The 72,089-nt window shown below is 36.4% G+C and overlaps 3 protein-coding genes and 1 long non-coding RNA gene across 4 annotated transcripts in view; 3 read left to right on the plus strand and 1 right to left on the minus strand.

Moving 5' to 3' along the window:
- Positions 1-11,900: 11,900 nt before the first annotated feature.
- Positions 11,901-27,822, plus strand: LOC148874053 (transmembrane emp24 domain-containing protein p24delta3-like). Its single transcript, XM_088960808.1, has 4 exons — positions 11,901-12,372; positions 26,867-27,076; positions 27,184-27,260; positions 27,355-27,822. The coding sequence occupies exons 1-4, from the start codon at positions 12,166-12,168 to the stop codon at positions 27,497-27,499; spliced, it is 639 nt and encodes a 212-aa protein (XP_088816934.1). The 5' UTR covers positions 11,901-12,165; the 3' UTR covers positions 27,500-27,822.
- Positions 27,823-28,053: 231 nt separating this feature from the next.
- LOC148874054 (F-box protein At1g10780-like) lies at positions 28,054-30,258 on the minus strand. The gene is made up of 4 exons (XM_088960807.1): positions 30,054-30,258; positions 28,897-29,675; positions 28,538-28,818; positions 28,054-28,449 (listed from the first exon to the last, which is right to left on the minus strand). The coding sequence occupies exons 2-4, from the start codon at positions 29,636-29,638 to the stop codon at positions 28,213-28,215; spliced, it is 1,260 nt and encodes a 419-aa protein (XP_088816933.1). The 5' UTR covers positions 29,639-29,675; positions 30,054-30,258; the 3' UTR covers positions 28,054-28,212.
- Positions 30,259-52,627: 22,369 nt separating this feature from the next.
- Positions 52,628-54,923, plus strand: LOC148874055 (uncharacterized). The gene is made up of 2 exons (XR_016095370.1): positions 52,628-53,047; positions 54,363-54,923. It is a non-coding gene; the product is annotated as an uncharacterized LOC148874055 (long non-coding RNA).
- Positions 54,924-70,864: 15,941 nt separating this feature from the next.
- The window catches only part of LOC148874056 (Integrase-type DNA-binding superfamily protein), a 1,309-nt gene continuing 84 nt past the window's right edge, over positions 70,865-72,089 (plus strand). The window contains exon 1 of the mRNA XM_088943176.1: positions 70,865-72,089. This exon is cut by the window's right edge and continues 84 nt beyond it. Coding sequence (XP_088799302.1) covers positions 71,162-71,824 — 663 coding nt within the window. The 5' untranslated portion in view covers positions 70,865-71,161 and the 3' untranslated portion in view covers positions 71,825-72,089.

Consider the following 72,089-nt stretch of genomic DNA (forward strand, 5'->3'; position numbering starts at 1 on the left):
GGATGGACCAACCTTGGTGGGGCGGGCGCTCCTCGACCTGCCTTGGTGCTGCGAGACGGCGGGGGTTGTTGGTCCTCTCCTGCTGTGGGACGAGGCTTGGGAGGTCTCCCCCCTGCAGGGAGGTTGGCTACTTCGGTGGTGATCGAACGATTGCTGGTTCAGCGGTGTTATGGGGCACCGTGGTTGGGCTGGCTGATGGCTCTATTGCAGCACTGGGAACTGCTGCTAGTAGAAGTGACACAAGACTTGTTGTTGGTAATGTTGAAGTTTCCGGACTTGCTGCATTTGGGCTTGCATGACTCGTACGCACTGTAATAAGTCACCAAACTGGCTCTGCCCCACCGTGGGGGGGACCATGGTGGGTTCAGCGAAGGTGGTGTTCACCGCAGAAGGGAGTAGGGAGTTCACAGCTTCGGCGACCTGGGGTAGATCCAGCGTGGGAACTCCGAAGGTGTTGAGGGGTGTAGTAAATTGTCCAATACATACAGTGGGAGCTTGGAGGTGCTCCCCAGAGGTGTTTGTTCCATTGTTAAGCCCAACATTGCTAGAAGACGCCATTGATGCTGGTGAAAGTTTGGTAGAGAAAACTTTTTGAAACTAATTGGAGCTAAGGGCATAACATGAATCAAATATGCACTTTATCCATTTACAATAAATGTCATAAGTACATCAAACTGATTGGAGCTAAGGGCATACAAAATTGTCTATCACAAGCATTCATCTAAATTGAGTGTAAATGTTTAAAGGCATGAGTCTACAGTTGTTTATTTCGAAAGCACCAATAGAACTTCTTCCAACAAATTATAAATTTGACCAAATTGAGAGGTTGCCCACATACCAAATTTCTAGTTTTATTTTCTTTTGTTTAAATCTATTTAAACAAATAAAATCATAATATGGTCAAAATCATCATTTTCCACTTTCATCTAATGAAAGATTAATTAAGGCTGCATTTGGAAGCAATGTAAATCAAGAACCCATGTAACGTTTACATCAGTTCAGTTTTGTAGGCGTTTGGAAGGAGCATGTAATTATGGTCGATATAAAGATGCACTCTGGTTTAGTTGTGTGTGCATTTGGATGGAGTAGAGTTTTACGACAGTAATCGATGTAAAACCTCATCAAGCATAAAGTTTTACATCAATAATCGATGTAAAAATTACATCAATTTTATCAATGTAAAACTTTACACTCTTCCACCCTCGTGTTTTTCTAAAAGCAACAGTCACTTTCACGGTTCAGTGTAAAATGTTACCGGTATACTTTTACATCGATGACATTTTACATTGATTCCAAAAATAGCCTAAGTAAATATTTCAAACTATAAGAGATGTTTTGGTAAAATGCAAACTATTAGAAAGATTTTAGTAACTTTATGGGGTGTTTGAGTAAACAACCCAAATTTAAAGAGGGATTTTTTTATGCCAATACAAGGAACCACAAGGGATTTTTACTTTATAGTCACCTCCTTTCAGAATCCAATGGTGTGTAGCTTTTCATGAACTCTTTTACCTGTAGTTTACATGTTGTGGCTGAAGTTGTTGTCACATTCCTCAGATGGTGCCTTCAAGATTAATTTTGGTGTGTTCTTGTTGGGGAATCTTGAAGGCTTGGACCATTAGGCATAAGGGTTAAGAGGTGGTTTCAGAGGCCATGGGGAGATCATCTTGGTTTTTTCTAGTCCATTTGGTGACTATGATTCCATTAAAGGAGAGATTTTGGCTTTGCTCCAAGATTTTTGGATGGAATTCTACTTTTGGTTTTGAGGGGGTGGGGGTGGATGGAATTCAAGTGCCATCGAAAATCAGAGGCTGGAAGAGACATAGCCTATCCTGTCAATGCAATTGCATTCCATCCTGTGTAAGTCTTTCCCTTTCTCAATGGGGGAACTATAGGACTGAGTGTAACATAAGCAACTTGTCAAGATGGATTGTTGGAGAGATACAAGATCAAGAAGGATGACATATAAATGGAAACCTAGAAGTTGCTTCAAAAACATGGAGAATATTTGATTGAGATGGTTCTGTTATGTTAATTGGAAACCTAGAACTGCAAAACATTTTTTTTTCTATTTTTGGAAGTCTACCTTTTTGGTATTTTTTTATCAGAATACATTTTAGCTATTGCTATTATTGGTGTTGGAGGAAGATGATTGAATTCATACACCAAGAAATTGAAGCTTTGGATGCAAATTGAGAGTTTTCTTGATTTAGTTCTTTTCATATTTGTATTTCTTATGATTTATATGTATATGTGTAGTGTGTAAAAGTCAGGTTGGTGATTTTTCTATATTCACCTTCTTGCAATGAGAAATTCTCCAGGAAAATGGATCAAGACACTACTTTTGGGGAAGAAAACTTCAAAATTAATCTAATTTATCAAAAGGAAGAGAGATTTCGGTGAGGCTTGACCTGCTATTTCCTATTCAAATCTCCAAAACTTTGTTCTTTTGATATGAACTATTAATGCTACCACTAGTACTAGTGTCAGTACTACCACTACTTCTATCGTTTCTTCTCTTCCTGTTGTTTTAAATCATGTTCTTTTTTTTGTAAGAATTGTTAGTTCTATAGTTTAAGAGGTCTTTTCTAAATTAGTTAGCAATTTCTCAGTATTTGACTTAAAAGTATATAAATGTTGGAGCCCAAGCCAACAAGCAACCTATGGAAGACAATAAAAAGCAATAGTAATTGCACAATTAAAAACATATTAGGAATTGCAATTAAAAATAAAGAAAACTGATAAAAAACAAAGTAAATAATATTTTTGTTTATATATATATATATACTTTACAACTAAAAGTGTACGTGTGTTGCACGTGGCAATATCAAATGATGATGATGATAATAGTTAACAACCAAATGATCTTACTGATTAAACCATTAACCTATTTAACCAGGAAAATTGACTATGATTAAGACATTAATTCATTTTTTTCTTTGTATTTTAGCCATTTCTATTTTTACTAACAATAATTCTTATTTTTTAAACATATTTTTGTTTAATATGAAGAATATATAATATTAAGGCATGTTCAAAATTTTGTATAAAATTTATAAAAAATTCTATATTTTTATTTTTTATTATTTAATTTATGAGACAATAAAAATTACTTATTTACCAAGAGGAAATGCAATTCCAATATATTGTTTGAATATTGTTTTTTAATATTGTAGTCAAATCAATTATATATATATATATATATATATATATATATGTTATTTATTATTTATTTATAAATATGTTATTTATGTTGCATTTTTGTAAATTTTGTATATGATGAAAATAGTTGAAAAATACTTATATTTTTGTTTTTCTTTATTTCAACGATTATATTTTGTTTTTCTTTTAAGAATTTATTATTTTTTAAATTATATCATATCTTCAGATCTTGATATCCAACATCTTGATAGGATTTAGATTCGAAACAATATTTATGAGATCTGATCAGATCAGATCTTCAGATAGAATCGAATTCGAATATGCACTGATTAAAATCCGATCCAATCTATTTGCATCCCTACCAAACCACTTGCCTACAATGACAGCTAATTAAATCATCGAACCACTTGACATGATTAGTGGGGTAATGTGTTAAACACTAATTCTCTTTATTTTTTTATCCTAATTTTTATCCCATTTCTATCATTCATGAAAATAATTCTCATTAATTATACTTTTTTTATATGATGAATATATAATATTATAGAATGTACCCAAAACTATCTACAAATTTCTACATTTTTTAGAATTTTATGTATTTTATTATTTAATAACAACATCATGTTTTGATCCATTTAACATGGATTGTTGAACCACTAACACACCACTTGGATGGAAAAACCATTTTTTTCTTTTTTGGTTGATTTTAAATCATGTATTATATTTTCATCATCAATAAAAGTAATTCTTATTTTCGCATTTATTTTTGCACATGGCAGTATCAAATGATGATGATGATAATAATCAATAACCAAATGACCTTACTAGTTGAATCGTTAACCTATTTAACCAGGAAAATGGACTATGATTAAGACACTAATTCATTTTTTTCTTTGTATTTTAGCCATTTCTATCTTTACTAACAATAATTCTCAATTTTTGAACATATTTTTGTTTAATATGAAGAATATATAATATTAATGTATGTTCAAGTTTTCTTATGAAATTTATAAAAATATTCTATGTTTTTATTTTTTATTATTTAATTTATGAGATAATAAAAATTACTTATTTACCAAGAGAAAATGCAATTCCAATATATCGTTTGAACATTGGTTTTTAATGTTGTGGTCAAATTGATTGTTTATATATAGTGTATATATATTATTTATATATAATATATGTATTATTTATTATGCATTTCTAAATATGCTGTTTATATTGCATTTTTGTAAACTTTTTTATTTCAACTATTATATTTGTCTTTTTCTTTTAATAATTTATTACTTTTTTAAAAAATTAAATTGAATTGTATCAAATTCAAATATTCAACGTCTTGATCGAATTTATATTCGAATCAATATTTATGAGATCTGGTCAAATCTTTGGATTAGATCAGATTTGAATATACGTACCCTAATTCAAATATGATTTGATCTATTTGCATCTCTACCAAACCACTTGCCTACGATGAGCTAGCTAATTAAATTATTGGACCATTTAACATTGCCAGTTAGGCCATGTGTTAAACATTTAGTGCTCTTTATTTTTATCCCATTTCTATCATTAATGAAATAATTCACATTAATCACACTTTTTTATTTGATGAATATATAATATTATAGAATGTACTCAGAATTATTGACAAAATTCTATATTTTATAGAATTTTATGTATTTTATTATTTGATAATAACATCCATTTGACATATATGTATGTATGTATGTATGTATGTATGTATTTAATATTTGTTACTTAGTTATGGCATCATAAATTTACCCATTTTACCCAAAATGTTAGATCATTGACCTATCTACCATTTATATATGGAAATGGTTTCATTTTCAAATCGTTTTAAATTTTGCATTTCATTTATATCATTGATAAATAATTATTATTTATTATACTTATTTTTGTTTATATTATTAGTATATAATATTATAGATGTGCCCAAAATTGTTTCATATTTTTGTACAATTCTATTTTAAAAATTTTATTTTTAATTTTACATCATGGGTTAACCTATATGACCTAAAAGGTTGAACCACTAACCCACCCCCTATATAAGAAGATGGTTTAATTTCCAATCGGTTTTAAGTTGTATATTTGATGTCCATCATTAATAAAATTATGCCTATTTTATCATAGTTAATTTTTAATATGACAATTATGCCTATTTTATCATAGTTAATTTTTAATATGACAATTATGCCTATTTTATCATTAATAAATTTACTTTTCCAAAATTTATTTATTTATGACATCATGAAATTATCCGTTTGACCCAAATGGTTAAAATACTTACCCACGACCTAGATAAAAAATATGATTTAATTTCTAGATTTATTTTAAAAATATAAAATTTCATTCTATTAATAATTACTATGTATGAATTTACTAGTGGAATTTAATAATGATAAGCAAAAGTATTTTTTATATTTCTAAATTTGCATTATTTATTTATGACATCATGAAATTATCCATTTGACCCAAATTGTTGAACTACTTACCGACCACCTAGATGAAAAATATTATTTCATTTCTATGTTTATTTTAAAAATATAAAATTTCATTCCATTAATAATTATTGTGTATGGATTTATTAGTGGAATTTAATGATGATAAACGAATGTATAAATGTTTGATTCAATTTAAGAGAGTGTGATTTATTTAATAACTTAAATGTGAAACTTAATGAGAGGTAATTGAATGTACTTAATGGTATTTTTTTAATTACATTTTCTGCCCTTTAATGGATATGAAGTAAATTCAAGAGGAGGGGTATTTCAATAAAGAAATTTTCCAAAAGTTAATATACTATTTATAAACAAAAACCAAAAAGTGCATAAAAGTATGAACTTAAATACAAGAAATCATTTTTTTACCATTTCATGAATGACAATATTGCCTATTGAATGCTTTATCACCATGTTGAAATAATATCAAATCTATAAAAAAAAAAATTCTTCTACAACAATAAAGTTAGGTATGAATTACTCATTAAGGCATTAAAGATGAACCGCTCCTTAAGCAGCACTTATAGCGAGTTAATGAGTTGCCCTTGTTGAGAGTAATATGTAAGAATTAGGGTTTTAGGAAAACTAAGTTTTTTTTCTTTTTTTTTTTCAAGAAGCCCTTAGGCTAAATTCATTGCAGCAAATCTTCTTTCAATACAGGAATAAGAAAGTCAGGAGGTAAGGACCAAGTAGTGATCCTACACACATGACAAGAAAAATTTGCAATTACATGGGAAGCCCTATTACCTGGTACGAGGGATAAAGGAGATTAAAACATAATGAAATTCTTGGAAAAGATTCCTACAATTGGCAATAACTATGTGAAGTCACCTAGGGACATCTCGAGAGGCATCCAACAGGATATCTATTATCTTTCGCGCATCTCCTTCAATGTGAATATGAGAGAGGTGGAGTTCCTTCGCCATTTGGAGTTCAGATTTGAAGGCTTGCGCCTCAGTAATGTCAGAATACGTCCTTTCCATGCAAATGGCTCTACTAAATACAAAACTTCCAGTGTGATCTCTCAAGATGATGCCAATCCCAGAAAAATAATCTGTATTTGCACCATCAACATTAATCTTTACGAATGGGCAAGTGGGAGGAGACCATCTACAATGGTTGCTGATTATTTGGTTGTTTTGAGAGGCAAGAATGCTCCCCCTCCTTTTTAGTGAAGTTAGCTCCTCAATATGTGCACGGGCCGATGAAATAGTTTTAACTGGGTTGAAATCTTTATTCTCTATTTCCTTCTTGCATCTACTTTTTCAATAGTGCCATAGGATTATAGCAAATTTGCTGAAAAGACCAAGATCATCCATTGGATTATCTCTACTCTATTCCCAGAAAAATGGCATCCAATCGATAAGAGACTAGTTTGGTTTATCCTCCGTGCACATGGCTATGCAAGAACCAAACCAAACTGGTCTTACAGCTTGGCAATGGATGAATACATGATTTGCATCCTCTTCCTCAGAAAGACATAAAGGATAAGATCTGTCAATTTACTTAGAGATTTTGGCTAAGGACACTTTTAAATGTAAAATGCCTTTAAGACAATGCCATATGAAAACTTGGATTCGAGGAGTGATTTCTTTAAGGTTCCAAAAGTCTTTCCAAGAGATGCCACCGAAAGCTATATGACTTGAGGAAGTTTTAGCTACTCCATCGCTAAGAAGCTTATAAGTAGATGCACAAGTGAAAGGGCCATGTTGTTACGAGGCTATTCAATGAGGCCCCGTGTAGCACTCGATGGGGTCGAGAAAGCCTATGAATGCAAGCAACAACACACAAAATGCAACAAAAAGGCACACAAATTAGTCAAAAGGCTACTTGTATTGCATTGATTGATGGTAAGCACAAGCACACAGTTCAGTGTCGAGGGGATCTCGTGCTTAACCTTTACATGCTATTGACTCACTCGATTACCTACCTCCCCTCAAAGAGTATGTTAAGCTTTTGGAGGAGTAACAATAAGAAACATCAAAAAAGTGAGAAATCATATTACAAAATTACAATAATGCCATTGGCAATCCCCCCATACAAAATACATGCAATGACCCACCCAAGACACACACTTGGACACTTAGATGGCATGTTGTGGGCATGGTGATGGCACTTGAAGGCGCGGAAAAATAGTCACTTGTGACATTCTCCCCCATCAATTCCGTCTTCGTCCTCAAAGACCAGCTTCTGCTTGTGGCTTGAACTTCTTGTTGGTGAAGGAAGGTTCTTCAACTGCTCCACGAGCAGGGTTTCTTCCAAGGCCCGGATAAGAGGTTGGGTGGATGGCTTTGTGGATGCCCTTGATGGTGGGAAAACCTATGGATAGTCCCTAAGTTAGTTCCCTGCCTGGCTGCTTCAAGGTAGGATTTTGGACGTTTCCCAATGGTGGTAGGAAATTGGGTGGCTAAGGCTGGGTGAAAATGATGGTTTGGATTTTTCGGGTATTGGTTCCCTTGCATTTTTGCCCAAGGATGGCTGCTCACTGTGCTACTATATGGTTTGGCTTGAGGCGGGGTGAGAAGGTGATTCCTATATTGCTTGGGTGATACTCGCTCTCCCTGATGATTGAGGTAGTGGGTACGGTTATAGTTGAGGTTAGCCTTGGGCCTTCTCTTGGGCCCATCAGTTGTGGGCATATGCGGCTTCTGCTGCAAAGGTGGCTTCCGCTGCTGTTGCTAGTGTTGTGGCAGTGTAGGCACTGACGCTGGCGCTGACTTCTTCCTGGAGTCATTGCGATCACTTCTGGTTGCAATAGCGGTGGTGGTTGTAGATCTCTTTGTCATCCCTTGAGGCTGAGGTTGGTGTTGGAGTTGCAAGGCTGAGACTTGCTTTTTCTTGGTACTAGTCGAGGCGCTCATGTTGACCATGCAAGGTGACTGCTCATCCAAGATCATCAGATTGTCAAAGTGAGGCGTTGGTGCCGCTTTTGCCCGTATCATGAAGTCCATTCCGAGGACAACATTGAAGTCATCCATGTGAACAATGGAGAGGTCAATCTCTCCATCCCAGGTGCCGAGTTGTAGTCTTACTTGGCGAGCTATGCCTTCAGTAGGTTTGGCACTTGTGTTAACTGCTTTGAGCCAACTAGGCTCTTTGGAGGTGGCCAAGTTTAGTCTCTTGCCCTCCGCAATGGATATGAAGTTGTGAGTGGTCCCTGTGTCAACTAGGGCTCTAGTTGGCCTCCCGCCAAGGGTTACATCAACATACCTCAATCCTCTCTTAACTAAGGTAGGCTGTTTGGAGGTAGCCCCTTTCTTCATCATAGCATTGAAAAGTTGTAGGGCGCCCACTCTCGGTGCCTGTGTATTCTTCTCCCCATCACTATGCTCGTCATCAATCAACTTGGCAATGAGGGCATTTAGCTTCTCCCTTTTCGGGCAATGTCTTTTCAAGTGTTCCTCCCCACAAATTTAACATGTAGGTGGACATGTTGGTCTACCTTGATACCTATTGTTGTAGGAATTGCAACCTCCTTGTGGGTGATTTCCCTTTTGGTACTGTGCTAGCTAGTTGTGATAGGGTTGCTTCTCTCTCGGGGGACTTGGTTGTCTGTCTCCCCCATTCAAGTGTGCAGTACGTGGGCTGGCTAGCTTGGTCCCTTCGTCATCCGACAATCTCAGTTCACTAAGTTGTTCGGCCATGGCCATGGCAGAGGCAAAGTCTTGAACATTGCGTTGCTGGAGCTCAAGCTTGGCCCAACGCTTTAGGCCATCCATGAAGTTGAGCAATATGTCTTTATCTAACATGTCAGTGACTTCTAATGTGAGAGCAGAGAATTCCTTCAGATACTTATGAAGTGAGCCTCCATGCTTGAGGGACTTCATCCTTTGGCGGGCAAGGAACTCCATATTCTTTGGATAGAACTGTTTCTTCAACTCACGCTTAAAATCAACCCATGATTGAATGGTGCATGTACCACGTTCTATATCAACACACTTTCTACACCACCACAATGTAGTTGTATCAGTTAAATACATTGTAGTTATGCGTACCTGAGTCCTTCCATCAACCACATTGGTTGTAGTAAGGTATTGTTTCATTTGCCACAAAGAAGTTGTCAAGCTTTCGTGCATCACGAGTGCCCGAATAGGGAGTTGGCTCCCGGATCTTGATGCAGGAAGGAGTGTGCAAGGCTGAGGTGCTGGCTAGGTTGGCAATTGCTCTCTTTATGATGGCGTACTCCCCCTTGATTTCCTCAAGTTGAGCTTGCACATCAGTAGAGGTGTTTAGGGCGGACTTCAAAGCTGGCCATTCAGTCTTCATCTCATTAAGTTCGAACTGAGTGGCCATTGATGTGGAGATGGTTCTTCTCCACATTGCCCACTCTCTCTTCATCTCGTCGAGTTGGGCTAGAAAGTTGTCAAGCTTGTCTTGGATATGCGAGTAAGACAAGCTTCCTTCTTGTTAGCGCGCGGTGTTGCAGATTTCCTTTAGCGTGCCATTAAGTATGTCGTGGACCACATCCGCGACTCCGCTTAGGCGGCCTTCCACTTCCACCAGTGTACTCTCCATGGCCTCCATGTTTTGGTGTAGCTCGTCTACCGAATCTCGCATCTCACCTACAGTGGCCTCGCAACGTAGCATGCGCAAGTCAATGGCTGCATGCTTGTTGGTGGATTTCTCACGTTTGCTAGGTTTTGGTGCCTTGTCCTTGCCGATGTCGTCGGTGGGCGCATCATCGGGCTCATGGGATGTGGAGAGTCCATGCTTGATCTCCTCCATGATGTCCCTATTGTGCTTCATGTTGTCACTCGCGTCGTGGGTCGAATGGCTAGAAAGGAGCTCCTACTCTGATACCAACTGTCACTGGGCTATTCAACAAGGCCCCGTGCAACACTCGATGGGGTCGAGAAAGCTTACAAATGCAATCAACAACACACAAAAGGCAACAAAAAGCCACACAAATTAATCAAAAGGCTACTTGTATTGCATTGATTGATGGTAAGCACAAGCACACAGTTCAGTGTCAAGGGGATCTCGTGATTAACCTTTACATGCTATTGACTCACTCGACTATCTATCTCCTCTCAAAGAGTACGTTAAGCTTTTGGGGGAGTGACAATAAGAAACATCAAAAAGGTGAAAAATCATATTACAGAATTACAATAATTCCATTGGCAATCCCCCATACAAAATACATGCAATGGCCCACCCAAGACACACACTTGGACACTCGGAAGGCATGTTGTGGACATGGTGATGGCACTTGAAGGCACAACGAAATGGTCACTTGTGACAATGTGGCGTAAATTTCCAAATCACTCGATCTTGTAGAAATTGAGCATTAGCAAGAAGGTTAATACTAAGAATTTGAGAGGCGATAATGGGCTCAAAATTTGAATTCTAGATACCATTAAGAGAGTTAAGTAAGGAAAAGTAAGTTAAAACAAAACAAAATGGTCATAAATAATAATATAAAGGTAGTTGGGGGTTTTAGAAATTTAAAAAACCACACAAAAGTAGGGTATCTAACAAATGGAATTGGGTTAGAAGTAGGTTGGTTAAAATTTGATTTATTTATATTTGAATTTGAATAAGATCTTATTCATTAGATTAATTTGAATTTAAATCGAATTCAGATTACAATGGATATTGAAAAGTGTAAATAAATTAAACTAAAATTAATAAAAATATTATATAGTTTTAATATAATAAATTAAAAATGATTTTGATATTACCCTTAATAGGATCAAACTCAGATTCCAAACAGACAATCTGAGGAATCCGGATCTCCTGTCCACAAGAACTCTGCCCACCTCTACCCACAACACACTACCCCCCGTGAATTAGGAACATCTCCCCCTACATAATACTACGTAGAGGATGAGATGTTCTCCATGTGTGGCTACGATAAACATGGGCAAAGTTTGTGTGAGCAGGAGAACCACACTCCAATTTGAGACCCTATGTTTTACATAAATTATCTTATATTAATTTAATATTATTTTATTTTATTAATATTAGGGTTTTGATTTCTTTTTGTTATAAATTCTTTACTTGAAAGACTCTAAAATAGGAACCCCATTCCCTAAGGGGAGGTTGAAATGGCCATTCTCCATATGGGAAAATTCCTTCCCAAAAAAGAAAAAAAAAATCGGAATCCCATTCCGACCAAATAGACGGTTGGAATCGGAATGGGCCATTTCGGTTCCGATTCCAAACACCTATTCCGGGAGCCAAACAGACTCTTAATCTCTTACCAAACTTGAAATTCCCATTAATATCGTGAGTCCGTGAGGGGCACGGCTTCCTGCACTAGTAAATACAATAGGGCGGCCGCGGCTCACATGGGAGGGAGAGACTGAAGAGAGAAAGAACCGATCTAGGTTCCTCTATAGTCCTTGGCTCACAACTTCTGAATTCGCGTTTTCTTCTTAACATTGACCAGACGAACGAACGCTAGAGAGAGAGAGAGAGAGAGAGAAAGAAGAGAGGAGAAGAGAGATAGCTTGTTGGGTCTGAGATTTTATTAGTGCGTTGCGCAATGATGGCAGTGCGCGTCCCGAAAAGCTTGCTTCTTGCATGCTGGATTAGTCTTCTTTTACCTCTGGGGCAAGCCGTATGGTTGAGCATTCCGAAGTCAGGAGCGAAGTGCGTCTCGGAGGAAATCCAGAACAACATCGTCGTCTTGGCTGATTACACCGTCGTCTCCGAAGACGGATCCCACCAGATCCCTCTCATCTCTTGCAAGGTATGACTTTTTACCCGAAATTTGGTTATCTCTGATTTGTCCACTTTTTCTTTCTCAAATTCTCTTGTTTCGATGGGTTATGAATAGGGATTTTTAGGTACTTGCTTCTTTATATCTTAAACTGGTTTAGTTTTTTCTTTTTAATCCTTTTTGGCGAGAAGGTCTTAAGACTTAAGTCTGTATCTTGTCAGTTATTATCAGTTTCTGTTGAAAAAATTGTGACATGTTACAGTGGTATAGTGTGGTACATGGGAGTGGACTTTGTTATACTGCCAGTAACCTAAGTATGGATTCTTGAATCAGAAAATTAGTCAAAATCGCGATCACATGTTAGCTTCAACAAAGAATTCCACTCTTCTAGTTCTATTGAGTAGCCAGATCACATTAGGAAGGTGATAGAAGTATTACTATTTGCTTGATTTTAAAGAAAGAAAAATAAACCCCTATTTCATTCGGTTCAAGTTCACAAAGAGTGACTGATTCTGCAAGGCATACAGCGAGGTATTCAAACTAGTCATCTTCGCGTTACATAAAAAAGGAATAGATCGATTTATTTGCTATTCTGTCATGAACCACTTGCCCTTTGCCACAGATCTAGAAAAATTGTTATGCTTTGTTTAGTCAGATGGGAGTAGCCTTATGAACAACCTATCTGAATTTAACTTTCATCATTATTGAAATAAGCTTATGAATCATCAGATCATGGATATCCCTGGATGTCTATGTGGTGAGAAAGCATTACTGTTTAACTTCTACCTCATTTCATTTTCCTATCTTTGCTTCTGTGCATGTATATGTTCAAATTTTCCATATTTAACATCCCTTAATGTTCTCCATATACATATGGAGAATTTACTTTTGACTTTCCTTATGTGGCTGGCTACCTAGATAGACTGGTCTACTCATTTTTAGTTCTTATCGGCTGATAAAAAGTTGAAGGATTCTTTGGTAGGTTTTAAGGAGGATGAATACTTTCTACTCAGCTCTTTTTTCCATCTGGATCTCTACAACTTGTTCACTGACAATGAGGACTTATCATCTGGAAGGAGGTGATTGAGGCTAAGTATGGAAGAAGTGAGCTGGGATGGGATTCTAGGGAGGTGACTTCCTCTTATGGTTGTGCTGTGTAGAAGGGAATTGGGAAATCCAAGCTTGAATTTGAGAAAGGAATTAAAAATAGCATAGGAGAGGGCAACAAGGTCAGATTGGAATGATGTATGGTGTGCAGGGCTTTAAGGAGTGCTTTCCTCAGCTAGTTAGCTGTACAATATAGCTCAGGACAAAAATGATTTGGTGTAGGATAACTATGAAATTTCTAATGGTAGAGCTGTGTGGAGGCCTCTCTTTACAAAGAATCTAAACGATTGGGAACTGTCGATGAGAACCAAGCTCCTTGTGCTTCACAGAATGCAGGTCTATGCAGGTCAAGAAGATAGGAAGCTATGGAAGTGGAACAAATCAGGAGTGCTCTCTGCTAGATCCCTATACGATCAGATTATGGGATCTTGAGCCTGATCAATTTCCCACTTCTTTAGTATGGTTTCCTATTGCTTCTCCCTCTAAGGTGTTGTTCCTGGTTTGGACAAATGCTCTTGACAATGGACAATTTGTTAAGGATGGGAGTTGAGCTGTTAAGCAATACTTACATCTTGTGCAAGGAGAATCCTGAGACAGTCAACCATTTTTTTTATCCATTGCAAGGTTGTGCATGCTCTGAGGGGGTGGGTGAAAGGAAGCAATGAAGAATTATTGATTGATTTCCTTCTGAATTAGAAGTTTGGAACCTGAAGGGTCTAAGCTAAGAATGTTCCAATGCTAGTCATGTTGTGATGTGGACAATATAGACTGAGAGGAACCTTAAGGATGTATTTTCCCAGTGTACAAGTCCTTGATGTACATAGGTTTTATTAATATGATCTACTTTATGTTTTTCAAAAATAAAAATTAGAGTAGCATCCCAAGTTGTAAATGCCAAAGGTGAACTTGAATTATTGGAATGCAGAATAGCATGACATGCTTTTTGTTCATTTGATTCAAAGTACTACTTTAGGTCTAGGAAAGACAAAGCCACAGTCCTGATTTTTTTTTATCAGTATTTTTTTTATCAGTACCGTCCTGAATTTATCTCCTAATCCTTTTCCTAGCTAGGCCATAAACTAAGGAATGGGAAAATATCAATATCTATCTGCATAAGATGTTCTTACTGAATGGCCTCTAATGATAAAAGAAAAACAAAAGAAAAGAGCAAAGTTGTGTAGTATCTAGAGGCCATTAGGTCCCTTGTCTTAAACATACGATTATCTACTAATTTTCTTCCACGATCTATAAAAATCTAACATAGATTATCAAACTGAGACACTGGCAGTGGTAGAACCAATGTATCAGATCCAATTTGTCTTCTCCCCTGAACCAACTGGACCTGAAAAAATAATATGGAGTATACATGTATTGAATTGCTCGCTGTACCCTGCAATTTTCTAATCACATTGTCCACCACAATGCCATGAAAATCCTTTATGATCTTGTCCATTGAGCAACAGTTATAGTGATGAAGTTGATAATCAACTCTAAACTCTGAAGGCCTTTTCCTATCCATTGTGGCATTTTTCTCTTTATGTGGTACAAATCTGAGTCAGACACAGTGGTTGAACCTTTTAAGTGTCATTTCTCAAGTAGTCATATTTGACAAAAAAGTTCAGAGTTGATCCAATCTTTTCTACAAATCTTCAAAACCAGAAAACAATAGTTCATGGCATCAACTCCAAGGATGGTGGAGTTGTACTTGCATAGCCAAGTTTCATACAAATAATTTTCAATTCATTTTTATCATGATATTCAATATCATAAAGTCATTTTTTATTTTTTATATTAATATCATATAATGTTTGAAATATTTTTTATTTTAATGTATTCATTTTATTCAATATCCAATTGCAGTCCTAGTTTGATCCGAGTCTGATATGAATCCAACAAATAAGGTTCAATTTGAATCAAATTTGGATATTAGGTATATGATCTATTTTGATCCAATCCATTTGCTAATTCTTTTAGAATTTAAAATTTCATATTCTTATATTGTAATTTATGTTGATTTTTTAAGTAGCATTTATTCTAGAAAGTGTCTCTCTTGTCTTGCACTTTGTGGTTCAGACTCTAGGAAATCCTTGCACTTCTTGCTCTTAAAACACTGGATCCCAAGCTGCAACCTCAATCAATTAGTGGTGCAACATGTGGCATGCATGACTGGTGCACACACTTGGATTACAACAATGGTTGAGGTCTGGTCAATTGGTTCCCAATCCCAATGCATTAATCAAGAATGATGTGTCTAGGTAGGGAAGATAAAAGGGTTTCTTGGGTTAAACAGGTTTACATGGGTTGCGTTGGACCCATTTGAGCACACCAATTGCCACCACTATTTCTCACAAATTCCCTTGAATATCCTAACATGCTATTTGAAATAGGAATGACAATAATGATTTAACATATTTGTCATGCCATTCTTATCATATCCATTTGCTGGTAGTTAGGTTTAACTGAGAAAAAGTTGGGATACTCCATTGCAAACTGGGTGACCCAGGTTCAAATCTTGGAAACAATCTGTGTGCATGTAAATGGGTAAGGCTGCATACATCTGTCCCTCCCCAGACCCTGCATTGGAGGGAGCCTCGTGCACTGGGACTGGGCTGCCCTTTGAGAAATGGTAAGTGTCCATCTTTGTGCCAATATAATAAATTGACGTGCCATTCTTTCTACCGGGGTCTAACCACAACATCTTAGAGATTTGGAGATGCTGCTACCATGGGTTAGTTTGTAGGTAGAAAATTTATCTTCCTTTCTTTGCTATGCATACAAAAGACAAGCCATCTTTCTTGTCTTTGCTTACAACCTTCTAGAAAGACACATGTTGCGGTTATATATATATAGGATGTCTTTGGACCTTTAGCAGTTGGGCTACTTGGAAACTATGACCCTACTCCATATAAATCTTCATATATTACATACCTCTACATCATAAAAAATAAAATCTCTTTTTATATTGTTACTGAAAAAAATTATGAGATATGTATCAGTTTACTAGTATGAGGGATTTCAGATGATTTTTTTTTCTGAAAGAATTTTCTATTAATTTGATAACTTTTGTAATCTTTACATCAGCACCACACACCAAGGGACTGTACAATGGGAATATACAAAAAGGAAAACCAGAATCAAATGGATTGACTGTTCATAAATAAACTCTCAGTCTCAAAAAAAAAAAATCATTATATGAGACCCCCCTTTGTAACTTATGTGTGTCATGAGTTCAAATTCCCCCTCACCTTCTTCGCTATCATATTCTTAGGACTTAATTTTATTTTCAAAAGTTGCAAGCATTTAACTGAACCCATATAGCCCAAAAGAGTGTTAGAGGTTGCATATTCCAAACAACCTTTTTGTCTTTTCGTCAGCCTTTCAAAATTACCAGCTGTGAAAGAATGCTTGTATTAAGATTGGGAAAACACCCATTCACCCCAAATATTCCTTGGAACTTTACATACAGCTTTCACTGTATCCAGCAGCAATGAGCATAACACATGCATTGTTGACTAGCACCAAATACTTTCTACTTAGATTCTCAATTGTGAAAAACTAGTCTACCGCTGCTGACCAAGTTAAGAAACCAACTTTAGATGGTACACAAGTGACAGATTCCTGAACTAGTGAAAGTGGCCTCAGTTGCTGATTCATTTGATTGAAAAAGGATCTTTCAGGAAAATGATCCTGACATGTCCTAGACTATCTTGTTCATTTAAACAAGGCTCATCCTGAATTTTCTGTAGTAACTCAATCAGATGCCTAATCTCCCAAACATTTAGACTTCTCATGAATTATGGATTCCATACAGTTGCCCCATTCTTCCATTCATAAAGATCTGCTACATCCTCCTTTTTATGGGAAGCACAAAACAAAGATGGGAACAGCTCCATAAATGTGTAATCATTGTGCAATGGGTGCATCCAGAATCTGACCCTTGACTGATCACAAGTTTTACATCTGAACCCTTTTATGAATTTGTGATAAGGCTCCCTCTCTATTATGCACATTCATATGAAGCAGTGGCTTCCCCTGGATCCTGATATTCCTTGTGCCATATTTGGTTAAGATGACCTGCCTCCATGGGTGTCCAGTAGCTCATTTAGTTGCCAAAACCATTATCTGAGGAGAGTGATATCTACTAGTTTACTTTAGTTCACACACCTTACTCTAGTTAAGCCAATAGCATTTAAACTAATCCTTCCACCCTTTACATTAGAAGTCCCTCTTATGCTTTTCAAGCTGTTTAGCCACAGTAGATGGTAATGAGAACATAGATAAGAAATATGTGGTGAGGGATGATACTATAATAGTACTCGTCTAATGAGGGTGATCTTAACCTCTTTGAAAAATACCTTGTCTTTCATGAAACCAGCCTTTTGTCAAAGCATTCCACCATGGAATCAAGATATGAATGTATTGTCAATTTATCATTGAGTTTTTTTCTTCCCCTTGAGATATTACTTGCCCATCTTTGTTCCTTTGCATTGACAAAGCTTTATTCTGTTGCATACAAAAAGAACCTCTCTTTCCTTCTCTCATGTTTCTGATTCTCAGATTTTCAGTAGAAGGATTGATATGCAAAGAACATGAAAGCATTTGGTCCTTAATTCTTTATAAATATCGGTAGGAATGTCCCATAGATGAAAAAGTTTTAGTTTTATGAGCCCTATTCTCCACACTAAAGGCCTCTTTGGGAGGATTCAAGTTCAAATGTTTAAAAGAGTTAAGCAACACTGCAACAGTCTGATGAGCAATTGGGTTTTTCTGCCATTAAGAAAAGATGCTGATGGACGATGGTGTGTTTTCTCAGTAGTATGCTCTCTGTGTACTGAGTTTATTTCTTCCCTGCCATTGTGGTGGTTAATGTGCAGGGGTACACCTAACAAAAGTTTCTATTTGTTACTGAGGAGAAAAGAAGAATAAGAAAAGCATAAAAGGAATGAAATACGTTGAAAGGAAGAGCAAAAAAGGATATTGTCAACTTGTATGGTTTACTTTTTTTTGAATGGTAAATGATGTTGTCTTAGAGGAGGGTGACCTTCCCTCAATCAAAATTAGTACAAGGATATATGTTTCTGTATACATATATGGGCTATACATAGTATTTATACTACAATTGTCCCATACAATGCTATTCCAGCAAGTAGTGAAATGCTTGTTAAGAAACTTCTTCATTAAACTCCTTGTTGTTGCAGGCCCAAAAAAGATGATTAGCCTTTCAATTAGTGCATCTATTTCCTTCTTCCCTTAAAATACTCTGCTATTCCATTCTAACCACAAGGACCAACACATTGCTGCCATTTGAACTGCCACAGAGTTCTGCCCTTCCAACTCAAACCTTTTGTTGAAATGTATCCCCGTAAGAGGCATTTTTGTCTTTTTGAATATGGCTTTGTAAGTCTCTTGTGAAGAATCACTTAACAGGGGCATTTATGTAATTTGCACATATATTACAAATGAAATAAAAGTTTAGGCCGATAAAAGAAAACTGGTTTGAATCTTCTTCCTTGGAGACCCTTTTTCTTTCTCTTCTTTTCTCCTTGTTCTCTACTGTACCAAGCACTTTTCCTACCCGTTTTCCTCTACTTTTTCACACCTTTTTTTGTGCCCTAGGAGTCGAGAACTTCTTTCAATACAAACAGGAAAAGGGACTTAAAAGGACTGGTCGTCCCTTTGAAAAAGAGGCTTTAATGCCTCAGGTTAGTCTGTTTGAAGCGTATGTGGTGGTTTGCTAAGTCCTTACCTTGTCACAGTCCTAGCATGAAGACAGGTATGTGTACTTGATGCGGCAGTTCTATGACTTTTGTGTGGTGTGGGAACATCCTTCATATGGTGAATGGAGTATTTGGTACTCTACAAGTACTTGTGTGGCTTGATATTTAGTTTTTAGGGCTGGAAATTACTGTAACAAGATATTGTAGTCACTCTTTTTGGGCTTAAAGTTGTTGTAGTTAATTATCTTGTGACTTGTAGCTTTCTCCCTCACTGTTTGGTTTCTTATCTTGCCTATGGCCAATTCATTCATCAGGTGCCAAATCCCTCCTCCCTTCCCCCCTTTTTTCAACCACCCCACTAACTACTTTTGAATCACCTTCAGTGATTAATCTGCCAATACCTATTTCTTTGGCTTTTTCAACCCCAAAAACTGTTGTTAGGAGTTTTTCATTAACTGCATCACCTTGCTCAATTGGATCTGACTACAAAACAGATGTATTACCTTCCTCATCCTTAGTTACTAATGGATTTCAATATTTTGTAACCTTTATTAATGATCGTTCACAAATGGCATGGATATATTTAATGAAAGCTCAAATTTGTTTTCTATTTTCCTCCCTTTTCATGTTGAAGTATGAAGTTTGGTGTATGCATTAAAGTCTTTTGTTTTGATGGTGTAAAGGAATATGTTCATAGTTCCTTTCATACTTCAACACTCATGGTATTATACATCAGTCTTTCTGTTCACACACTCCTTAGAAAAATGGTGTAGTTAAATGGCAAATAAACATTATTATTGAGACAGCTTGTGCTTTATTATTTCAAATGGTTGCTCCCAAAATCTGCTGGAGTGATGTCATTCTTATTTCATGCCTGTAAGTTTCTTTGTTATTCCTGATGTCACCGTTGAGAGTCTTTCTTATTTCTCTCAATGGGAATCCTCTCCTTCTGTCCCTCTTCTATCTGCTTCAAGTGATGTGTTTATTCCTCTTTCCACTCTCAAGAAGTCTATCTATTCAACCATCAAGTTATAGTGTATTTGACGTACTCGAGGCTTGCACCAGTTTCCACATCTTTTTACTGTCTTTCGACCTTCCATCAACAGGTGAAGTTCTGAACTGATGGTAGATCCTCCTTGGTCAAAACTTGATGTTACCATTGCACTATGTAAGGGCAAGTGTACTTGTACTAAACATTCGACCCCATTCCCCATTATTGCTCTCTTGTTGATTTATCTTCTGCCCAACAGAAATTTGTCTCTTCTATCTTCGGTTTCTATTCCTAAGTCTATTCAGAAATCCCTTGCCTACTTGACTAGAGAAAGGCAATGGATGTCAAATTTCAGGCTCTCTAGTGTCGACCTTACCTCCTTACCTCCTGGGAAGCAGGCAGTAGGATGCCGATGGATGTATACATATACCATCAAGCACAATATAGTTCTCAAGGTGATGCCTAGGTGATAAGACGCTCTTAGAGGGTTACCTCACCCGAACGTCTAAATTTTTATATGCAAGACACTACATAATGCTTTTATATTTTTTATGTTATTAATAGTAGTGCAATAGCTATTATTATTCATTTGTGGATTTATAGTAACATTGTTATTCTTATACTAGTTTCTTTTATTTTCTTATTTGGGTTCAATTGACACACAAGTTAGTGAAATAGGGGCCATTTGATAATGACTGAAGTTGATGAACTGGAAGACCTATTGCTTTGTCTATTAGTTGATAAAATAAATATATAGTAAAACTTTCAATAGCAATCAACCCAATTTCAGTTTCAGCCATTAATGAACCTACAACCTCCTTAAAAACTTGTTCACTAGAAGACAAAGCATTTGAAAGCAATAAGCTTTTCAGTTCAACATCTTCAGCTGTTATTAAATGATCTCATGGTCTTGAACCATTTAAGACTTTAAACCTGAATTTATTAAGTAAAAAACACCTTGAAGTTTATCCAATTGACACACAAGAACAATCAATAGGACTTCATCATCATCTTCTACTTCCTAGGACCAAAACACCTTGAAGCTTCCCTTCTTAATTTTCTTCTCATAAATATGTTGATTTTCTATCTTTTGATATGTGGTCTATACATATTTCATGAGGATTATGGTAATCATTAGTTAAAGATTACTACTTATTACCATGAAACCTAGGGAACAACCCTAGAATATATTGAAAACTCGTCGTGAAAAGTATGAAGCATAGAGAAGATGGTAGCATTGAGCGATTTAAAGCATGGTTGGTGACCAAAGGCTGTACACAAACTTACAGTGTTGATTACTTTAAGACCTCCCTGGTGGTTAAATTGTCCTCTGTACGAGTTATTATTTCTCTAGAGGTGTACATGGAGCAACCTCTAGGGTATGTTTCTTAGGGGGAGGTTGGAAAGGTATAGATTGTGCTAGGCTATTTATGGATTAAAACAGACACCACAAGCATGATTTGGTAGGTTTAGCAATGTTGTACAAGAGTTTGTTTTCAAGTGGTGTGGAGTTGACCATTTGGTTTTCAATAGGGATACTACAACTGGGAAGATCATTTTGGTAGTGTACGTTGATGACATAGTCATTACTGGTTGTGATGTTGGTGGGATTAATGATGTAAAACAGCTTTTGCAATAACACTTTCTAACCAAGGATTTAGGTTCCTTGAAATATTTTTAAGGTATTGAAGTAGCTCTTTCAAAGTGGGAAATCTTGTTACAATGCAAGTATGTCTTGGGACTAAACTAGTTAAAACCATGGATCCTAATGTTGTGATGTTGGTGGGATTAATGATGTAAAACAGCTTTTGCAATAACACTTTTTAGCCAAGGATTTAGGTTCCTTGAAATATTTTTAAGGTATTGAAGTAGCTCTTTCAAAGTGGGGAATCTTCTTGTTACAGTGCAAGTATGTCTTGGGACTAAACTAGTTAAAACCATGGATCCTAATGTGAAGACGACTAATAGTCAAGGGGAGCCATTTATTGATTCTAGAAGGTAAAGGGGATTAGTTGGTAAACTGATTTATCTCACAATCACCCATTTGGATATCTCCTTTAATGTAGAGGATCTAAGCCAGTTCATATAGAATCCCACAACCATTCATTGGGAAGGTGTTGTAAGAGTGTTGAGATATCTAAAAGATGCTCTAGGCCAGGGATTGCTATACGAGGGGGAGAACTAACCTAGGAGGGATATTTTGATGCAGATTAGGCAAGTTCCTTAATGGTTTGGAGGTCTACTATAGGCTATTGTACTTTTTTTGTGTGGCAACCTCAACACTTAGAAAAGTAAGAAGTGGAGTGTGGTTGCTAGGAGTAGTGCTGAAGCTGAGTATAGAGCAATGACACACACCACATGAAAAATTGATTTGGCTGAAACATCTACTCTAAGAGATAGGCATTCCTATGGGAAAACCTCTCAACTTGTTTTGTGATAGTTAGGCTGCTATACATATTGAATCCAATCTGGTCTTTCATGAGAGGACCTAGCATATAGAAGTTGATTGTCATTTCGTGAGAGAAAAGATGGCAAACGGTGATATTGTTACTCCGTATGTTACTAAAAGCTTGTGCTGCACTAGGATGGATTATATCTATAATGAGTTGGGGCCAGTGTTTTAAAAGTGCAAGGCGCAAAAAAGGCGCAAGGGCCATTTTGCGCCTGAGGCATAAGGCGAGGTGCGCGCCTTTTTGAGGAAGGCGCACAATTAAAAAAAAAAAGGTAAAAATTAAAGAAAATATAAAAAAATGCAAAAGAATTCCAAAAAATCAAAAAATTATAAAACATAATATTAATAAAAATATAAACTTAAGTTTTGAAATAAATGTTTTTAAAAACCTATTATCTAAAATTAAAATACATAAACATAATATGTAAAGCATATTCAAATGAGAATTTAAAAATGAAATCAAACATATAAAACATTTTCAAGCATATAAAACCCATAATCTCTTTTTTTCTCAATTGCATCAAGTAGCTAATGTGACATATTACAATCCTAATCGTACGAGCCGCCTTTGTGCCATGCCCCTCGAGGCAAGCCCAAACAAGTCCATGTTAGGGTCTTAAATTCTTAGTTTTCACACAAGAAATAATGATTTTATAGTTTTAATTGCTATTAAGAAGATATTTTATTAGGATGAATGAATGGAAAACATTACCAAATAGGGGGTTCTTGAAGCCCTCGACCCAATTGCCAAACTCAAAAAAAAAAAAGGAAAAAGCGGCAAATTTTCAAAAGGCGAACGCCTGGGCTAAGGTGCAAGGTGAACACCTAGGCACACTAGGCGTCTGCCTTTTGAATGGGCTGCGCCTAGGACCTGAGTGAGGCGCCTACCCTAAAATGCACCTCACTTGTGCGCCAAGGCGTGCTTGAGGCACACCTTTTAAATCACTGGCTGGAGCTTTATGTTATATATGCTCTAGCTTGGGGGAGAGTATTGAAATGTATGCCCATAGGGGGCATTTTTGTCTTTCAAATATGGCTTTGTAAGACTCCTTTTAAGAATCACTTAACAGGGGCATTTCTGTAATTTGAACATCTATTACAAATGAAATAAAAGTTTTGGTCCACAAGAGAAGAAGACTGGTTTGATTAAATATTATTTTTGTTTCAATTTTATTGAACTTTGGAATTCAGATGTGACAAAACGTTCAATAGGAAAAAAGAAAATTGAGTTGAAATTTCAATTAGTGTAAACTAGACCTGGCAATTGGGTCAGGTCAGGTCAAGGCAACTTGAAGTCATTTTGGGTCGAGTCGGCAAAGGCTAGACCTAACCCTAAATATTCAGGTTAGGGTTGACCCATGGGTCAGATCGGTCAATGGTTCAGCCGCTTGGGTCAGCTGGTTTTTGACCAAGTCAACAGTTTTTACCAAAATATGGGTTTAACTGTTTGATTCAAACGGTTTGAATAGATCAACCATTTAGGTAAACAAAAAAAAGGGCAGCCCAGTGCACAAGGTTCTTGCCATGAGGGGTCTGGGGAGGGAAATGTACGCAACCTTACTCCTATATAGAGAGGCTGTTTCCAAGATTTGAAAATGTTAGTCTAAAAACCCGACCCGACCTAGTTCATGTCTGCTACTTCAGGTCACTAGACAGGGGATCCTAACCCTCTTTTTTTAGGCCAGATGAGATTCAAACACACTTTGGCCTGTTTTCCTAGGTGAGGGTATGGAAGTAGGTTATGGGATCTAAATGTTGTACATTATCAACCCACAAATTTAGGATATAGAGAACTATGCAACTCAGGCCACGGTTGGTAATGATGAATTTGCCTCTTAACTCTGAAAAACTTACTTTTCAGAGGTAATAAGCGTTTGGGGTCATGTCTGAAAAGTCGATCTGAATGCCACTTTCAGATCTTAAACTTTAAGACCAAGGCCAGGCATTGAATGGGGTCAGATGCGTTTCAGACCTGGCTGAAAGTCTAAAATATCCTTTATATTTTTAATAATGACATATCATATCCTTCATATTTCATTACCATCAAACGAGAAGGGAGACGGTGATGGAGAACTTAAAGAAACCCTATAATGGAAGTGTCACCGGAAATCTCTCAAATCTCATTCTTCCCTCTCTCTCTCTCTCTTTAAGAGTTCGAAGAAAGGGTTTCGGTAGCTTCATCTCTGCCTCTATTCAAATTTCTCTTATGCAAGTTTCTCTGAGAACTCGAAGAAAGGGTTCCGATCCTTCACGATCATTTCTGTTCAAGTTTCTCTGGTACAGAGAAAAATTCGTCGATCTCCACCTCTGTTGGCATGTTCTGCATCTTCGATCTCTGGCTTCGAGTTCGTCGTCAATCTCCACTGTCTTCTCTGCCCCAGTTGGTTTGAGTTCGTCGTCGATCTCTATTGCAAGAGGCCTCACTATGAAATCCTACCACATTGGTTGCAACTCTCAGTAGCGGCGGTTAACACCCTCCCTCCCTCCCTCCCTCCCTCCCTCCCTCTCTCTCTCTCTCCCTCGCCATATCTTCTCCACTCCTAATCATTGTCTTCTCCGCCCCATTTGGCTTCGAGTTCGTTGTTGATCTCTATTGCAAGAGGCCTCATTGTGAAATCCCGCCACTGCCATTGCAACGTTCAGCAGTGACGGTTAACACCCTCCCTCCCTTTCTCTCTTTCTCTCTCTCTCTCTCTCTCCCTCCCTCCCCCCCCTCTCTCTCTCTACCCCTTTCCATCTCTTCACTCCTAACCACTGTCTTCTCCGCCCCATTCGCTACCTCTACAACTAATGTAAGCCAAAATATGTAAAGTTAATTATTAAATATTTTAATAGCTTTTAAGATTTAATTTTCTAATTATGAAATATTTTTAAATTGTTTCATAGACTTTATTACTATTGTTATTATTATTTTAATTCTTAATTTATAAATTTATGCATACTTTCCAATTTTATTCTTATTTTAATTAATTAATTATTATTTTTTATAGTTTTTATTTGTATTAATTATTAAATGTTTTAATAGTTTTAAGATATTAATTTGCTAATTATTAAATATTCTCATTGCTTCATGGACTTTATTACTATTTTCATTATTATTTTAACTTTTAATTATTTATTTTTAATTTATAAGTTTATATGCATTTTTCAATTTTAATCTTATTTTAATAAATTATTTTTTTTTATAATTTATTCATATTTTAATATTTTTTTGAATTTAATAATTTATTTATATGAAATAGTACAAATTGAGCTCAAATTTACCAAATAGTCTATTTTAGGGGTAAAATAGTAAAATCAAGGCATTTTAGATGTTAAAGGTTTGGTCCAAACACAAACAAGCTTAATATTCAGAGCCTCTAAAAAGTAGAAAAGCATTAATGCCTCTTTCCAGATTCCAGACACTTCTAATATCTTTTTAACTTTTCAGATTTCAGATCAGATTTATCAAACACCACCTCAGTCTGTTATTTAGAACATTGCAATTGCCATATAGGTGTGCTTTGCAAGTTGTTTGTAATAATTGCTTTTATTTTCTAATTCCTATTATTTTACAATTTGTTAAATGTTTGGAAAACAAGCATACTTGGGGAGGATGGATAAATCAAAATACCTTGAAGTTTAATGCATAAGGACAAGCATACCTAGTGGACTGTGGACCTGCATGGTCTAGAACCATTTGCTGGTTGCACCTTTTGTCATGCCATTGTTTAATTGGCCAGAGAGAACTTGTTAATCAGAAAAGTTGGATGTGCCTTAAAAGATGAAATTTAGATCCCCTATACGGTTATAGTCCACCCTGCTTCTAGAAAGAGAGTCAGCTAGAGTACTTGCTGTACTTAAGGTTCAACTGAATGAGGTGTGCATACCATGAACCAAATCCTAATTTCCATTAGCAAATGATAGGAACATGACAAGGTAGCCATTGTGATATTAAAAAAACACTGAACTGGACTAAAGATGGATTTTCAATTATTTTTCGGTACTTAAATGCAGATAGACTAGCAGATTACATCTTTCAAACGTCATGTGCTTATTAATTAGTCTCGTTAACAAAATAAATTGAATAAACGTCATATGTTCATTCAGTGTCTTATATGCATTAATATTGTTGTGACATTTAAAGTTGCTAAAAGAAAGGTTTTCTTTTGGTTAGACTGGGATTACCTGAAGAGTATATCCAATCATCCTTTATTTGTTCTGCAACTTACTAACAGGCTTCACCATACCTTTGTTTTTTTTCTTTGATTTATTTAGGTCACATCACCATATGGAAACATTCTTCATCACCTGGAAAATGTCACCAATGGTCAGTTTTCATTCACAGCATTTGAATCTGGGAACTACCTTGCCTGTTTTTGGATAAATGACCCTCACCAAGGAGCAGGGGCAAGCATTAACCTTGAATGGAAAACTGGAGTTGCAGCAAAAGACTGGGAAACAATTGCGAGAAAAGAGAAGATTGATGTGTGTGCTTATCCCTATATTTATAATTTTAGGACTGTTCATTTTTTCTTCCTTAGTCTTGGACAATGTTTGCATGGATGCGTAAATCTTGTACCTTTGTTATACAGGGTGTGGAGGTTGAGTTTAGGAAACTTGAAGGAGCGGTGGAGGCCATTCATGAAAATTTGCTCTATTTGAAGGGCAGGTATTGCTTTTGTTGTGATTCAATACATCCAAACTTAGTTGCTACTGTCTATACAAGTTGAATAGCATTTTTTTTCTTGGTTATTCGTTCACAGGGAGGCAGACATGAGGGAACAGAGTGAAACAACCAATGCCCGAGTTGCATGGTTCAGTATCATGTCCTTGGGTGTCTGCATAGTGGTTTCAATTTTGCAGGTGTGGCATTTGAAGCGTTACTTCCGAAAGAAGAAGCTTATTTAGATTTAAATATTTAATTGTATTCTGATGCAAAACTCACCAATATTTCGAGGGATGGAAGGTTTAGAACTGAGAACTTTTTGTATGTTTTTTTATTTTTTTATTTTTATTTTTTTAGTTTCTGCACTAGGGGAAAGTTTGTAGAATTCTGGGTTCTGGCCTTGTTGAATGAGGAAAATATGGTATCCCGAAGCTGCTGAACAAGTGCTTACTGATCATATCTTCTACATGTACACTCAATTTCATTTCAGCTCGAAAAAGTTGAAGATATCCCAAGATCATGTATACATTTATTACATTTAGTTCCATACTTGAAATTCTTGTCATTTAGTCGTTTTTGCGTGAGGCCTGAAATTAACCCATAAACTATACGCAAGACACGCGTTGTTTATCTAGTTTGTTGTATCCAATGGTTCCAGCCTTGATCAAATGTGAATCCGTGCAAGGTAAAAATCAGAAGCCTGCCCTCGAGGAGATATGATTAGGTCAACATTTCTTGCAATAAAAGCTCAGCAATTTTAAAGATCACAATGTCAAATGGAACAGGAGACAGATTTATGTACACAAAAGATAGCATAAAACATGAAATTTTGAGAAACAGAGGAGCAAACATTCTAGTGAACAATGATCTGTTTTCCAATTGAATCGAAGTCAAAGCTTTAATGAAGAGGAATAACCTGAATCAAAAAGTTAAATGAGAGAGAGATCTTGCAAAATTATTCAATCCAAACTACTTTCTTGTTCAAATATCTGAGCCTAAAAATCTCTTCAAAGAAATAATCTGCGCTGGTATGGAAGTTCTTCATCTGACTAATTCTTATTACCATCCTTCGCAGTTCCTTTCCATATTTGAGTATTGACCCTAAGGTCCTCATTTTTTGCTGGGCATTCAGAGGCGACCTCACTGTGATCACCACTTCTTTCAAGCAGGGAATAACAAACCTCGAATCCACCTGCAGAAGAATGCATCAAATTAATATTAATTCTGAGTTTTCACCTGGGTTGAAAAGTTAAATGTGCGTATGATATATATGAACTCACGCTCTTTAAGCTGTTCTTCTGACACAAAGCAGCAAACATGGCCCCGTGGATTTCAAAAGTCTGCAGTTTTGGATGACTGTTGAAGAAATCAACCAAATCAACTTCTGGGAAAGGTAGTGGATTGTCGGAATTCCCAGTGAACTCCACTTTCATAACCAGGTGCTTCACCTCCCTCGCACATTGCAGGATGGTGCTCACTGCGTCCCAACGCCACTGTACACCCTTGATTGACAAGAATTCCAGAGCTCCAAGTTTTCCGAATTCCACCTTGTGAACTCTACCTGAAAGGTAGTTACCAAAAATTAAATTGCAGATTCTACTTGTTATAATGGGTAGATAAAGATCCAGAAAGTCACCACCTTCACTGCTCGAGATTGAGAGGTTCCTCAAGCAAGATGTTTGGTTAACTCGAATCCAACTGCAACCTTGGATTTCAATTAACTGAACTTTTGGGCAGCTGACAGTGAGTGAGCAGTTTCCCATGCCATAGAACTCCAGCCTACACTGCTCCAGCTGTTGCAATTCAATGGAAACTGACCTCAATCCTTCACAACTACGCAGTAACAAGTTCCTTAAATTTGGGCACACACGAAATGCATCAGAAAGAGCTCTGTCCTCCATTATTGCTCCAACTATTTCGAGATTTTGGAGGTTTTTGAAGACAACCCATTTGGGAGAATGGTCCATGAGCACGCCCCAAAGCTTCAATGATTCCAATCCTGTTGCATAACCGATACAGTCTAATTTTGTTGGCATCCCATTCTGGACATGCTTATCATTCTGATTGTCCAGACGGAGCTCCAGATGCCGAAGGGAGCAGCTTGTGCTTGATAGCCATGAAGCAAGGCCTGCATTGGAGAATGGACAGTAGACCACGAGCTCTTCCAACCAGACTATTGATGAGACCATCCGGCTCACGACAGTGTCTGAATATGCTGTACCGCAACTGTTATCAAAACAATGGCGGGGGAAGTAGAGGCTCCGGACGAATGGCATTGATTCCTTGAAGCGCCTAGAGACACAAGCACAACTTGTTACATCCCTCGCGTTCCTCATGTGGGACAAAATGTATTGAACAATGGCATCTGGAAGAGCTTCCATTCTTGCAAGACGCAGTTTAATACGTACTGAGAAACAACTGAAATCGAAGGGAAAAAGAAGAAAGAATTAATCAGCGAAGTAGATCAATGCAAATTGTCGAGCGAATACCAATGAACCAATTAACAAACACTTGGCAGTAGAACTAGACCTATTACTCCTGTGCAGTATATCTCACTGTCTAAGAAATCCAAATTCGAAGTTTATGATTTGACGGAGGCAAGTAGAAGCTAGGAATATGAACAAACTAAATGCTTATAACCTATATGAGGATGAGCATGTGCGAGAAACCATATGAGATTAATCTAAGAAAACACATGGGTATATATGTTATACAGGTAGAAACCGAGCTTCAGTTCTCCGAAGATGGATTCTGAATAGAAACCCAAATGGGGAGAATAGTAGAAAAAGAGATAACCTGAGATCCAGTTAATGGCTTCTGAGGATGAGTTCTGAGTAATGGGGAGGAATGGTATATATAGAGATGAGGTAATCTAAGCTTCTGTTCATGGTTTCCTGAAGGTGGGCTCTCTGAGTAGAAAGTTGAAACCGAGACGGAGAGAGGTGGAGGGTGGAGAGAGAAAGTTGTTAATGGGATTGAATCAGCCGAAGCTTCAGAAATTGTGAGTTGTGAAGAGGCGCGCATATATTTCGCATGTCTGTTTACTAGTTTTTGCGGCTTTTTTTTTCAAAATTCAAAAAAGTGAGGGATTTTCTTTTACTTTTTGCCGCGGCGTGCGCCCACGTGGCCCCGCCCAAGACCGAGTCGCAAATCGAGTTATTTTGGGCTGGGCCTGGCTCAATATAACACCGACCCTGTGAAGAGGGCAGTAATCGGGTTGTATTCGGGTCGGGTTTAATTACATCGAATATGTTCGCATTGTCGAAATTCCAAATCCGAAATCCAAAATATTGGCTGCGGATTGGATTTGGATTTATTGTCATTAAAATAAAAATTTTTAATTTGTACAATATATATATATATATATAAAGCACTGTTTTCAAAACTGGACCGGACCGGATGATCGGATTGGTAGGAACCGGTTACCTGACCAGTTTCATTTTTCTTCAAAACCGTTTTTTCCTTCAAAATCGTTGATTTTGGTCAGCAAACCACTGAACCATCCGATTAATCGTTTGAACCATTTAAACTGTTTGAATGATTTTGACCATTTTTTAATATTTTTTATTTTTTATTAACAGGTTGGCCGTCAAGTCGAACAGTCGAACCGTTCAAACCAGTAACCAAACCTCTGGCCGATTCGGTCACCAAAGTTGCAAAATTCTATTAAAACGGTGTAGGCACAGGTTTGCCCTCCTGATTCAAGCCGATCTCCACAAATATACTTCTTTCAAAAGAAATAAAGCCATGTACTAAAACTGTCTAAGGTGGACCCTGGATAATAGATATTGAATGTAGAAGTGTTGAGTGTATCACGTTGATGTGGTGGGAAAAAGAAATGCCTTCTCACATGGGTGGGGAAAAGAAAAGGAATATAGCCCATGATTAACACCTCTTGTGAAGTGGAGAAAAGAAGGGATTGGAATCATGAATCAAACATCTCTCTCTATATATATATGTTCTGGAGGAGCTTATTACTATGAGAAAGGGATTTTGCAAAGAAAGAGAATGTTTTGTACAAGGAAAAGTGGGGGTGGGGGGAGCTTATGAATATGAGAAAGGGATTTGCAGAGGAAAAGAATGTTTTGTACAAGTTCTACAAGCCTTTTTTAGAAAAGTTGGAATCTGCCCCCACAAGACTGCATCCCACAATGTCTCACAGCATATTCTTATTTATATTGCCAACATCTTATAATGATAGTATCAGAAATGATGATAACATTGGGAGATGTTCCCAATATACAGCGAGGATGTACTGTGGGACGTTGTGGGGGCTGATTTGATGTCTTTTCAGAATAAAGGGTTTATTGATACTAGGTTTCCGAGATTCAAATTAACCCATATCAGGTTTTTCCTCATGAGGCTGTTATGGTTTTCAAGCCTTCAACCCTCTTACAAGGCTAGCTTCCTTTGGCCAAAAGTTTTAATGCGTTTCTCCTCCTTTGCTTCAAGGTTTTAGACTTTGGAAATTTTGGTTATTTTGGGCCTTAGGTCTATTTTTCTTTCGAAAAATTGAACAAATTTTTTTAATAAATTTCAATTACTTATTGATATTTATAGTACTTTTAACTGCTTTACATTAATATTATCAATTATTGATTTTTATTATTATTATCAAATTTTGAGGCCAAATGAGTGATCATAATCCTGAAGCTTTGATGTTTTGTCCATATATTTGTTATATTTTGATGACTATATCTTTTATTTCGATGGCAATATCTAAATCGAAATTATGAAGTGAAATTTCATTGAAATGTAAAGTCATCCCTTGATATTTCCTAGCTCTTTAAGAAGACCAAATTGGCTGGAACCTCGAACTCTCAAATGTTTAGGGCTGTAAATGGGCCAGGCAAACCCATTAGACCCGAAACAAACTAATATGTGGCCATTTAAGTCTTTTATAACTTAAAAAAAATCTTGTGAGTTTAATTCGTAATAACTATGTATCATCAATGAAATGCTTAATAACACATATTTAAATAATATTATATTTGAAAGTTCATTATATATATATATATATATATATATATATATATATCAGTGAAGAAATTTTCTCTTTTTTTTGAATTTTTTTATTTTTTATTCTGTCATTTTTTAAATAATCAATGAGATGCACTTTCCCAATAACCTAAATAATCTATTCTCCTAAAATTTCTACTAAACTACCTCCCCTACTATCCCCCACTTTCTCCAAAATTATCTATAATTTAGAAGAGAGTTTCTCTCCAAAATTATCTCTAATTCCTATTTATCCTCTCTCCTACATTTTATCTATATCTATCTAAAGAAAGTTTGGATTAAAAAATTTAAGAATTATTTAAATATTCTAATAAAATTATATAATAACTTTAAAATATTTATCAAAAACATAAAACATAATTTTATATTTTTACAAAATATATCACGAAATTATCTACTAACAATTTAAATTATTTTTTCCAGATTATCATTTTAAATGTTTTTCAAATATTTAATAATATGTAATAGCTTTAAATAAATAAAATTCAAATAACAAAAAATTTAAAATATTTTATAGATTATTTAAATATTTATCATAACTAGATTTTAAATAATTAAAATAACGGAATTATGTAATAAATTTAAAAAATTTCATAAAAGTAGAAAAATAGTTATTACATAATATTGAAATTAATAATAATTTAATATATTGCAAATATAATAATGAAATTATGTAATAATAGTATAAATTATGATTTTATGGATAATTAAATTCAATAAATAATTAATATTTTAAAGTTTAAATATTTTACATATTATTTAAGTATTTAAATAACTAAATATTTTAAATAACAAAAATATTTAACATAACTAGATTTTAAATAGTTAAAATAAAGAAATTATGTAATAAATTAAAAAAAATCTAAAGAGTATAAAGATAATTATAACATAATATTGAAAATAATAATAATTTAATATTTTACATAATATTGTAAATAACTAATTTCACTTATATCATGTAATAATTCAAGAAAATAACTTTCAAAAAAATAATATTTATTAATAATAATTTTAAACTCTTAATCTGGGTTTGTTCTATAATTATATATACTAAAATTAATATTTATTATATTTCAGTAATTATTTATTGTATTGTGATAAATGTATTATAATGATTATGTATAAATTTATTTTGTTTCTTTATTTAACATAAAACTTTCAATAATTATTGGAAATTTAACTACTATTTTTGAATTTTTTTAATTTAATTTATTGTACTTATTGTATTTATTGTATTTTTGTTATAACTTATTGATTAATTAATATTTATTAGAGATTAAACTATTATTTGAGATTATACTGTTTATTGACTAACTTAATATATTTTTATTACTTATTGTACTTTTTCAAGTATTGTAATTATTGTATTTTTTCATTATCAATATATTTTCAATAATTATGTATTTTCGCTATAAATTTTCAATAATTATTGGATATTAAACTAGTGTTATTTAACAAAGATAAGACTATTAATTTAGCTAAAATTATGAGTGTTCATGAGTTGGTTTGGTTCATACGCTATTTGGCCAACCAAATTGACCTAGTCAGGTTGGGGAGTTGGTCAGCTGAAACCGACTGACCTTTTGTGAAAACCAATGCACTCAAGTTGTATTAGTTTGGGCTGGTTTTTACAAAAGGGTAGTCGGTTCAAAAGATTTCAACTTAAAAATTTAATTTAATTTTAAAAATTATAATGCAATTATTAAAAAATAAATTTAAAAATTAGATTTATGAAATAAAACATTTTAGACTAAGAAATATGAGAAATTTCTCACTTTTCTTATTAAAATTTATGTTTAAATATATATATATATATATATATATATATCCATGATTAGGTCGTTCAATTTTGGTCAGTTTACAAATGGCCAAAGTGAAGCTTATCCAAATTGGTCAAATTGTGAATTTTTTTAACCAAAGCTAACATAAAACTCTAGAAAACCTACCAACTCGGGTCAAGTTGATCGGATTGGTTGGTTTCATAAGTCTGATGAATAAACCTAACTGAAATTAATTATTGTTATTTTTGTATTATAAAAAATTTATTAAAAGTAGTATACAAAATATGAATAATTATTAATTACTTAAAAAGTTGAAAATATAAAACAATTGTATACTCTTATGTGTTTCTATTATGATCATTTACTAGAACACACCTTATAATTTTACATATTTACTTAAACCTACCTTATAATTTTCATTTTACTAAAACATTCCATATGTTTTACAACTTATTTACTTAACCAACCTTTAATTAAGGAGTGTTTGTTTTGCCATTAGGCCCATGATTTTTTATTTTAAAAATACCTTTGACACTTTTTTATATAGGAAAAAAATAGCCAAATATAGCCAATAGAGTGGTTGCCCATGTCTTATTAAGGGAAAAATGATATTTTTTCTATTTTTTTAATTAAATTTATTTAAATGAACATTAGGGTCAACACTGTCATTTTCCACTACCATCTAATGGAAGATTGATTGAATCCATTGCAAATTATAAGTGGTGTTTTAGTAAAATGCTAACTATAGGGTAGATTTTAGTAAATCCATGAAACTATTTAGGTTTTGTAGTAAATGAACCCTTTCTATTATTTATGTTTCGCTTAATAAATCCCATGCACCGCACGGGTCCCCGCTAGTATCTAAAGTAAAACTTTAAAGTAGGAGTTGAAAAAGCTAGAAATTAGATTTTCTTTATATGTAAGAAAAATTTTATATGCATTCATTCTTGCATTATTTCTAGAAACTTTTTAAAATTCTACATGTATAATATACCTAGCAAATGCTTATCTCCTTTAATCTTTTGAAGATTGAAAAATGCCATATAACCTAGATGTGTGTGCATTTTGTGTTTGTATGAATCATTTTGTTGCATGTGTCTCTACTTGTGTCTTCTTAAGGCTGTGTTTGGAAACAATGCAAATGGAGTGTAAATCCTGGTTCAGGGTAAATTTGTACTCTGGTTCACTTTTGTCTGTGTTTGGCAACATTACATTTTTGCATTGACAAATGATAGACCAATGCATATTTACATTGATAATAAGATGTAAAAGTACATAAATAAAAAAGAAATAAATTTGCATTCAATTGGGCTTTTGATAAAAAAAAAAAAGCATATGCTTTATTTGAATTTGTTTTTGCATCCATTATGGCTAAAAGTCTATTTGGTGAGAACGTTAGTTTATTAATGCAAAACTAATCCAACTTTGCAATTTATATGAACCGTTTTACACTCTACATATTTGCATCGTTTCCAAACACAACCTAAAGCTCAATTTGGAAAGAGTACAAATGCAAATATGTACAATACAAAAGCCTGATATTTTGTATTTCTAAACTTATATTTGCATGGTACGTATTTGTATTTATGGCTCAGTTTGGAAAGAGTACAAATGCAAATATGCACAGTACAAATACATACAAAATATAAAGTTTTGATCTCTACATATTTGTATTTGTACTCTTTCCAAATTAAGCCTATACTCTTTACAAAATGAGCCTAAATGTCAAGTACCACCATTTGGATTAACAACTAAAATCTTTTTTATTTTTTGTATTTTTGGCAAATGACTCTCATAATTTTTCCCACAACTTCTTTCACTATGAAGTAAGCCCATACTTCACTAGCTTTTCTTTTCCTTCTCATTTCACTAGCACCAACTTTAGTGCTATCATATTGGGACTAAGAAAATGCTTCATCAAAGTCATGGCCATAGGGAAAGGGTGTTTGGGAAGAACCAAACATTTTAGCAAATATAAAACATTAAAGCACTAAAAATAAGAAAAAAAAAGAAAATTAACTACCCCTTACCTAGTAAATATGGTTTAGTGTCCTAACTTGATTTTAATAGATGAAGTCTCTTACTCTCTTTAAGTCTTGGCCTCCCAAATTACTAACTTAAGACAGTTGAGTAATTCACCTTATCAAAAGAAAGTTGAGAATTTGAGAATTGAGATTGATTGTAAAGATTAAAGAGTAAGAGAAATTAATTGTAGTAAAAGAGCATAAGGGAACATTAAAGAGATTGAATGTTTTTGTGATGAAAATGAGTAAGGGTAAGGGTATTCATAGGAGTTGGGAAATATTGAATTAATCAAAATACCCACCTAAACTAGTTGTTTATAGTTGATGGGTGGGATATTTTGATCCTTTTGGAGTTTTTATAGAAGTTTCTATCAAAATTCCTCCAAACTAGTTAATTATAACAGTTGGGGAGGGGGGCATTTTAATGATCCTAAACTAGTTGTATATAGCCATTGGGGACATCTAAGTCATTTAAGCCCCTTTGAATAACCATTGAAAAGGGAGCTCCAATGGCTATAAAATTTGTGTGTCAGGCCATGTTATGTTGGCCCATGGGGCCCTGCCATAGCAAAAGCCCATATAGGCTACTAGTTGTCCTGGCAAGTGGACCTCTCCAAGGGTGTATTCAAGCTGAGCAGAGTTAAATACCTGGCTATTTGAGCTCAACTTGCCAAAACAATGCCAGGCTCAAGATCGATTCGAACTAGAGACTTGAGCTTGAATTCAACTCAGCTCAAGAGCACACAAGTTTGAGCTCAGCTCGGCTCGGCTTGAGCTCTATTGCTAACCAAGCTTCTTATAAAAAATAAAAATTATACATATAAAAATATCTTTTTATTTTGCATACAAAAAATTATTTATTATCATAAATATAAAATATAAAAATATTATATATGATATTTATTATTATACATATAAAAAATGATATATATATGTATGTATGCATGTCTACATATAATAAAAATTAAATATATATATATACATACATACATACATACATACATACTAGGCTCGAGCTTGGCTCGAAGTTCAGTTAAAACTGAGCCAAATCAAGCTTTTCATGAGTTGAGCTTGAATTTTTCGTGAGAAGCTTGATTCATTTAGTATGGGAAATTGAGAATCAAGTTTTCAAACAATATATTATGTATATTGAAAATCAAGTTTTTAAAGAACATGTCATTTTTTAAGGAAGAGAGTAAAAAAAGAATAGGTTCCATAGGTTGATCCCGAAATTGCCAAGGCCAAAATTGACCTTGGAACTAATGTTCAAAGGTTAGGTCCTAGTTTCAAAAACCTAGAATTGACTCCTACAGGGTAGGTTCTAGTTTTTTCCATGGAACCGAACCAAACCAACCCATACTCACCCCTAAATTAGTTTATGATGGAGTCTAAACAACCAAGCAAATAAACTCAGCTTCTATCATCCCATGATTTAATAACATAGAAATTGTTTGACATTGTTATGTAATTTAATATGTTCAACTATTTGGTTTAATCTATATACACATATAGTCTTTTTTAAGAGAAGAAAATTGATTTTTTGCCTTATTTTTCTATTTTTTTTTCTAACTATTGAATATGTTTATGGTTGTTTTTATTCTAATATATTTATTTTCCATGTAGTAAATGCTTCTTAAATATTCTAAATTATTTTATAGCACATATTATGTAATCTTACATCCATTTAAAGAAAATATTCTAAATGGCTTAACTACGAAGGTTCATACTTCATACTTTTAAACTCATTTGCACTTATTGGTAGTGAAAATTTTGCATCCAAAAAATTAATGCAAAAGTTATTTTCTCTTATATAAAGTGGGGATTACATTTTATTTCCAATCTTATTCTTCCCTTCTTTGGTTGTATTACTCCACTCACGTACGTTTGACTTCGAAGTTCTAATGGGATCCTTATTCTTTCAAATAAACAATATTCATTTTCACCTTTATTTCCCCTTTTTATAAAATGGGAATTACATCACTTTGCTTCTTATTTTATCCCTCTCAAACAAACCTTGAAGCAAAAATAAACCAAAATTTGCACTTAGGGCACTTGCATTTTTATACATTTACTCCTAATGCAAATGAAAATTGTATTGCAAACAATTCTATTCTATAGAAAGAGTAGTGTTTAGATGCAAATGGTCCTTTCACCAGAGCACTCACAAGAACTCCTCTCACCTCTCAATGCTTATACTTGTGATTCTTTGAAGTTAAAGGACCAAAGTAACCTTAAATTTTGATAGACACATTACACTTTTTACTAAAAAGAATCATTGGTCATTATTAATGCTAATAAAATTATGTAAATATCCTTGTTGTAAGAAATTTACTCATTATTTGATGCTATTAAAATTATGTAAATATCCTAAGTGATAAGAAAAAAACTAGCCACTATTAACTTTGTTTGATTTGAAAGAAAAGGTGTCTGTCATTACCTAATTTTTGCTTGGTCTCTTTATCTTACTTCTTTTACACTCCTTTTAAACCCCAAAACTTGAAAACATAACTAGATCAACTTGAAACTTATGAAAATTAAAATTCCTTCTTTTTAGAACAATCCACATGTTAAAAGCCTAACTAAATTATACCAATAAAGTTAACCTCTAATTAACGAAAACATTAAGATCAACATCTAAAGCTTCATAGGCTTTATTACCCTCGACCAAACATAATCCCTAGATTTAAGGGGCTAAAACTTAGGTGCACATTGAATTTCATGACCAACCTCCAAAGATCCATTGTTCATGATACCAACTTTCTTTTCAACAGTCCCGATCTACGCAATATTCAAACATTGACTTCACAAAATCAAATTTGATACATCCATTACCTCAAAGATACTAAGATACAATCAACCCCTAAATGTAACTATAAAAATGCCAAGATTCCATTTTAATCAGCTTGGATAAATAAAATTAAACAACCAAGATCAATAAATTCTTTCTCAAATATAAACCTTTCACCTGACTCCTTTTTTGAATCCATGCTCACATGCCAAATTTTCATTCAAATTTCCTTTATTTAACCATTCGATCAACAAATATTCTAATTTGATGATTGTGATTAAATTGCATAAGAAAGTGTAACCCAAGCAACCTAACTCTTCTCATTAAGTATAAAATCCTAAAAATAACCCTCTCATCCAAAAAAAAACCCTCTTTTGACCCGCCATCAAACTAAGATTCTATTTTAACAAATATTATTGATTATTATTTATCAGTCATAGATATCTACCATGTGAACCTCATTTGGCTAGTTAGGCCTCACCACTATGTTCAAAAACTCAAAAAGTCCTAATACATCAAATTCATGACTTAATTCACTTGTTTGACCATTAAATAAAAAAAAAAGATTTTATTTTGATGCACCGGATTAATTCACCCCTTCACTTGCCCCAACTTGAGACCTCAAGAGTTTAGGGGCTGGTGTCAACCCTATGCTTAACCTATTAAAACACTTGGACCAATAAAATTAAGCTAAGTAGACTTAAAACCCAAAAATCTAAAGATACCCCTACTTAAAACCTGGGAAAGAACAAATGGCATTTTATGGTTGACTTAAATCTACATTTTTGTCATTTAAATCCCTAAATATGAGTTTTCTATTTTGGTATGCTTCAGACTTTTATTTGACACACAAAACCTATAGAGATTAGTCGCAAATCGAGAAGAAATGATGCATTAAGAAGGAAATATTAACTACAAATTGGAAACACCACAAAATCAAGAGCACGTTCAATTCGGTTCAACTACAGGAAATTCATTGTTAAGATTACATACAAAAGGTAAGCCTCTCACTCTACCTTTTTGCTTACTAAGTCTATAGTTCCTTAGTTTATTATAGTTTTATGTTGGTTCAAGTTCCAAGAACTTGGGAAACTTGCATTTCTAACTTCTTTTGGACTTGCATTTTATTGATGGTTGAGACTAAACAACTCTCATATTGGGCTGCTACAGTATTTTGTAGGGAGGAATGCCTAACACCTTCCCTCTCCTAAACTATTTGATTCTAAGATTTCTTGGTTGAGTGTCTTTCTTGTGGAGAAATGAAATTGCTATCAAGAAGATAAGATCAAATTTAAAAGCTGAAATGAGGGCCTATTTCTTCCAAAAAATTAGTTGTAACTCCTTTGTTGGAAGGGCTAGAAATCAGGTTTGACATGGCTATTCATGTTTGGTGGCTGGCCGAAATTTCAAAAAGTTTCTAACCTAACCCGAGAACCAATTTCTTGGCAATTATGAAATCTAAAAATTTGGGATCAATCTTGCACTGAACTAGACCAAATTTGAAACCTAAATTAAAATTGATCATACTTGATATGGAGACCACAAAGTGCAGCTCTCAGATGGTAGTTCATGCCCAAAATCAATCCCAAAATTAGCTTCCAATTGAAGATGGCGTAATATGTATGTAAAACCAATTTAGCAATACTATTTCAGGAAAATTTGGTCTTCAAATTGTTTGGATATATCGAAGAGTGTATGTGAATCTGATGTATCACGATGTTTTTCTTGCAAAAATACAATAGATGACTAATAAAAATCAGCCATTGTCAATGCTAGGTCGAATTAAGATTTTTGGGAGATAAGGGAGAAGAGAAAAGAGCAAGTGAGTGGAGAGAATTGGTTGAATTGGACTCTCCCTTCTTTCTCCTTTATATCGAACACTCTCCTAATCTAATTAGGAGATAGTCCAAATCAATTTGGATCGGGAGTTTATCTTTAATTGATAAGCATTATCTTCTTAAGAACATAAGTGCTCCATACCCAGATCTATGCCTATTTTCTATTGGAAGGGTTAGAGTCCATCTTATGGATGGCCAAACCATGCTACATAATTGGTCAACATTTCAATTTTTTTTTTAACCCTTCCAAGAACCGATTTATCGATGTTTTGAAAATTGATTTTTTCATATTGATCTTGCATTGAAATGGACTATATTCAAAACCAAATTGAAAAAAAAATTATACCTAATACGGAGACCACAAATCATAGCTCTCAAGGTGGAAGCTAATGTCCAATATCAGTCCCAAAATCGTCCTCCAATTGAAAATGGCATAGTGTACAAGAGAAACCGATTCAACAACTTTGCTTTCAGCAAATATGCTGTCCAACTGGCTTGGATCGAGTGAGATGAGTGAGCTTGAGTTTCTTCAAAGTTTTTCTTGCAAAAACATAGAAGAAAACTAATAGAAATCAATTCTTGAAAAGCCAAGGTTGTGATTAGGGTTTCTTAAGATACAAGAGAGTAGAAGAGAGGCAAGAATGCAGAGTTCAATATTGGTTTTCCCTCTTCTCTCTTTATCCTTTTTTATCGAGTAAGACTCCTAATCTAATTAGGAGATGATCCAAATCTAATTTGGATCAAAACCTTTTTTCTTGATAAACATTATCCTCTTGAGAGGATATATGCTCCATATGCAGATCCAAACCCAGTTTTGACTCAAATCACATTACAAATTAAGTTGTCATGAGAGTTTAACTAATCATATTAGTAATGGGCCTTAGGCCCATTTCTCAAAGACTAACGTTCCTAAGTGTTGCACGGCTACTTTAGGCCTGATATTATATGGTATGGAGCTCCACAAAAGTCTCACACAAGTCCATGAGGGTTTGGCCCCATCTTTGAAATAGATTAGGCCAAATTCACTACTTATGGTAGTGAACCCTTGAGCCAATCAACATGGGATCAATTTGGACTCAACATTTACACCTAAATGATCATTGGATTCAGCCACCCTATAAAAACCTAAGGATGATGGACTTATGTGAGATAAAGCCCATCAAGTAAACAATCATGTAATAGTTTCTTACACTTAACTTCTTAGCTCATAATCATTAAAACAGTGTCCGACAGGGAATGACCTTTCCTTAGCTATGAGGTGTAGTGTCACACTCTCTACTTGGATGGATCACAGGATTAAAACCTTTTTCAAATATTTTTTCATAAAATAGTAATATAATATATAAATATATTTTGTAAGACCAAATTTCAAATACAAATGAAATCCACTACCAGCATTTTAAGTTTCCATCAAAGATGGTGTAAACCCTAATATTCAATTTGTCCGACAAAAGGTTGATCCTATCACTATGATCACCCACTTAGGTATCTGCCCCAACATGCACAAGTATTTGACCCTTGATAGATCTCACTAATTGGCATATCAAAGGCATCCTGGTCCACTACGTAGTGCACTATCATAATCAAGTTTGGGGTTATGTGTAACTTTCCAATTTTGTGCACCTATCTCCAAGATCCATGACATAACTAGAAATTGGTTTGGGTTAAATGTTTCTTCCAAACACCCACTACCTATGCCTTGGGTCTAACACTAATAATTGAGTCAAGTTACTCCAACTATTTGACAACACACTCGTGTTAGCCTTGTTAGGATAAATTCCCCAAATCTATCCAATGGATGAGAATATTCTAAACTAATACAAGTATCTTATGTGTTTAGTTTAAGGGGTAATACACAAAAAAATCCCAATATGAACATAAAAAAATAATATACTTTATTCATTTACAAATAAATGTTTATGTACATCAGTCTGGTTGAAGCTGAGGACATACACTATCTAACATTTTCAACCCAAGTCACATGACAACTTCTCATGTGATCACTTAACTAATCATATTAATAATGGGTCTTAGGCTTATTTTCTCTAATGGTTCACATCCTAAGTTGTTGCATGGCCACTTTGGGCCTAAATATTGTATGGCATGTGACCTACAAAGGTTTTACACAAGTCCATAATGGTTCAACCTTATCTTTGGAAGAGGTTAGGCTAAATTCACTACTCAAGGCAATGAACCCCTGACTCAATTAGCTTAGGCTCAGTTTGGGCCCAACATTTACACCTAAATGATCATTGGAATCAACGACTCTATAAAGACCCAAGGTAATAGACTTATGTAAGATAAAGCCTAGGAATGGCAATGGAGTGGGTTTGGGGCAGGGCACCCCCTCCTCGTCCCCGCCCGAAGTCAAGATACTTTGCCTCATACCTACCCCATCCTCGGTGGTGGGGCGGGTTTGGGGTGGGGCATCCATTCCCCATTGGGGACTAGGAATCCCCGAATTTTCCCCCCTCCAAGGCAACAACTTAAAAATTATCTATTTTATGGACAATTTATATATAGGATATAAGAATTTAGAGGTATTTTAGGAATTGAATTATAATACTTTAGGGGTAATTCAAAATTAAAATTATGGGATCCTAGGATTTTAAGAATTTAGAGAAAACTTGGAGATATTTTAAATATCAATATTAAACCTAGAGATATTTTACTAATTTACTTTTGGGTTTGCGGTGGGGACGGGTTTTGTACATAATTCCCAGAACTTGTCTCGAACCCAGTTTGGGGAAAAAATATTTTCCTCGTCCCTATTTAGGGTTGAGGAAAAACCCGCCCCGTTCAGGGTGAGGTGGGGCCCCAATTTTACGAGGGAAATTGCCATCCCTGATAAAGCCCATCAAGTAATTAGCCTTGTAATGGTCTCTTACACCCAACCTCTTGGTCCATAATCATCAAAATAGTCTCCATAAGGAAGGACCTCTTCCCTGACTTAGGTGCACAAATGGATTAGATCATGGTCCAATCCGATCCAATTTGGTCGGATTTAGATCACCTTTGGTCAGATAAGATCGGATCCTATGATTTGATAAAAAAATCGGATCGGATTTGGATCACCCCTATCCAATCCAATGTGTTATATATTTATAAATATAAATATATATAAAACATATATATGTTATTTATTTATTTATTTATAAATATATTATTTATATTGTGTTTATATAATTTCGTTATATTATTTATTTTTTATAAAAACATGTATATATATGATGAAAATAATTAAAAAATACTTGTATTTTTTGTTTTTTCTTTATTTAAATTGGTATATTTTTTTTAATAATTTATTAATTTTTAAAGGAAAGAAGTTGGATCAAATTAGATTCAAAGATTCGAAAATCCGATAGGATTCCAATTCAAATCGAGTCCTATCAGATCCGATCGAATCTAACATGAACAATATCGAATCGAATTCAAATATGATCCGATCCATTTGCGTCCCTACCCTGACTACAAAATGCAGTGTCACACTCTCTACTCGAATGGATCCTAGGTTTAAAACGTTATGCAAACCTTTGTTATAAAATAGTAATATAACATATAAATGTATTTTGCAAATCAGATTTCATATATAGTTGAAATCCACTATCGACAATTTAGTTTTCCATCATAGAGACTATAAAGCTTGATATTTAATTTGTTTGACAAATGGGTCGATACTATCACTAATCACCCACTTAGGTAATTTCACAAGCTACCCTAACATGCCTAGGTATTTAACCCTTGATAGATCTCACTAGTCCAGTACCTATTGCAATATCATAATCAATTTTGCGGTTAAGTGTAACTTTCTAATTTTGTCCATCTATCTCCAAGGTCCAAGGCATAACTAGAAATTGGTTTGGATTTATTGTTTTTTCTGAACACCCACTGGTTGTGCTTGGGGTCTAACTCTAGCAACTAAGACAAGTTGCTCCACCAGTTTGACAACACACCAATGTCTATCTTGTTAGGATAAATTCCCAAAATCTATCCAATGGTTGAGAACAATCTAACCTAACACGAGTCTCATAATTGTGTAGTTTAAGAAGTAATTTATAGGAAACATACTGATTAAAACATGAAACAATAATTACTTTATTCATTCACTAATAATGGTTTATGTATATCAATTTGATTGGAGCTAAGAACATACAATGTTTAACATCCTTTTCTTTAGGTCGGCCATGATCTCCTTAAGCTCACAATAGAGAAAGATAAGTAAACTTGTATTGGTTTTCCCTACCTTTTCTTTCAAACTAAACATAACCTAAGGATAATTATGGTTTTTGTTAGTTATTGAATTGTTGTGTCTGAAAGAACATTTTACTCTAATCTTTCCTTCCTTTTTTTATAGCAATTCCAACCATCTATGTTGGAATGTTGCAATTTATTTCAATTTCATAATGTCCTTATCTTCTCTTTATTTATTTCCAAGAATTAACTATAGCACTTCTCTTTTATTATGCTTGTATCCCTCTTTTAGGTCCCATTTTTTTTATTATCAAGTTACTTATCTAGGTAGGTGTTTCCCAAGTATGTGTGTTTATGTGTTATTTTCTGTTAAAATTTATTTTGGTAAATTTTCTCCATTACCATGTTTACCTTTAAATATTTTTATTTTTAAAAACTTGTTTAGTGGGCATTTTTTATCTCATTAATTCTGGCAGCTTTCCGTTCATGGGAAAATAACTCAATTAGCCTCATAAGACATTCTTGGGTAAGTTGCCAAAAAATACCCAAGAGAAATTTGAGTTTCTATGGTCTCACATAATTTATTGATAAAATAAGAGCATTTTACTCCATTCTCCCCTTCCCTTTTCCTAGCAATTCCATTAATCTATGGTGGAATGCTGCAATTTCTTTCAATTTCATAATGTCCCTCGCTTCCCTTTACTAATTTCCAAGAATTAACTATAACACTTCTCTCTTCTTTGTATTTTTATCCCTCTTTTAGGTCTCGTTTATTTATTGGTAAGTTACTTACCCAAGTAAGTGTTTTCCAAGTATGTGTATTTACATGTGTTTTTCTATTAAATTTTATTTGGGTAAATTTTCTCTATTACCACATTTACCCTTAGATCTTTTTTTTTTTTTTTATAAACTTGTTTAATGGGAATTTTTGATACCTTTTCCTTCATTGGAAAATAAATTAGCCTCCTAGGAGAAGGGTAAGACTTTCCTAGGTAAGTTGACAAAAAAAATTATTGATAAAAGAAGAAAGGAAAGTTGGTCACTTTCCCATTAACTAAGTCTCCCCCTAGAACTTACTAGTAAATGAATGAGGCCTTAAGGTAATGGTGACAAAAGTCTCTTAAACTTATTCTCTATAGCTTGTCTATACAATGAACTTTTGAAGCCTATCAATCATCATGGTTGTCTCAAGCCATTGGAAATGATATTTAGCTGTGCTCACCAAAAATCCAATTCTTTCAAAGACCATGGGGTCAAGGAAGTCTTTGCCATGGTTTTTATGTCGAGGACATTGAGAAAAAAGTAATAAAATGGTTTGACACAGAGGTTTGGGAATGTTAGAAAGTCAAGAAATATGAGCTTCTATATGCCTTTCCATTTTTAGCTTTGTTGTTACTACTACAGTTGCAGGTTTCTTTTAACTTTAAACTTTATGCAATTGCTTAGTTTCATCATTGAAATGGAGAAATATTCTTACAAGTTGTAGTGTTTATGATAGAAAATATATGTTTTTTTATGCAATTCCATTTGTCACTCCTATAGCTACATGTTTCTATTAACTTGTGATATTTAGTACCATTGTTGATTTTTTAGAAATCATAAAAAATTTAAAGATCTTTGATGAATTTTCTGTTTGATTTGCTATTTTCTCAAAAACTAGCAAATTGCTTAAAAATGGTTATTAAATTGGGCTTAAAATGCCTTGCTAAGCACTTCAACATAAGTATCAAGCTCAAAAGCTGTAACTATCTGCTTGATCTGAGGATTTAATCCCTCCTCAAATCTAAGAGCATGGCTTTCTTGATCAGGAACCAACTTAGGGGCAAATTTAGAAAGCTTAGAAAATTCTGCTTCGTACTCAGCTACCGTCTTCTCACCTTGTGGCTTGTACCAAGTCAATACTCTCTCCTGTCGGTACATACTTTTAGGAAAATAGTGCTCATAAAATTCCTTGAAACTGCTCCCATGGGCAAAGTTCTTGTTTCTCTGTGTATATTTGTTCTTGGGTCATCCACCAATCATGAGAAATTCCCTGTAACATATGAGTAGCATAGGTCACCTTATCCTTTTCTGGACATTTCAGCACCTTGAAAATTTTCTCCATCTCCCGCACCCATTTTTAAGCCTCGATTGGATCTGTGGAACCTTCAAAGGATGGTGGATTCGTTCTCTTGAATTCTGTAAACCCTCGATGTTCTTTCATGCGAGATGCCACATTGAATTCTTATTGCTGCTGAAGGTGTTGTAATTGTTGTTGTTGCTGACTTAATAATGCAGAAAGGTTATTATTTACAGCATTCTGTTGCTGTGTCAATCCCACCATTTGCATCATCATTTGATGCATTTCAGGAACATTCTCAAAGTTAGGTGGGGGTAAGCTGGAAACTTGATTGTCATTACCATCCCCAGTGTTACTAGTGGAACCATTATCTCCATCTTGCTGTTGATTCTTTGTATGAGGGGAAGCCATATCAGCCTAATAATTCTTTTTTTCAACCACAAAATCACCAAGTGTAAATCAATTGCAAATACTATAAGCATTCCAAACTAATAATATTTAGGAACTCAAAATTCTAAGCTAGCCAATTAATTAATTCAAGATATGAATACAAATCTAAGCTATCCAAATAATATTCCAATTTTCTAACCTCTACCCTGCTCACTACGAACCTATGTGAATTCTAATAGGTTATCAACCTGGCTTTGATACTGATAGACTTTTCTTTTAAGGCAAGAAAATAGCCTGTTGTTTTATTGACAATTTCACTGCCTTGGTTCTGTGTAACCCATGTTTAAATACAAGAAGTCACTCAACCAACTCTCCTAAACTCACAACTGTCTATCCTATACTTTAGCCTAGTCAACAGCAACTGACGTAACCAAAAGTGAGATATTCCCTCACTCGTTTATTTGACTCCTACTCATTTATTTGACTCATTCTTAAGCCTAACAGCTAGCAGATATGCATGGCCACGCATCCTGCACTTCATGCAACGTAGTCCTGATAATGTGGATTCTTGGCACGGTTCCTTGCTGACCTTCTCCACTTGTCATTTTCTCCCCCTTGAAGTGGAACCTTGTCCTCAAGGTTCAGATTAATGAACTGACTTTTTAACTGCTGCGTATTCTCCCAGGTTGCCTCTTCCCTTGGAAGATTCTTCCATTGCACTAAGCTTTCTTCCACGAAGCTCGACCCTTTTCGCACCTAGCGTGTATCTAGTATATCCTCTGGTACTGCTATTACCTCACTTTCATCATTCGTTGGTGGTAAGTCAAATCCAGCAGAGGTGTCCTCTCCCACAAATTTCTTGAGCATTGAGACGTGGAAGACAGGATGGATACGGGCACCCTCCGGCAGCTCGAGCTTGTATGCAACGCTCCCAATCTTCTCCTTCACTCGGTACGGGCCGAAATACTTGCTGGCGAGTTTGTGGTGGGCACTTTTATAAGTAGTGTGCTGACGATATGGTTGGAGCTTAAGCAATACAAAATCACCTTTTTGATAAACAATCTCCCTTCTCTTTGAGTCCGCTATTTGCTTCATGCGATTAATAGCCACCTACAGGTGAGATTTTAGTTGTTTGAGGATGTTATCCCTTGTCTCCAATGCTTTGTCTACCTCATGGACAGGTGATGTGCCGATTGAGTAATGCGGAATTGCCGGTGGAGACCTCCCATATAGTGCTTGGAAGGGAGTCATGCCGATTGAGCTATGGTACGTAGTGTTGTACCTGAATTCGGCCCACGACAAGTAATTGCTCCATCTCTTCTGTTGTTGGGATACAAAGCAACGCAAGTACTGCTCTAAACAACGGTTGACCACTTTGGATTGTCCATCTGTTTGGGGGTGGTAGGATGTACTCATATGCAGCTTGGACCTTGACAGCTTGAAAAACTCACACCAAAAATGGCTAACAAAGATGGGATCTCTATCACTGATAATAGATTTTGGCATCCTGTGAAGTTTAATCACTCCTATAAATCTGTCCGCAATTGTTTTGGCCATGTGTGGGTGAGATAGAGGCAAGAAATGAGAGAACTTGCTTAGGCGATCTACGACGACCATGGTTGTGCTTTTCCCTTGTGAGGGTGGAAGTCCCTCCACGAAGTCCATGGTTATGTCATCCCATACCTGACATGGAATGGGTAGTGGGTGCATGAGTCTAGCTGGGGAGAGGGTCTTTGATTTATTTTTCTGGCACACTGCACAAGAGGCGACATATTTTTGAATTGATTGGTGCATAAACGACCAATAGAACTGTTGTGCCAATCGCTTGTACGTCCGCAGTACCCCAGAATGGCCTCCATAGGGAGTATCGTGGAATTCATGGAGGAGTTTTGGTATGATTGGAGAATCCAACGGAACAACTACCCTGTTCTTATAGTAGATCAGCCCGTTGTGCCAACTGTATGGAGTTCCGGGTTTGTTTGTAGCTTGCTGACCGATCCGTACCATATAAGGGTGTTGTTGCGTATCTCTCTTGATCTCGTCCCATAGAGAGGCATGAGAAGTATATAATGTATGGATGTTGGGACTTTCTAACCTCCTTGACAAAGCATCTGCGACTAAGTTCTCTTTCCCCGATTTATACAGGATTTCATAATCATACCCTAGCAGCTTGGAAACCCATTTTTGTTGTTCAGGCATGGTGATGCACTGCTCAAGCAAGTACTTAAGGCTTCGCTGATCTGTTTGTATATAAAATTTTCATCCCATAAGGTATGGCCGCCATGTTTTGATTGCTTGTACGATGGCTAGCATTTCCTTAGCGTAAATGGACCAAGCCTGTTTTGCAACTCCTAAGGCTCGACTCATATAGGCTATGGGCTTCCCTTGTTGGCTTAGGATTGCTCCGATGCCTTCCCCTGATACATCCATCTCTATGACAAATGGTTCGTCAAAGTTGGGCATGGCCAAGGTTGGGGTCGATGACATGGCTTGTTTTAAGGCTTCAAATGCCTCTTTGGCCTCCTTGCCCCATGCGAATTTTCCTTTCTTGAGCAGATTGGTGAGAGGCCGGGCTATCATTCCGTAGTTTCTTACGAACTTACGGTTGTAGCCTGTGAGACCTAGGAAACCACGCAGTTCAGACACATTAGTAGGTTCAGGCCATTCTATCATAGCTTTTACCTTTCCAGGATCCACGTGCACCCCTTGTACAGAGACAATGTGACCCAAGTATTCGATCTCTTGTTGACCAAAGGCGCACTTGCGAAGTTTAACAAAAAATTGATGGTGTCTCAACACATCAAAAACTTTTCAAACATGCATAAGATGTGTTTCCCACTCCGGGCTATAGATGAGAATGTCGTCAAAGAAAACCAACACAAATTTTCTTAAGAATGGCCGAAAGATTGAGTTCATTAGGGATTGAAAAGTTGAAAGGGCATTGCATAATCCGAAAGGCATGACCAAGTATTCGTAATGGCCATTGTGCGTGCGGAAGGCTGTCTTGTGAGTGTCCGCGGGGTGGACTCGCACCTGGTGATAACCCGATATTAGATCGAGCTTAGTAAAGTAAGTTGCTCCATATAGTTCGTCTAGCATGTCCTCCACCATTGGGATTGGGAATCTGTCTTTGATAGTAATGGCATTGAGGGCCCGGTAATCTGTGCAGAACCGCCACATCCCATCTTTTTTCTTTACCAACAAGATGGGTGAAGAAAAGGGGCTGGTGCTAGTCTTGATTATTCCCATGTTGAGCATGTCTTGCACTTGTTTCTCTATCTCGGTCTTTTGGAAATGAGCATACCTATAGGGTCGTACATTAACCGGCTCAGCCCCTTCTTTGAGGATGATTCGGTGGCCAATTTCTCGTGAAGGAGGTAGCTGCTTTGGTTCTTGGCACACGTCCTCAAATTCTTGCAGTAATGGCCGCATCTCTATAGAAACCCCCTCTTCTGTAGACATCCATAAGCACACGACAAACAAAGAATTCCCTTGTTTTGCTTCCTTTGATATGGCTTTGAGTTCGGCAGGTTGGATCGGCTTATGATTGATTCCTTCTAGGCGATGGGGACTTCCTTTCCACGTGAAATCCATCATCATCCTTTTCCAGTCACACATGACCGTGCCTAGCTGCTCGAGCCATTGGACCCCTAGCACCATACCTAACCCGATTAGTGGTAAAGAGTAAAGAGTTAGAGTGAATGGGGTACCTTGTAGCCACACTTTGACATTCTAGAACCTCCCTTGACATTTGAGGGGTGCACCATTGGTTACCTTCACCTTAAAAGGTTCGGATGGGATTGCCGGAAGTTGCAGTAGCTCCGCGACCCGATCATTAATAAAATTGTGTGTCGATCCACTGTCAATGAGCACAACTAAATCGTGGGAGCCGACTCTAGCTACAACTCTCATGGTGCGAGCAGGGGACCAGCCCGTGAGAGCATGCAGCGAAATCTCAAGGTCTTCCGGTTCCTCCTCATCCTCCTCCAAGCTTCCTTCTAACAGCAGCAGTTGTGGACCCTTACACTTGTGTCCCACGACAAATTTCTCATAACAGTTGAAGCAGAGTCCTTGTGCACGTCGTCGTTGCATCTCTTCCCAAGATAACCGCTTCATCGGTAACGCTGGCTTGGGGTTGGTCGAAGTCGAACTCATCATAGTAGCCACAGCCGCATGGAACCTAGTCACCTTCTTTTGCTGACTGATTTGTTCATCCCTCATCCTGGCTAGGCTAATGGCCTCTTTGAGTGACTTTGGTTTAAACATTCTGATCCCGTCCGCAATGTCCGTCTTGAGGCCGCCCATGAACGTCCCTACCGGAGCCTTCTGAGTCCAGCCACGGACTTTGTTACCCAGTCTTTCAAACTCCCACTGGTAGTCCCGCAGAGAGCCTGTCTGTCGAATCTTGGACAAGGCTTCATCGAAACCCTCGCAGTCCGTTGGTCCAAATCGTGACCACAGCTCCTCTACAAAAATGTCCCACGTAATTTCTCTTCTTTCTTCTTGGTAAGCTCGATACAACCACTGCCACCATTGGTCCGCTTCCCTTTCAAGATGGAAGGAGGCCAAGGGTACTTTCTGTGGCTCTGTAGTGCCTTGATACCTGAAGAATTGCTCCGCCTTATTGAGCCACTCAGTTGGATCTTCTCCCGCAAACCTGGGGAATTCCAGTCTTGCAAGTTTTGAAGAGAACATGGGGTGGTCTCCTCCTGTGTGCTCATGACCTCGGTCACTTGATGAAGATCCGCTTCGCTCAGTGACTTGGTTAAACTTAGGTTCCGGTTGTATCACAGCCGCCTCCGTGAGATTGCTGATTGCAGCCTCCAGTCGTTGCAACTTCTCGCCAAATCCCAGCTCCAGGAGGTTGAAGCTTTCCTGTAAGCTGCCCACGCTGGTCTCCAGACTCTCTATTCGCTCTTTGTGGCTTCCCATCGTCAGCCTCGCTCTGATACCAATTGATAGACTTTTCTTTTAAGGCAAGAAAATAGCCTGTTGTTTTATTGACAATTTCACTGCCTTGGTTCTGTGTAACCCATGTTTAAATACAAGAAGTCACTCAACCAACTCTCCTGAACTCAGGCAACCGTCTATCCTATACTTTAGCCTAGTCAACAGCAACTGACGCAACCAAAAGTGAGATATTCCCTCACTCGTTTACTTGACTCCTACTCATTTATTTGACTCATTCTTAAGCCTAACAGCTAGCAGATATGCATGGCCACGTGTCCTGCACTTCATGCAATGTAGTCCTGATAACGTGGATTCTTGGCACGGTTCCTTGCTAACCTTCTCCACTTATCAGATACCACTAAATTGTATCGCCCCCAACCAAGGTTACACACGAGACAAGCCTTACATGCTAGTAAGCATGTGGTGTTGTCCCGTGCCTAACCTTGGTTGGGGGCATGACAAAGCTCTCTAGGTATCCATCTGAAACTGCAGCAAGAAAGGATGTGAGCTTGCTTATTTCAAGCAGGATATGGCGAAGCTCCAAGGGCCAGTTTCAGGATTGGTTATCCATCCAATCATATTCTGGAGTCACCCTTAACTAGCAATGAGACCGTCTGCATTGTTTTAGCAATTCTTAGACCAGAAAGAAGGGCCCTTACTTCATCTTCAGAAGCATCTCTTGGCCATTTGGAGGGATGATGTCACAGGTCTGAACTGTCCATTGCATAGAGGACTTTTTTGATTGATCAGGTGCTTAATCCATCCTCCAGTCCACACCAGCCCTGTACCCCATCTTGTATTTGTGATTTTTCTAACAAATATCAACTGTTCAAAGTTAATATTTTTCTATATAAGCTTGCAACAAAAGTAGGGCTTATTATTGACATATTGCAAGTGTTTTGAGGCTAAATTTTCCCATGAACAGAGGCTGACAAGGCAAACATGTGGGGCTGTTTCGGTGTCCAAAATGAGATGCCACGTTCTTTGTTATTTAGGAAAGCTTACTAAACTGCTGGACTAGTAGGTTTTCTCCCATATATATACCCACTCCAAGTGGAAACTTTTCCTCCTGTCAGCTTGATACTTCTCCAAGTGCCAATCATCAAGTCCCAAATGGTGGAAGATCTGTAACTTGTGTTTGGGGAAGATCCAACATATGGTGGGAGGTTTCCAGAGCTTCCACCCCAAAGCGAGTGGAAATGCCCAGTGGTCTCCATCTTATTAATTCCAAAGTTATTGCTCTTGCTAAAGTTGGTTTTTGGGATATCAACAGCAATGTATTGGATTCAATATAAAATTGGAAGCCACTCTGTCCATATCTAGACAGAAGGGACCATACAAAGCAGCTTTCACAATGCATGTACTAAATTCTTTAAACCAACAGATTACACTTTATTCCCAGGTCCCAGCATATCCTATAGACAACTTTGCCTTTGTCACCAGTGATTTTGCTAGTCCATTGGCCAACAATTTGCAGATCTAGTAACCCACCTGAATGAGCAATTCAGGCTTCATTTTCTCTAACAAGAAAACTGAAACAACCAAGGAGGCTCTTCATCTGAACATAACCATAAAGTAGCTATCTGGCAATCCTCTTCAGTAATCATATTTCTCTATTTCTGTTTTGCCACCAGTTGTAGGCCTTGGATTACAGCCATCATTTCAGATCTGAAAGAGTTACCAAACCCAACATGCCCAGAGAAAACTAAGCAAAATTCTACCTCCATCCTTAACCACTATTCCAACTTACATATTTGCTCAGGTTACTAAACTGCAACAAAAGTTTAGCTCTAGTCTGGCTACCTCAGGGGGAAGGGGTTTTCCATTTTACAGATTTGGTTCTTATGCTTTGGTAAATGCCTTTCTTCCCTTTTAGCACTAATTTAATATGCGCATCATTTTTCCACTAGCTCAATTTGTTGAACTGGATTAATATGCATATGTTTCTTCTTTTGGTGTATGTCTATGTAAGGGATATTTTGATGAACTTGCACCTCTTAAATGTTTTAATTGTTTGTAGCTGATTACCTAGTCTTACATATCTTTGTATGGTTTGCTGTTGCAGTTTGTGTCAAGACCACCTCCCTGTAAGATGTGGCTGATGGGGTTGTTACACCTGATATTTTTACTATGTGGACTGTGTTGAAGGATTGATTCCTCTTCATGCCAAGGGGATCAAGCCATCCATTTTGGTCACATGTTTTGGTTACCCACGTGCACAGCGCAAGTTTCTTCAGGCTGACAATTTTGCCTTCATTCCTGCTAATATAGAAATCCCATTTCAAGCATGGGACCTTCTCGAGAGGTAATGTGCATATAAATTGGAGGTCAAAGCTGTAGGTGGCAGACCTCCCTGCTCATCTTGATATCATATTATCAAATGAAGGTTCTTCCCAATGGCAGAAACAATTACCCTTTTGCTGGTGTAGAAAAACTTTAAAGGCTTGTGATCAAAGTGTTTGAATCTTGTACCAAAAAAATGTTCTTCCAAAGAAGAAAGAAGAAAGAAGAAAGAAAATGATGTTTCAGATTTTTTTTTTGAATATTTACATCGGTATGCTAGGCGTTGTACTTGTGTATGATGAATGATAAATTACAGCCAGACGCAGATTATATTTTATTGTTATACACCAGTCATAAGTAATGTGTATTACCTGTGCAATTGTTCTATTTAATGCCTTGATTTCTTTATCCCAAAATTTACTCCAGGTGGAGGGCTAGCCACCTAAGAATTTTATTGATCAGCCATTATCAAAAAGGAAAATGAATTACAGGGGAGGATGTAGCCCGCCTTGCCCCAAAACCCAAACAAGAAAAGCAATTCCTTCCATACTCAACCCTGTCCAAGAGCATTATAAAAAACAAAACAAAAGAAAATGCACAATCGGATTTAATGCCTTGATGTCTGCATACAACTACATTTATTTATTTGGATGAGCTCAACTCTGACTTTCCAACTCCTCCCCTGGTCATGCTGAGTCTCGGCAAAGGTTTAGCTGATCTCTGGATTTACCTGAACGATATATTCAGATTGGACGATAGAGCTTTAGTCTTCTAGCTTCTCAGAGATGACAGAATTCAAGGCGCGTCACTGCCACCTTCGAACAAGCCTAGACATTTTTTTTTGTTTTTTTTGTTTTTAATTTATAGTCATTTTTATTCGTAGTCATAGTCCATACAACCAAAGACGATTATCGTAAACAATTATTGTGGGTGAATTAGCTATAGAGTCAAAGTTCAAAGTATCGGAAGGACAATTTTAAGAAACGTATCGGGATACATTTTAGATATGTATGGATACGGACAAAAAATCAAAATACAGATAAATATGATAGGGAATTCAAATAAATCATAAAAAATATATTAGTAACAATACTTACAAGTTTTATATGATTATAAATAAATCATTTAAATGTAAAAAACACAATTTAATGTTTATATAAAATGTAGCATATTAAGATATAATTAATAACCATTGAAAAATGATGGAATAACTAAAATGTGAAAAAAAAACTAAAATATGAATGAATATACATCAATTTTCAAATAACCAATATAATTTATCTTAATATTTATTAGTATATAAATTTTAATAATTAATTTCAGCATTTATTAATAAGCACCACTAAGAAAAGATAAAATTTACTTAAAGCTAAAAGTGTATATAGTTATAACAAACAAATTGGAGTGGCTTAGTAGTGAAGTTATCGGTGTTAAAATCTAGTGGCCAAGGTTCAAGTCTAACTTTTGTTAACATTTGTAGTTTTTATACAAACAAAAAAAATTAATGAGAGAGAGGATCATTAATTAATCGAATTAATAAGAGAATTAGAATTAAGTGCTAAAATTTAAATTTGAATTTAAGTTTGCCTTAAATATAAGACTAATTAACTAATTAATGAAGGAGAAGTTTTCACAAGAGCTTGACACATATCCTTACCCTCAGTGTTTATTAATGGAAGGATTAAAAAGACTATTTTTCCCATCATTTTTTCTAATTTTCGCTAACTCCGATAAATAATCATGTTGCAGAGTATCGTCTAGGAAATAATTCATGACGGTCCGGCCGATGTGAAATCATTCACGATGGGCTCTTCAGTTGCTGACCTTCCAATCTTTGTATTAGTGGCATCCCTTCATCTTTATCTTGAACCTTAGAAGCGCGAACTCAGATTCCTAGTGATTTCTCACCATTTCCTCAAATTTGTTTTTTCCTCCCCACATTTATATCAGTTCAATGGGCTCCTAAATCATCTGAACCCCGTTCTCGGTCTTCACTACATCACACTATTAACTGTCGCTCAGATTTATTCTATTCTCAATCCCAAGCGAAATGAACACCTAGATGGTTGATCTTTTCTTTGTTAAAGAATTCTTCATTGCTTCTTACAATCTCAGAAAAGATGAATCAATTAAATGGTTAATTCCTCAATTAATCACAAGGCAATCCCAAGGCATCCCATGCACTTAATCTCAGTTCTAGGTCTGCTACCTTCATTTGACAATGTATGTATATATATATATATATATACGTCAGTTTAGTTAACCATCAATTTTCTATTTTGGTTAACCGAAACTGAACTAGTACCTTTGTTTTTTCTAAAATACTAAACCGAAACCAAATTGATCAGTTTGTTTAAATGAATTTTCGATTTAGTTTCAGTCTTTTTTTTTTTTTTTTCAGTCGGTTTGGTTGTTTGGTTTTTTTGCTAACCCCTAGGTGGCGGTGGTTTCATTGACAGTTCACTATGCGAGAGAGAGAACCACCGCTTCCAAATGTTGTAGCGGTGGGCGGCAATGGTTTCATTGATAGTCCACTATGCAAAAGAGGTGAGGAAAGAAAGAGATTGGTGGAGCTGGAACCAGTCTGAGTTCATTGGCAGCCCCGATATTGGGACCAATTCCCGAGTTGATGTACACCAATTTTTCTTTTCGGGTGGTGGTCTCTACCACACCAATGCATTGCACCTCCAAATCAATTCGACAATAGAATACAAAGGTGTTGGAAGACAAAGAAGATTTTGAAAGACAAAATTGATGATACACGAGAAGGTTCCTACTTTTGATACACGAATACATGAGTGAGATTTAGTTGAACTACAAAGCCATGTCCATAGTTTGCGAAGTTCAATCAAATCTAACTCACCTCATAGTGGACACAACGTTGTAGTTTGAGAAATAATGCATGTTTCAGGCCTTGGGCTCTCCATGACTGACTCGTTCTATAAGTGATTTTTAACACCATTTGCCATTGATTGTGAAGGGGGTAGCAAGCAAAGCCTTTTTGGCTGCTCAGAAAGCTCCGGTGGTGGCTCAAGCCATGGCTTTAGAGGTGCTATGCATTGGTGTGGTGGAGACCACCACTAGAATAGCGAAATTGGTGGACTCCTTCAACTTCTTCCGAAACTTCTCTTTTCGAACGACAACCTTTTAGACTTAGAAGTAGTGTCATAGTTTGAGTTAAGGTTCTAGGTTGGCTTAGAATTTGCTGAAGTCTAGAAGGGAGGGAGAGGTTTTTGGATAAAATTGCGGTTTCGAGGAGAAGAGGCAAAGATTAAGCGGATCTAGGTAGGACTAAGATTGACGTTAGGGTTTGGTGGGGAGAAGAGAAAGGAATGAGAAATAGGATTAGGGTTTAAGGCACTGAAGGCAATGAAGAAGGGTTTTTGGCGTAGAAGAACCCTTGGGAGCGGTATATCTAGTGGAGAAGTTCCCTTTGAATTGAAGCAAGATCTCCTTCTTCGTTTTTGGAGAGACCATAGATCTTAGTATTGTCTTAAAGTACCCAAGACCCAACAACGATGGATGAATCTCTTAGGTCTTAGATCTGGGTTCCTTGTAGATCTGAGAGATACTCATTAGATCTGATCCGAAACGAGTTGCAGAAGGGGAAGAAGGAGAGAGAGAGAGAGAGAGAGAGAGAGAGAGAGGTCTGCTGCTACAATGAGTTGTAGTGGCAGTGATGAAACAGGGGAGATAAAGAAGGGGGAGAAGGAGAGAGAGAGAGAAAGAGAGTGAAGGGTAAAATTGGATTTTAGAAAAAAATATACGTCATGTGGTGTCACGTGAGCACAAAATTTGATGGAATATTAACAGATGATTACGATAAGGGTAGAGATAATCAATTATCAGAAACAGTAAGGGTACTTTAAGACAATACTGAAACAATAGGGGTATGGCTAGTCAATTTCCTAAACCATAGGGGTAGTTTAAGAAAATTTCCCTTTAACTTAAGTCAACTTTGAGCGAGATCAATTAATTAAATTCTTGGGCCCTAGGTTTGTAGTAGTTATCAACTTAGACCTCTTATCACGATGTGGACATACTCATGTACTCAAGTAAATATTGCTGGTTATTTTATTAACATTCTCAAGAAATCTATTCTTTTCTGGATAAGATATAAGCCTGTTGGGACGACGGTCTTACTCAAGAGGGGGTGAAATAGGTAGAGTTTTAAAAATCTTTGACCATAAATAGTCAAGCTCAAACCCTTTTCCTAAAATTGAAGTTAAGCCTTCTTGATATAATCGAGATGCAGTAGAATAAAGGCTTAGTCAGTTAAGCTAAACAATCAATTACGACATTAGTTTCAATGACTAATGGAACTGTGGGCTTTTTTCTAAACTGATTTGGTAGTATCGGATTTTGGGAAATTGGCAACCAAAATCAAATCGAAGTTGATCAATTAATTATATGATCGATTTGGTTAACCATTAGTTTGGTTAACCACCGAATTTTTTATATTAGATAACCGAAACCAAATTGGTATCATCTTCGGTTTCTTGAAAATTCCAAATTGAAACTGAACCAATTGATTCGATTAACCAAAATTTTTTAATTTGGTTCAGTTTTTCGATTTTTCATGATCACACCCCTAATAGCAGGAGCTACATGGATTAGCAATTAAACAGATATAAACAATAATAAGTACAAGCACGTACTAATTAATGAATAGAAGCTGAAAGTAAATTAATAATCAAATGTATAGGCTGCTATTAGATTATTAATTGTGCAATTAAATAAAGAAATGAACAATCAAAGTAAATAACTGCAGAAAGTAAATGGCAACTGAAAGTAAATAGACAATAAAGTAAATCACGGCTGCTCAAATGAGTGTTCTGGAATGGTAGCTGGGGAGAGAGGACTAGTCACAAGTGGAATATCTGAGAAATGGACAAGCTATTCAAGATGAGTTCGATATTCAAATAGTCGTGAGTTGTTACCGGAATCTAAGGACAAATCAACTATTGAAAGTAAATATACAAATGAATATAATGAGCAATGAAATTAGACAACTATAATGAAATAAATGTAAAGCAATTAATATAAAGTTAATGTAGTTATTGATCTTAGAAGCACAAAAATTTTGCTATGAAATTTGTCTCTTGCAGATCAAGATATAACAAACAAGATAAAGTGCAATGCTTGCAAGATAGATATTCAAGTCTTTGCAGGTAACTAAATAAGTAAAAGTTAGAAGCAAGATAACTGCAAAGAATGTAGTACTAAAAACCAAGAAACAGTAATTTGAAGTCAGAATACCTTCTTTGTCACCTCCATCTAGGGTTTCACAAAACCTTACAACCAAGGAGGAAAGGAGAAACTAGTGTTTGTCACCCAAGGACACTAGGACCTCCCCAACTTAATAAATAGGTTTCTAGAACCCTTTAATTTGCTTTCTCCAATTGGCTAGGGATTTTGTGAAAAATTCCAAGAACTTGTCTGTATATTCCTCTAAAAAAAAGTCCCCAAACTAAGTTACATAAACCTCTTGTCAATTAATAAGGTTTTGAAAACCAATTCGAAAATGGAACCATTTTGGCCAACATGTTCTAAGTCAGTGGTTTGACCCTTTGAGTCAACCAACCCAAATGTTTCAACTATATATCTCATCCTACCCTTTGGATTGGAATATTAGGGTAGGACGGGATATAAATATTATGAGAAAGGGGCATTAGAACAAGAGTGAAAGGAGGGTCTGTGATGTCTATTGGCTCAGATAAGGGAAAAGAAAAGAAGGTTGAGAAGAAGAAGAAGAAGAAGAAGAAGAAGAAGAAGGGGGAGGAGGAGGAGTGAGGAAGAAAAGGTGTGAGTGGCTTGTCCTTCGCCCCTCAAACTTTTTGTAAAAATTATTATTAATATAGCTAGTAAGTGGAATATGGGTGAAAAGATGTAGTAAATTGTGTCCTTCGCCCCGCTAAAACTTGAACTGAAATGTTAAGGATCACTTTCTAATGCTCTTCCAACTTCCAAAGTTAAAAAAACTTTTGTTTGTTTTTCTGTAAAAACATTTGTAATAGACCCAAACCTTCCCGTCTCATTTTTCTTGAAATCCGATCTCTTCTGCTCTTCTATTCCCTATTTCAATTTTCTAGTTTAGCTTGGCCCCTCCAAAAGAAAATTCCCGGCTGCAGCAGTAGCGATGACGGCGACCTGCAACAGCAACGGCGATGGTAACTTGCAGCGGCAACGTATATATCTCTCTCAGATCTCTCTATTGCAGATCTGTAATTTGAGATCTCTCTTATAGATATCATCCCTGAACATAAGATCTCTCAGATCTCTAGATCTCTCTCATCTCTCTCTCTCTCTCTCTCTAGATCTCAGATCTGAGATTGATCTTGCTTCTCTAGTTCTTTCTGTTTTTCTTTGTTTTTTTGTTATGTTATTTTTTTTTTGAAAATTTTAAATTAAACATATTAGACCGCAAACTGTTGCCTGGGTCAAACGGTTCAATGGTCAGACAGTTTGAGTCAACAGTTGTTAATAAAATAAAGGTTCATTACTAAAATGGAACCAGTACCTTAATCGGTGTTTGGGCCAAACGGCCCGACTGTCTAAGTCAATAGCGGTTCAAAAGCATTGTTAATAAGTCAATTATCCGTACACACTATATATGGGCCTAAAAGAAGAAGTAGGATGTATCAAACTACTTTGATACCAAGTTGTAAATCAAATCAACAATAAACTTGAGCAAAGGAAAAGTTTAGGAGGAAGAAGAGAATGGAAGAAAGAAGGAGAAAATAGAGATCTGATCGTACCTCTCTTCAGTCCCCAAATTACCTCTTTATTAGAGCTAATTACAATTAAGGTACAAATACAAGGATGCCCATAGTAGTAAAGTAACAAAAAAAAGACAAACAACATGTCTAAGGGCATAAACAAAAGAAAATAATCAAGACCCAATATCTGTAGAAGGATCTATAGGACCATAAATGATTCCAGAACCCGGATGAAGTAGACACATTAGGTAAGTATAATGAGTGAGCACGTAATAGCTGTGTGATATATGCCCCAATTAATGTGCTTTTCATCTAAACATTTTTGTTCTGTTAGGCAAAAATTATCTATTATTTTATTATCTTTATTAAAATAATTAAAAATAAACACAATGAGAAAGAAAAACTTAAACGCATTGGGAGTTGGGATTCATTTACGTTTTCCTTTTTTATTGTTTTTTATTTTTAATTATTTTAACAAAAATAATAAAATAATGGATAATTTCTGTCTAACAGAACAAAAACATTTAGATAAATAATGCATTAGCTAGGACATATGTCACACAACTATTAGGTACTCACTCATTATGCTTACCTAATGTGCCTACTACATCCGGACCCTAACTCCATATCATCAGTTGTACAAAAGAGCAGCATAATCGGACTATTCCGTCATCTGATTTGGAGTTTGTTCTGTGGTTTCTTCAAGTACCTTTCTCCCTGGCTCAACAAAAAAGTAGTAAAATCAGATGATGATAAATTCATAATATCTGTGGATTCAAGATTTGTCTCAGCTGATCCATTATTTAAGAGTTTGATCCATCTGACTGTGGGTCTCAATGCTCAAAACAAGGAGCCGTGCAGGTGCAACCAACGTTATGGGGGCCCAGACCCAGAGCCATCTGCTCGTCCTGTTTCCCTATTAACTGTAGCAGTTGGCTGATTAGGGTGGGCACAGAGTGAGATGATGACCTTTTTGCTTGGTTCCTGTCATCCGTGGGATTTGTTGCGTGCACACAACATCGGATCACATGGGCAGCACAAACATGGCTGTATTGCATATTTACATGACAATTTGGACAATAGCACACAGTTAATAGTGATACCAATGTCTTTTCATCATCTCAGCTTGGTCCTATTCTTAGTCATAAGCAGCGAAAGAACAATCTGAAGTCTAACAGTGGAATCTCCAAATTTCAGCTTCAGAGCCAATGTAAGAATCTCCAAAAAGAGAGAGGCAGAAGCAAACAGAGAGGAAGACAGATGCCCACCTTTCCCCTTATCAACTCCCCTAGATTGTGACTGTCAGTGTCAGCTGCACCAGGTTTTCCGGCCATCTACAATTAATAAGGCTTTCTGGGGCCTCCAGCTCTCTAGCTAGCCCTCTCCATCCAAGGCCGGACCCAGACTATATATGCATGTGCACATGGTCAGGCCCAACATGGGTGCCAGGCCAGAGGTCGAATCAATGTGGGCTTCTTTTATCGACTTCACATGCCTGATTACGTTCAGTGTTGATCATTTGCTGTTTAAAACGTACAATCATCTCAAGTACATTCCTTATTGAATTCAATTCAAGATTCTTGGGGTGTTGGAATATTAATGCGGCTGGCATTTGCTGACCCTCATTCTTGCCTGAACCCACTTGCATTAATTCATTTTCACTGCTGTCACTTGTTGGCTTGTCTTAATCCATCATGGGGCCGGACTTGGTTCCGGGCCAACTTGATCTGGCCTGACCACCCAAAAGTTACTTTAGATTATGGGTTTCTACACACTGTCCTCTCAATCCTCGAAAGGTTCATCGTTTTATTTAGTCTAAGAATCACATGCAAATGTTAGGTTTTCTTTTTTGAAGCATTAAAGAGAATCAAGAGATTAGGAATTGTTTGACAGTTGGTCCAAATTCATGAATGAATATCTGCCCTCCTTTGCAATTTGAATCTATACATCTTTCCTTTTTCTTCTTTTTAGTACTAGAAGAAATTAAAGAAGCTAAGGGGCCCACAACTGCATCTTTTATTCCAATTAACCATGTCAATTATCATTGATGAAAATCCATTTTTTCACCTTTATCTGTAGTAATTTAGTCTGTTTCAATTAATAGAAATGCCATTTTTTGATAAATCAGGCACACCCTTATTTTATTTAATTTCTTTTAATTTTGGTCTTAAAAAGGGAAAAGGGTTTGCACTTTTCTGGGTTAGCTCGTCTGCAATATACTCTTGAAATGTAATTCTTTCTTAATGATGAATGCATCGTTTCATCATTATCTGCTTCTCTTTTCAAAGTGCCGAATGCTCAATGGAACGTTGATGTTAATAGCTTTTAGCCTTTTACCGTTACAATCAGGGTTTGTCTTGTCCGGTGCTGCCCCGTATATCAGAAAATGGGTTGTGTTCGGGTTATGGTTGAACTGGCACTAGATGCCATGTGTTGCCTATATGGCTGCCTTATTTTTTTGGTCATGTTATTTTTATGGCCCTATCTTTTCGGCCATGTCAGCATTATGTTATGTGGGTAAACGCGATCAAGATAGGAGATCATTGCATGGATGGAGACAACTCCGCTAGGGATTATGTCTTATAATGAAGACCTCGACAGTTAACCTCATCCCAATAACCCTAAAAGCCTCATCCATGTTATAAAAATGTACCTCCCGCTTAAGGTAAAGGATCCAACTTTTGACTCCCACGCTGTTACTCTACTCGGACCAGCATCGTTCTCTAATAATTCGGTCCAACCACCCACTGTTGTTTATTAACTTGGACATCGGAATATCTATTCGGGAATAACTCCTCGGGCCTTTGACTTTTTTTTTTTAATTTTAAATCTTGGAGTGCGGTTTCGTCTTTTCACATCGACTTCGCCTAATTGACAAGAACTATCTGAGTGTAACCTTGGTTTTTGCACTACCTAAAATCAAACAAATTTTACACCCAAATCAGCTCCTAAGATCATTTTTGCAATTATGCAAAACCCTACACGTAAAGCCAAATACAAGGAGATCAAAATTGGACTCTTCTGATTGTTTCTTAACTGAGAATATGCTTGCATGTTCTTCATCCACAATTGGATCATGTCACATTCGATGTCTTTCACCTGTCAATTTGAAACCCTTGATGGTCGATATTGACAAGTGTATGGCCATTGGGTGCTGCAAATAAATATCATGGATGTAGCTAGTTGGGACAGACCATGAAATAGGCAAAAGTCTCACATAGCTAGTAGTTGAAACAGCAAGTTTGTTTCCTTTGACTCGACAAGCCCGTCCCTGTATAAGTTTTCTGTAGAAAATATCAAATACAAAGACATTACAGGAGCCATGACTATGGATATTGTTGTTTGCTGGAGTGCAATGTAACTGAACCTGCCAGGAAGGTCCATGGTGATCGAACTTTATCCTCTTTAAATTATTATTTCTTATGACGTTTTCTAGTTCTGTGAATCCTCACAATCATACATGAAACAATATGCTCTTCATGTAGAGAACCCCACTTCATAAAGAAATAATAGAAGATTAGACTAAACACAGTGGATCCGATGTTTTCCTAGTTCCTACCCACATGGGCCTTGGCTTTCTTCTCTCAGCATTCTTTAACCATCATCATCATCTCTCTCTGGTTGTTGTTGAGTTGGATCATCAATGGACTAAATATTGTTTGTTGTCACTGTCTCGGATATGCTAGGTGGAGGTACGGATAGTAATCGGCCATGGACCCCATCATACGGCTAAGTCAGGAGTTGAACGTAAGCCAGTTGTACTTTATAAATGTATGAAGAAAAATTGAAGGGGGGAACCCCCTAAGAATTTAGATACGGCCCCAGCTGATAGAGATTAAAAGATTATCATAAGATACAGGTATATGCGGTGTAGGTATTTAGAACTATATAATAAACAAGAGGAGATCAAGAAACCAGTCTCCAAACATATCTTATTAAGCTTTGAAGGATCAAGGAAGGGACCATTGATCTTTGATACTTCAACTAACTGATTGTTCCCGAGAGGCAAGCAGAAATTTTTTTAAAAACTAATGTGGGTTAGTGGTTGTTGTTTCCTCTATATATACTTGATTTTTTTTTTAATTTTTTATTTTCTCTCTCCTTTTGACTGAACCATTGGTGAGTGAAATGAAGTGAGATCACATTGGAAATGAAATTTCTGGTTTGGTCATGTGACTTGGTATTTTGTTTGTTTGGTGGATAAGGTTAGACAGAAAACCCAGTTCCAAGGCTGCACTGAGCGTTGTCTGATTGAGTTACAGATGAATTGAAGTTCATGGCAGTGGATGGCAGTTGCTGGCTTGACCTGCCATTCAAATGCATACAAAGAACGGCGCCACTGGGCCCAGGTTTCGAGGTCTGGCCCTTTGTTTATTCGTTAATGGTTCCTCTTAAAACCAGGATCTAGTTTGGACCTTTTGCACAGACAAATCAAATTTGGTAGACCCAACTAGTAACCTTCATTTCAACAAAAAGGACCCAGCTCAATGCTCTTTTCCATTTCTTTCCCTTGATTTGGGGTCATCTCAGCCCGGTTTAAATCATGTCTGGGGGAATTTGACAGTTGCCACCCTAATTAGGCCCAAATTAAAGAAAGAAACTGGGATTTGTTAGAACAAACCAAGCCAAAACTAGGTGGATAACATTGAATTCAGTGTTTAAAAATCTGAAGCAGATTGGCTAGTTAAACCCTTTGGGTCATCAACTGGTTGCCGGAGCAGTTCGGGTTTAGCCCAAACTGTTCTTCCATCAAGAACTGATGACTGATCAGCAACGGGCCAAACCATCTTACTGGATTCTAAACAAAAGGTTGATTTTATAGTTGAAAGATACTTATTAAAATTTTCATTTTTCTATTTTCAGTATTTCCTACTTGTTATATCTACCATAATACTGCTTAATGCTTTTATCATCTAATACCAGCATGACTTTGCTTTCTTTTTTTTTATTACCAATTAAAACCAGACAAATCAAGTAGGGTGGACACGGACTGAGGATTATTTGAGTTCAGATCATGAAAAGTTTGATTCGGTTTGGTCTATATTGAGTTTTGAACTGAGTTCAAGCCCAATAAGATCAACTAATGAAGCTTGTGAGTCTAGCTAATTGAACTTATATTATATATAGTTTTTTTTTTTTTAATTTTACTCGTATAATAAGAAATAATTTTTATTTTTATATGTATAGTTTTTTTTCATGAATATTTTTTATAGAAAATTTGACTTAGAAACAAGCTCGAACATATAAGCTTTTAAATGAAATAAAATTTGAATTCATCATGTTTTTAGCTTGAACTTCATATTTTTCAACTAAATCAAGTTCAAATAATCAAATATTTGGCTTGGCATGACTCAGTCCGCCCCTAAAATCAAATGTTAAACTCTAAACCACAACTGCCCATAACATGGAGGTCTGGTTCAGTTTTGATGATACTGTTTGTTGTTAATTCATGTAATATAGATTGCTGTCTTTCTTTTGTTTTTATTTCATCATCTTGATTTTCAATGAAGTTGGAAGATGTGGAAACATTTGAAAGGTATTAATAAACAGCCAATATAGGACCCTTGCAACAGTTAATTCAGGTCAAAATCAACTTAACTGGACTTCTGGAACAATTGTATAACAGTCTCCATTTTCTTTGCCAGCTCCTCTAAACAAGCTTTGTGTCATTGTGTGGCTGCAGCACTTTACTGAGCCACGTGCTGATGACTGTAGATATCAAAACTGGCAAACCACTTTTCATTTTTCTTTTTTTTTTAATTATTTTATAAAAAGAAATGTAAATTCTATCAAAAACACCTCTGGAAAATTGCTGTTAAATGTTACACTTCGTGCACTTTCATGGTGAACTTGATATGATTAATGCTTGCTGATGTAGGTGGAGACCCTAGGGCTAGGAGTGCTTGCTCATTTAAAACCACAAATTCGAAACTTGAACTGAACCAATAATCCAAACCGAAAACTCCAGTGAATCGAATTTTCGATTATTTAATATTTAATGCTTTTCGGGTTGGCTTCAATTAATCTATTAAAACACCGCCATTAAATGAACCGATTGATATATGCATATAAGTAAAATCCTAAAAAACTGAATTAATCAACCAATTGTTGATTTGGTTTGGTAATTTTTAAAAACCGAAAGACCGGTTTAATTTAAAAAATATACCTATATTATGATTTAATTAACGAAACAGTGAGCACCCTTATGCCTATTGGATGAAGTGTAGTTGAATATAGATTGAAGTGCAACTTGCTATTGCACAAGGTGCAAATTATTTTTGTATAGTAGCAGAGAAGTAAACAAAACCCATGTTCTTGTAGCATTTCAAGGTACGATTCATACACTGCAAAGAGGTTATCAGGGATTTTCTTGCAATACCATTAGCTTCGTAATTAGAAGGGTAAAAGACATGACAATTCAGTATCTGATGTTTCAAAATGCACCAATTTAATTAGTACTTACTGTTAACCAGCCTTTAACCAAATGCCTTCGAGTATCAACTAATTTTTTTTTTTTTTTTTTTTACCAATCTTCAAAGGTTGATAACAAATGAATAGTCCTAAATCTTTACCTTTTCTATTCAAGAAGGTTGGGGGCACCAAAATATTCACTGAGATGTGACCCCAACCTTCTTCAATACAAGAGGCAAGAATTTGAGACTGTTTACTTTTTTATTAATATTTGGATGATTGATAAAGAAAATTACATGACACACTCAAAGGGCATTTGTATTTTTTCAAATGTCATTTAATGACTGGTTAAAGATTGATTAATGGCATATATTAAGATTGACATATTTTGAATGTTGGGATACTGAATTATCACGTTTTAATGTTCAAACATCAAAATGACACTAGGCCCAAAGTATAAGATACAAATCGAAAACTTTTTCCAAAATTTAATATGTTGAATAATTGCATTTTTTTATCCAATTAAGAATCTTACCAATTATCAAAACTCATCAGACGTTTTCATGGGTCACCCAAAGAGGTTCACATGGAAGTGTTACTAGTTGATGGTCTAACCATCTAGGCTGGGTTGGTTCTCTTAACATTGTCATGCATGGTTATGGATGGATGCTTGTTATGGTCCCGTGTGTAGGCTCCCGTCACGGGTCGGTCCACGGTGCGAAAGCCCTGTTTCCCTTTGTGCCTTCCTTTGCATGCAGACCTTATTGCGGAAATTGAATAGGTGATTTGTCCAAGAGACCACTAGAACTCTCCCTTGGGGTGATTTGTCCAAGAGACCACCCGAACTCTCCTCATTCTTTTCTTGGCTGGAAAACTAAATGTTTTATTTCAATTCGTAGCTCCTTAAATAGGAGATTACAGAAGGAAATTCCTAATTAAACTCAAACTCCAACTTGAACTCAAACTCTTAATTACCTACTCCTAATGATAATTCACTCTTACTTAAGATAAGATAAAGATAAGATTAGATAAAGATAAGGGATAAGGGATAAGATAAGGATAAGGTAAGCTGGCGGCGAGTTGGCTTGATGTGTCCAGATAAGGGTGGGTCCACCCCTATGAGTTGTCGTGTGGGCCCCGCTCTGCTGTTGCTGCCGGGTGGGTGCGTGCGGCTCATGGTGCCGCTGTCGTGTGGTGCATGCGCGCAGTGCTGCTACCGCGCAGTGCGTGCGTGCTGCTCATGGTGCCGCTGTCGTGCGGTGCGTGCGCGCAGTGCTGCTACCGCGCAGTGCGTGCGTGCTGCTCATGGTGCCGCTGCCGTGCGGTGCGTGCGTGCAGTGCTGCTGCCGTGCAGTGCGTGCATGCGGCTCATGGTGCCGCTGCCGTGCGGTGCGTGCACGCAGTGCTGCTGCCGCGCAGTGCATGCGTGCGCCTCATAGTGCCGCTGCCGTGCGGTGCCGGGCATGTGTGCGGTGCGTGCTGCCATGCAGTGCATGCGGTGCACGCTACTGCCTGGCAATGCATGCTGCATGCCATGGTGCCGCTGCCGTGTGGTACCGGCCGATGCCTACTACTGTACTGCCTGGTGTGCGTGCTGCTGCCTATGACTTCGCCGCAATGCATTGCCGGATGGTGTAACCATAACAATGCTAGCATTCTTCTTCTAGATCTTTTCCTATGGAAACTTGGAAAGACAAATGCTTCCCCTCATTATTCAAGCTTTTTTGATTGTAAAGTGAGGGAATTTGATCTTTTTGTGCCAAAAACTTGTGGCGAAAAGAGACCCTTGTAGCAAAACTTTTATCACTTCGAGGCCATTGAGATTGGTTACGATACAAGAAAGTCAAGAAACAGGAGTAATATAATAAATAAGATGGTTGGGATCAATTTATGAGATGAAATAGAAACATTCCATGAAGTAGAGTAGGCACACAACTACCTTTGCATGTGAGCAAGGTGTCCTCATTTGACATCTTGTCTGAAAGGGGAAGACAAAGATGAAAGAAAGTAAAACAAGCCCTTACAAGTTTACACCCAAAAAGTCTTGTGATGAGTTCACAAAATAGAAAATGGATGGTTGAAACTTGAAACAGTCGTATTCTTTTAAAAGTGAAAAGTAGTAGGCCTTACATGTTTGGTTTAGTTGTACAAGTAACCATTCATCAAGTGTCAAAAAGTTTTTGTTATTGAAAACTAATTAATAGTTTATAATTTTATATAGAATTAAATTAAAATTAAAATTAAAGGTCATGATGATATATTCAGTATGGGGTCCCTCACGTGAGAGGTTGCTTTCAACCATTGGATAGGTGTTATATAAGGTAGGGTTGGGGTATAGTAAAGGAAACCCAGTTGAAAAAGGAACTTTTCTAGTAACCCAACTGCTCAGTGAGAGAGAGAGAGAGATGGAGGAGAGAAGGAAGACGACTAAAAAGTCAAGTAATGCAGGCGGAAGAGATGAGAACCCAGCAACGGTTGATGCTATTGGCTATCTTAAATTAATATTCACTCTTTAGAGACATGAGTTATTATGAGTCATGACGCGGTTTTGAGCTGCGAGACAGTGGTGCAACAGCTAAGGGCATTGTGGGTGTGCAACTCAGTGTATCCCAATATGTTCATTCAGCATCTATCTGACCCCTCTCCCTCTAAACTGCAAAATCCTCGAAGCTGCGTCAGAGAATCCTATGTTTTAATTTCTCTCCCAAGTCTCACCCCTTCTCCAGCTTTTAAAATACATCTTTGTAGATGAAAATTTCGATTTAAATAAAACCCATGGTAGATGGGTATTGACCCAACTGCCCTTGACATTTTGTGACTTGTAATGAAGTTACAGAGGCTCTAGAAGAATAATAGCTTTGTTTATTGATATTTTCTAATGGTGCACATGGAATCCATAATTCCAGACTGCCAACCTGATTGCCTTGCCTTGGAAGTTATTAGTGGTACTCAAGCTCTAGATCAGTCAGCAAATCAAATGATATTAGGCCACAAGATTCATTTTATGTTGACCACCCAATAGAAGGGTTCTGATCAGATGGTTAGGTTCAAAGGGATTAGGAACCGTTTAATTATATTAGATGAGTAAGATAGCTTTTTAGAGTGGACAGAGGGAGATATTAATAATTTTGCTCAGAGTGAAGGACATGCTATTGTTATGTAGAGTCCAAAATATCCGTCACCCATTTCATTTTTGTGTGAAAAAACATCAGTGTGGGCCAATGGAGGTCAGATGCTATGCTAAGACTCCCTCTGCTATAAATGACCATCCGAAGCTCTCAGTCCTTCATATTCACCTCCAATCACATTTGAAGCAGAAGAAAAACACAGAAAAGCCAGAAGAAAGGGAGATAAAAGGGCCAATCAAGAAATCAACAGCACCAACAACCATCTTCAGTGTCTATTCTTCAATCCAGCAAGCCATCCACTGCGACCACCAAGCACTATTTCAATGGTGAAAACTGGGGAGAAGATCCAATGTGCAGAGCCATCCAAACCAGTGCAATCATCATCAAGTAGGAAGAAGAAGTACAAAGGTGTAAGGATGAGGAGCTGGGGGTCATGGGTATCTGAAATAAGAGCACCCAATCAGAAGATAAGAATATGGTTAGGCTCTTATTCTACACCAGAGGCAGCTGCAAGAGCCTACGATGCTGCACTCTTATGCCTGAAGGGCTCTTCGGCCAATCTCAACTTCCCAACAGCTTCATCGGCTTATATCCCTGATACAATTATGTCCCCCAAATCCATCCAAAGAGTTGCAGCTGCAGCTGCCAATAATACTTCTGATACTACCTCCACTCCCACCACCCCATCTCCTTCTCCACCTCCGCCTCGCTCCTCATCGGCGTTGTCCTCGCCGTTGCCGTCGCCTTCCTCTTCATCTTCTGATCACAACGATGATGACTACTGCCCTCTTTTACCAGGTTGGGCAAACGACAGTACATATGAAGCCGAAGAACCAATACGTGTGATTGATCCATGGATGGAATTCTATGACCTGCAGTCACCCAAGTACTCCAGCCAAATGCTTAATGCTGCCACCTCTTTTACTACTCTGGCATTGGAAGAGTTTTATGAAGAAGGTGATATTCGTCTTTGGAGCTTCTGCTGATCAACAATATCCAAATCGATAACCCCAGTTCTTGATCATTATTTCTACCAATCTTCTTCCTGGTTCTTAGTTTTTAGTTTTGATACATTACTGACAAATGACCACATCCATCTGCTGTCTAGTAGTTCTTCTTTAGTGTGTGTCATCTAGGAGAAGGCTTCACACTAAGGACATTTTTTGGTCTCTTTTGTGAATTCCTATAGATTGATTTATTTATATATACATATATAAACCCATTAGAAGTTCTTGTAGTGAGTAAGATTTA

This window comes from Nelumbo lutea, chromosome 1, assembly GCF_056320005.1.
Source record: "Nelumbo lutea isolate HS-2025 chromosome 1, American lotus-T2T, whole genome shotgun sequence".
Classification (NCBI taxonomy): domain Eukaryota; kingdom Viridiplantae; phylum Streptophyta; class Magnoliopsida; order Proteales; family Nelumbonaceae; genus Nelumbo; species Nelumbo lutea.

What these genes read in the sequence shown, in the direction of transcription:
- LOC148874054 (XM_088960807.1), bottom strand. Translation starts at nt 29,638, where the DNA reads ATGGAAGCTCTTCCAGATGCCATTGTTCAATACATTTTGTCCCACATG. An exon ending in CTCAATCTCGAGCAGTGAAG is followed by an intron (nt 28,819 to 28,896) that starts GTGGTGACTTTC and finishes ACTACCTTTCAG; the next exon opens with GTAGAGTTCACAAGGTGGAA. An exon ending in AGAAGAACAGCTTAAAGAGC is followed by an intron (nt 28,450 to 28,537) that starts GTGAGTTCATAT and finishes ATTCTTCTGCAG; the next exon opens with GTGGATTCGAGGTTTGTTAT.
- LOC148874053 (XM_088960808.1), top strand. Translation starts at nt 12,166, where the DNA reads ATGATGGCAGTGCGCGTCCCGAAAAGCTTGCTTCTTGCATGCTGGATT. An exon ending in TCCCTCTCATCTCTTGCAAG is followed by an intron (nt 12,373 to 26,866) that starts GTATGACTTTTT and finishes TGATTTATTTAG; the next exon opens with GTCACATCACCATATGGAAA. An exon ending in CGAGAAAAGAGAAGATTGAT is followed by an intron (nt 27,077 to 27,183) that starts GTGTGTGCTTAT and finishes TTTGTTATACAG; the next exon opens with GGTGTGGAGGTTGAGTTTAG.